The sequence below is a fragment of the Chinchilla lanigera genome, unplaced genomic scaffold (genome assembly GCF_000276665.1).
Source record: "Chinchilla lanigera isolate Chin_1 unplaced genomic scaffold, ChiLan1.0 scaffold00059, whole genome shotgun sequence".
Classification (NCBI taxonomy): Eukaryota; Metazoa; Chordata; class Mammalia; order Rodentia; family Chinchillidae; genus Chinchilla; species Chinchilla lanigera.
This window is the reverse complement of record NW_004955460.1, coordinates 2,685,612-2,757,700: the sequence shown is the minus strand read 5'-3', so window position 1 is coordinate 2,757,700 and position 72,089 is coordinate 2,685,612.

The following is a 72,089-nucleotide window of genomic DNA, read 5'->3' as shown; positions in this document are numbered from 1 at the left end:
TTTTGCCAGCAATTTTTCTCTCTAGAACAAGATGGAAGTGTTTTATTTTGTTTTGTTTTGTTTTTGAAATTTTGGGGAAGGCAGATTTTATAGAGAAATTGTAAGTCAAATTTAAAGCAATCAACAAGTTCTTATTAAGCGTTGCTATCTTTGTGTGTGTGTATGTATGCAGACCTCATTATACTTCCACACACAGGCACTTAAATTGGTCTTAGATGGTAGGAGTTTGCAATCTGCTTGATATGTCCATAATTTATCCGCATCCCAAATGTTTTCCTACAAAGATTCAGGCATTAAATGAATTCTAGTCTTCAGCTATGCAATTACAGTTCCTTGATTGTAAGCAACTGAGACTCTTCCTAGTTTAAAAAAAAGAGGAATTAGGTGAAATGATACTGCATAACTGTCACAGTTAAGGAAAAGCTGATTATATATATTTTTCCTTAATGATGCTGTATTGTGCTTTGTAAGTAAGGGTGAGAAATTTGAATTTAATTGCAATGTGTAAAGAAGTCACTGGATTGATTTGAAGGACAGACATAGTGTGATCTGATTTATGTTTTTGAAATAATGACTGTCACTCTCACAAGGAGACTAAAATGGAGATACATGAAGCATAATCAGGTTGGTAAGTTGGGAGGGTTGTTTCAGGGATCAGGTGAGAGATGACGGAGCTTCTTGGTGGGAGATGTCCACACGGTGAGGGATAATAAGAAGGGAAACATGATTTTAAAGTCACCCAAAGACAACACCTAGGTTTTTGGCTCCTAGGATCTGCCTAGGTAAATAGTGATACTATTTATTGAGAAAAAAAATTCAAAGTTGAAAAAGAAACATGGTTGGGGGATAGTATCAAAATCATTATTGAAGGTTTTTCTGATATATTCAAATGGGGATGACATATCAGTCAGGAGTCTATGGCTGAGGTGGAGTTTCAGGAAGGGCCAGGACTCAGAATGTTGATTTTCAACTTTTACATAAGTGGTATAGTGATATCTAAAGCAGTAGTTCTAAAAGAATTTCTACATTGCTGATGCTCATAGTGAAGAGAAGGACGGTAAGATGGAACTTTTAGCATAGAAGTGGGCATAGAAGCCTTACTGGAATAAACTGTGGAAAGAAGTTTGCCTAGAAAAGTGGAGAGCAGAGAAGAAAATGTAAACTGGAGGGGGTGTCTTAGTCCAAGCTGCTTTAACACAGTAGAAAGTTACTTCTCATTGTTTGAGTGTGGAAGTTCAACATCTGGATGGCAACATGGCTGGTTTTGTGAGGGCTCTGTAGTCCTCTACTGTGTGCCCAGATGGGACAAATAGCATGAGGAAGCTCTCTGGGATCTTTTGGATCTAAAATGCCCCCTGAATATTTATGTGTTCAGAGCTGGGGCTTTTGCAAGTTGATTGGATTATGGGGCACTAACTTCATCACTGAGTTAGGCCATGGATGGCCCATAATCCTAGAGCATTATGGAAAGTGATGGACACTTAGGAGGTGGGACCTTGGTAAAGGAGTGGATCATGCAGGTGTGCCCTTGGGACTAGGTGTGGCCCCCTGGCCCCTTCCTCTCTGGGGAGCTCATCCTCTCTGTTGCTGGCTCTGCTCTACCACACCCTTCCCACCATCCTGCCTTCCCATGGGTCCATAGCAGTGGGGCCAGCCACTGTGGACTGAGACTTCTGAAATGCTGAACTAAAACAAAGCCCTTGTCTTGTTAAGATGTTTATGTCGGGTATTTTGTGACAGCAATGGAAACTGACTAGCACAGGCACCGATCCCTTCCATGAGGGCTCCACCTCATGATTTTGTTGTTCCCCAAAGGCCTCACTTCCTCATATCATGGAAATGGTGATTCAGATCTCAGCATATAGTATGCTGGGGATACAGAGGGCAGTGGTGATCTGAATGAGGGAAAGAGAGAGAGAGAGAAGTTGATCAATTAGCAAAGGCAGAGACTGAGGCTTTGGAAAGACAAGTGAGCACACAGGCTAGGGGCATCCTAGAACAGCTCTCTGTGGAAGCAAATGGGAACTTTATCCCTTGTCAAAGGGCAGAGGGCAGAGAACAGACAGGCGGGTGACCCATGGTGGGCAGGAGATGATAAAGCAACTAGGTCATTGCATATTTTCTCAGTAATAAGGCAAAACCATTAAACAGATTGAAGATGGTAGGGCTAGAGAAGCTAGGAGAAAGCTAAGAAGTCACTGTCAGGGGAGCCCAACAGTGGATATGATAGGGAAATACATATAGGAGTGCCTGACACAATTAAGTGTTCATCTGAGGTTTACCAGCATGGAATTTCTGAGATTAGTCAGTAGAGTTTGTTTCTGTCCTGCAGTGTTTAGCTTCACTGGGGCAAAAGGTCTAGTTTCCATTAATAATAATATTAGTGGATGCATAGGCAATACTTACTATGTTTTACACACGTTTAAACCATTTTACAAGTATTACTATTTGTTTTTAACAACTACAATGCTTTAGGATGGATGTGCTACTGTTTTTGGTAAGGAAGCTGAGGAACAGAGAGGTTATGTGATTTGCTCCAAGTCACAGAGCTTAAAAGGGCAGGGACATGTTACAGATCCTGGCCAATCACCTTAAAAGACCACTTTCTCATGCCTCTAGTGATATTACTAGGATAAATGATCCAGTGATACACAAACAAGCCAGAGCAGTGCTCTGCTCCTGGGAGGTATTCAGCGAATGTTAGCTATGAATAACACTGCTTTTAGTGAATGATTTTATCTATCAGACAGGATTTGTATAAAGTTTAAAAGATCTGGAACGTGTAAAATTCCGTGTCCAGTAATGTGGAACTTAATAAATGTTGGTGTGTTTCTATACTAGCCTCCTCTCACCAACACAAATCACACTCTGAAAGTTTTTAATAATTTTACTGCAGACAAACATGTTGCCACTGGGTCCACTAGGTGGCGCCACCAAAGAGCAAGTCTGTTCCATTTACCTTCAGCTTTAACTCAGATACAGGTGGGCGAGCAGAAGCGGGACTTTGACAACCAAAAGAAGAGTTGTCATAAATAAATAAACAGATGGATAGAGAGAGGGGTAGGGTTGCATTTAAAGCATATATTTGGGTAAGAAAATAAAACAAAGAGCATGTATATCCAAAGAGACTGTTAATTTGATAGGCAGGCAAGAAAGGCCAATGCAAATTTCATGTGCTTGAAAGCTAAATAAAACAGAAACCTTGCCTAGTTTCTCAAAACCAAGCGATCTTCCAAAACTGTGAAATGCATGGATCAGACAAAACTTTGAATAGCGGTGCGCGTGCTGTGTGTGTGTGTGTGGGGGGGGGCGCCTGGTGTGTGTCTTTCTCATCCCTCCAGCACAGGTAATGGATACGTGGCACTGTAACCCAGTAAAGTCCCTCCCCCGCACCTTCAGTCCTTCCCAACATATAATTTGATCGCTATCTCTCCAGCTGCCAACCCCATCCAAGACCCAAAAATGAAAACATCCACTGTTCCCAGGACAGCTACTTCATCGGGAGACTATCCCAGGTATCTTTCTTGAGCAACACCTACATTCCAGGTGTTTCTGAATGGCAATGGTCACCAACAGACGCAGCAAAGCGTGCTTTCCTTCTCAGCCTTGCCCTGGGAACAGTGATGTAATGTGACTGAAATCTCTGCCTGTTCATTGTACGGTCACCCATACCTCTATGACTCAGTGGTATTCTGCGAAAAGCATAGATACAATTGCCTCATGGCCTTTAGGTACATTTTCCAAGTGCCACCCTCCTTATCCCCAGGCATCTTTATGTCTTTAGCTTGCTTCCTGGATCGCCCCACCAAGGCCATATGTATCTGCTTGTAGCCAGTGCAACTGAGCTTCCCAAACACAGATTCCCATGAAAACCTAACAAAAGAGGAGGGAGAGGCAGGGCATGTTAAATGTCTCATTAGGCCTTCTGTCTGATTCTCATTAGATTCGCTGACTGCTTCTCATTAGGCCCATTGCCTCAACTTCTTTTAGGCCCTGAATATGTAGGCCAGGGCTTATTGTCATGGTCGGTCGAGAAGATCTATTTCATTTATTCATAAATTGAATGTGGCTTCTGAAAAGTCTCAGGCAGTTTTTTTTGGCAGAGTGAAGTCAGGTTTATTGTTGTTATTTTCAATTTTTTTTTTCCCAAGCAATCCTAAGCAGGGTGGGCAGAAGAAATAATTTAAAAGAACCAGCATGAAAACTTCAAACACTGTTGCAGAATTGGGGCACTGGAAGATAATTGTTACAGCCCAAAGGCCAGCCCCATATGCAGACATCTGCAGTGGGGCAGAGTGGGCAAAGTCACAGATCCCATCCGCTTCACAAAGAACTTGCTACGGGTGTAACGAGATGCCCGGGGGTAGAGTGTGGAGAAGAGGACTGTCAGGGACATCAGTAAGCTGCAATTCCTCTCCTCCCCGCCACGTGGGAACCTGCACACAGTTTGCTAAGAGCCAAATCATGACATAGAAAAGCCTCTGTACAGCGAGATGCTCTACACATTACGTGCACAGTGCATTACCTTTGTGAACAGAAATCACTTATATCTCATTATTCTTCTCACCAAAGCAAGTGGCTGATGGAGAAGCTTTCAAGATATAACAGGCAGCTAATGGAACTTGCAGATGGTGTGCTGATTATGACGTCCATGGACGCTGCACTGAAGTATCACACAAAGACCCAACTTCTGGGCTGGGGATTTACTCAGCGGCAAAGCACCTGCCTGGCAAGCGCAAGGTCGTGAGTTCGGTTCCCGGTGCCGGAGAAAAACCAAAAAAAAAAAACAAAAATTTTCTGTCTTTTGTTCATGCTGTGACAGCTAATGATGAGTGGATGGGTTTGTTTGATGTATTTCCTTCAATTAATTATATTTAAATCAAGAATTACAGAGTGTATACATAGACAGCAAAAACAAAACCCAGTAACTGTTTATAGATGTCTTAATTTTATCAGGAGGTTTCAAACCACCAATTGAATAATTAATTCAGAAGAAAGACCGTTTTTTTTTTTTTTTTGGTACTGGGTACTGGGTATCCAAAAAAAAAAAAAAAAAAAAAAGACCCAACTTCTATGGTGAAAACAAATAGCGATGAGCATTCAGACAAAAACTCCTCGGCAAGTACATACTTTCTGTGTTCCCTCTTTGCTCTTGTTTTCCATCTTGATTTTTGAGTTTTTCCTCTGGGAAAATATGATATGGATCCAGTACAGCTTCAGGAATCCTGTGATATCAAAAATCAGAGAGACAATTCTATCTGTGAACAAAAGCACAAGTTTTCCCTTAGATTGATCTGAGTTTGGTATAGAATCAGAAGAGAAAGTCAGATTGCCCCAAATACACTTTTGTGGACTTGGGTGTCAGTAGAGAGTGGAACGTTCTCCCCTCTTGCTTGGCCCAGAGAGGAAAGAAGAGAAGTCTCCGTATCAGACCTTGTTCTCCAGCAGGAAGCAAGGTGGGTATTCCCTAAGTAAGGCAGGGAGTTCGAGTGGCCAAGGAGAAACACGGTGTGGTGCCTTTCTGTAGGGTCCACTTGCTCCTTCAGCCAGAGAGACATGGTGACTTCTCCTTTGCAGGTTTTGTCTCCATTTACAATACCCCATTTTGAAGGTACCACTGGAATTCAGCAAAGTGACATATTTTTCAGCTTGTGGCCTTTTTCCATCAAGCTGCCTGGTCAGTAGTCAGTCTTAAAAGGACCCACATGGAAATTAGAGAATAAAACTTGCTGAGAGAGAAGAGAGAGAGCTGCAAACTGCTTTTATGAAGATTCTCTTCCCTTCCCCAGTAATGATTTCTATTTTTTTGTTGTTTGTTTGTTTGTTTGTTTTTTCTGGTACCGGGAATCGAACTCACGACCTCATGCTTGCCAGGCAGGCGCTGTGCAGCTGAGCTAAATCCCCAGCCCCAAACCCAGTAATGATTTCTAAGCAAGTTTCTGCATCATTCCTGAGCTTGTCTCTTCCTTTTATGCTCTCACTTTGCAGGAACAGACCTCCAAGCATTCCACGAGAGGTCTATGGTAAGCTGCAATGTTCATTGACAACCTTCCCAAACAAACTTATTTATCTCCCACTGGCTCCCGAAGTACAATACTGTATGAAATTCATCTAAGATGCCAGGTCTCTGTGCATTCATATTTGAAAGAGACATGCTTACCGGTGCCTGTGAGCCGTGGTGGTGGGACGACACACCAATTTTTGCTCTAAAGTTCTATAGCCAAAAGCCCGGTTTAGAAACAGGTTAGAACAATGGGTTGCAAATGGCCTTGGCTTTTCAAGTGCGTTGTCCCATCCAAAGTTTCCGTGTGAGAACCTGATCCCCCAGAAAAGTTTTTCTTTTATTGCCAACCATAGGGAATCGCTGACAAAACTAATGAAAGAATTTGAACCTCATTCTCTTTTTCATGAGCTGACCCTCAACCAGGAGCTGGACTCCAAACAAAGGTGCTCTGAGCCAACAAGGTATAGAATTGGAGGTGCTCACGTGGGTATAGAGGCCAGCACGCTCTCATTCTCTGCTTTGGAAGAGCTATTTGACTGCAAAATACCTCATCCTTTTTTTTTTTTTCTTTTTACAATGGAAAAAGAAGTCTGTTGCCGTCTCAAATAATGAAGTCTGAGGTTCCTGAAAGTTATTCATGTATTGAACTCAACTTTCTACCCTTCCCATGAATTCCAGGAGCCAGGTCAAGGCAGCGAGTTCTCACAGAAAAGTAAGTACTTTTGCAAAGGTGCTTAAAGAAATGTGCTCGCTTCAAGTTTCAGGATCTCTAGAGGGTGGTGGTCATTGATTGCTAGGCTTAAGACAACAATAAAGGCTTCCAGATATGAATGAGTTTTGGATGGAAGTCAGCCAGTCTACCTGAAAGGCCTCTGGCTATAAAGCACGGGGTGCTGTCTTGGGTACTTCTCCTTCTCCTTTATCCCCTCCCCCTACAATTTAAGATTGCATCACCTGGCAGTCATTGTTGTGATCACATAGTGTGGCATTTATTGATCAACTGTGTGGGCTGATTGAAGAACAAATATTTTAAGATTGTGAAATGATGCCGGGAAGTTACGTGATTATCCACTGCTGCGAAAGGTTCTGTGTTAGAACATATACCTTTGATAGTTATTCACACGGCAGACATAAATTTAAAGAAGAGGGGCCTCGGGGAGATTCCTGGAAAAATGTTCATTTTATTGATATGGAAAAGCATAAGGCTTAAGAATTCATCATTTTGTTTCAAAGCTTAAGAAGCAGAAACAAATGTTATTTTATTTTTAAATGTATTTTCTTTCTGTTTTAACTTTGTTGACCATAAAACAAAAGTTTTGGCAGGACAGGCATCCTATGGAAAAAGGGCAGATCTTGTTTCTCGAATTGCACACTAACCCGATTCAGAGATCTAGTACTGATCAGTCTGTATGACCCTGTGCGTTTGATAGAGCTTGCCCTCACTGAACAGGCTTTTCCAAAAGCATTTTGCCTCAAGACCTCCTTAATCCAGAGTAAAGCTGCTTATATATAAGAATGGTAAAATACAAACAAAGGTAAATACAAGTATAGATTCAGAGGGAGAGCTCGCTGTCAGGTTCCTCTCTGGGTCCGGCCAGAGTGTACTGTTCTTGCTGTGTGCTGGTCTTAGGATGTCGCCCAGGGAACCAGATGTAATGCTTTAGCACTTCATCTAATTCACTCACTCTGGAGAACAAGTTATCAATGCCAGAGAGATTGTCTTGCAAATGACCAAATGCTTCACTTTGAACTTCTTGTGAAAGATTTAATGTGCATGATCAATGAGTGAGAGGACGTTATGCAACTCCAGAAATATGCAAAAAGAAGGAGAAAGGGAAATTAACATCCTTGAATTATCTGAGCATGACAGTCCGGAATTTGCTGTAAGTAAAGGCTTCTAGGACAATGGAATCTTTTCTTTTCTTTTTTTTTTTTTTCATGGAAAAAGGTAAAACAAAATTTCATAACAAAATCAGAGGCCAGGAACAATAGTTATACATTACTCATTATTGTCTTTAAAGCAGTTCCTCAGGGTACAAGATACAGGCCTAAAAATTTCTCCAGTCAATATTAGCACAAACTTTCCTTTTTAACGAACTAAGAGAAACTAATAGAATAACTGATGCATTTTTCCCCTTTTCCCTACTAGCCATCCTAGTTCCTTTCTCCTTTTAAACAATTTCTTCCCATTTCATGGAGTCTTAAAGGAAGCGCAGTTGAAATCCAAAGAAAAATGAAAACGCTCTTCTGTACTTTTTAAAAAAAATCACTGTGTTCAATTGTGCTATGTAGAATCCGCTGTTTTCTCTTTCCTTAACAAAATCTTGGGTGTATTCCATAACTTCCTGGTCACATTTGGTAATTAAAACTTAGTGTGGCTTAATTTAAATCCTTAATTGCATATCCAATTTAAGCCCAGAGCTGTGACTCTGGCTCCTTTGAAAGAGGGTGGGGGGCAAGATCTGGCTCGGGAGCAAATCTATCCCCCCTCTTCTCCACACCCAGCTCCTTCAGGGAGCCAGCAGAGGCTTGGAGGACTCCGGCTGAATGAGAAATCCCTTGCTAAGTGGCCACATGCCCTTGGGAAGGACGCCCTCTGGCATTATTCTGATTTTTTTCTGGTCTCACCTATGGTGAGTGTTTCCCACTCAGGGTATGTGGGTGCTTTTCAGCTTACTCCACTCTGTGCAATGCAGTCTTGCCCATCATCTCCCCTGAGTGGAAATCTCCAGTCCCAGGTTGGTGGCAACTAAAGGAGCCCATGGCTCCAGACCCTCCACTAATGTCAGTACTCCTTCAAATGGAGCCAAGGAAAGGTTGGGGTCTTCCTTCACATCCTCCAAGCACGGGATAAAGCTAGGTGGATTGAGGAGCACCTCTCTCATCCCAGGAATCCCTGTCACAGTTCCCCCAAGTTTTTATACTCTCACCTTCAGGAATTTCTAGACTAAAAGTCGACTACAGCTTGTGTATTCCCATGTGATTTTGCCACACGTCAGGGCTACCCATCAAGCACCCTAGGAAACCTGCTCACACGTCTTCTGTGGAAACATATTGAGTCTGCTAGCTTTGGAAGTTTGGTAGGCCTCTGTTTGGAAAATGGGATACTATTTACCATTTTGGAGAACCCTCAGTCACTATGAATGGCTCTCCTGAAGCCCCCTCATTTTGCTTCTGGGAGAGAAAAGGTACTCCTCCTGTTTTTAGCCCAGGGATTAGAACAGACACACAAACTGCAGTTCTCACATGCTCTTGTTGGGCATTTGTCTTACAACTTCCTTCAGCTCTGGAAGCTCTGGTATGATGGAGGCTGGTTATGATGTGAACTTATTGCTGCCCCTCAGTTACCCAGTGAGATGGGTGGGGGAGTCTGCTACTCATTGGGTCCTTGGAAGCCTGCTAAAACATGAAGAGAACTTTTCCCCCCAGTGGCATTACATTCTTGTTACATGAACAGAAGTAAGCATGGCTTGAAAGTGATTCCAGAAAAAATATGATTCTAAAACTATCGTGTACATGATAAATGATGGAACCTTGAATAAAAGATTGTATTTTACAGAATCAATGCTAATTATTCATTCTCAAAGTGATTTTTACACTTAGAGCTTGAAGAATAAACTGTTTCTTTGTAAGAGTCAAAGGCAAGAGTCTGAACTGAAGTTACCTTCCCAAATCAAAGCCCGAGGGCCAGAGGGTAGGTAAGATTAGAGGCCCAAAGGTATACACCGTGTCATGTGCCTACTTGCTTAGAATCCTTTTGTGAATTTGGCTGACTTAGAACCCCCAGACTCAGTGGTTCTATTCATGTATCCATTTACTATCCACCTTTTCTTCCACTCACACGTCTATCTACCTCTCCATCCACCCATCCGTCTATCTGTTTCTCTCACTATCTTGCCTATTGTCACTTAAAGGTATAATGCAATGTTTTCTATGTGGTCTGAATGTCAAATGCATTGGGATCCCTTGGGTAGAGACTTTTAACAAGGATTTCTGATGAGTCTGATGGAAGTTTGAGATGCTATGGGTCATCCCGAAGATCACAGAAAGGTACCTTCTCATCAATGAGTCAGTGGCATTTTCCCAGGAGTGACTGGCCTGAGGAAAGAAACTTCCCTGGAGACACGGGCAACCTACTTTATTCACAGGCTACCGCTGATATGCATATTTCAAACAAGTGAGTCAACATATATTTGCTCAGGATGTGGAAGATTGTTTTAGCGTGCATTCTAAAAGGAAGAGTTCAGATCAAAAGTAAACTCATCCCCTGCCACTTAGCCTCGTACCACTCAACAAGACTTTGTCACCACCTGGGATTATTGTTTGCGAGAGTTTACAGTTCATTTTCCACCTTCCTAAATGTGAATGTAAAATAGACTCTATTACAGACGTTGCCTTCTTGATCTTCAATGGATTACACTCTGATACATGAGAAGCATACAGTTAGTGCCTATTAATGATTCATAAATACATGTGAGTAAAACACAAACTGCCTAAATAATCAGAAGACATCAAAATGAACAAGGAATGACAGTGGATTGAAGCACAGACAGGGTTTGTTTTGGAAGTGTGTCTCTGAGATAGAGACTGTGAGGAGAAATTGAACTCTCCCAGAAAGGACAGGGAATGAAATGTAGGAAGGGGTTCTATTCTGAGGATTGGCTCAGACAAAAGCCCTAAGGTAGAAATTGGGGAAAGGGTTCTGAAAACTAAGAGGGACCCGAGGAGGACAAGTAAATAAGATCTAGGGGAGTAGAGTAGGGTGCGGCTGGATGGGAGACAGTGGGAAGGCAACGGTCAGAAATTTATATTTGGTCCAGATGGTAATAGCAGGCCACTGGAGGGCCATGTTTACACATTTTCAAAATCCAATTAGGGTACCACATGTTTTCATGGTCTAATCACCCATTTTGGACCCATTAAATAAATTGGTTGAAAGAGAAAAACAAAGGGAAAAAAAATAAAATGATGTGTCATTTGATAGCATTCGGAAATCATGGGATAAATGTGTTAAATTGGAATATTTGACCTGGAACCAAAGACATCCAAATATGGTCTGGATGACTGAGTCTCGAACTGCAGCAGGCCCAAGACTGATGTCTGAAAAGACGCACAGTTAGGAAAAAAAATAGATGGTGGTTTAAGTGAGGAAAATGGCCCTCTCTCTCCTGTTGGAGCACTTGGACATCCCCTTACTGCCGGCAGAAGCCTCGGCCAGCTGACTTCTCATGCCTTTTTCCAAGCTCTAGATCACAATGATTCTATAAGAACGCTGGTTGATGAGCATGGGAAGGAAACAGCTGTTTGTGGAGAATTCCCTCTGGACAGGGAGGAAGCCCGGCCATCCAGATGGGATCAGCAGAGGGAGGAAGACAGGCGGGAAAGCAGGCACTGGAAGAGGGGGAGATCAACAACCCTGAGATCTGGGGTGCTACCTCCCGGCTCTGTGTGTCTCCTTCCACCTAAGCCACAAATTAGAGCATACAGAGAAGGAGCTGTAGCTAGAAGGTGGGAGGTGAAAGATGGAGAAAAATGCTGTTTTCTTGAAAGAGTAATAGTTTTCATTCTCTTTTAGGACTATTTTAGTTTTTAGAAACCCACTATTCAAAGAGATGGTGCAGGCAGTGTATGTATTTCAGTGGTAGAACACTTTCCTTGTATGTGTGAGGTCCTGGGCTCGACAGTCACCAACAATGCAACACGCACACACACACACACACACACACACACACAATCAGTGGTACAAAGCATGGTCCCTCAACAGAGGTATCTGTAAGTACAGGAAGTTGTGCAGAGGACTTGTTAAAAATACAGAAGCTTAGACTCCCACCCAGGACTTAATAAATAAGAACCTGGGCTTTAATGATATTTCCTAAGTGATTCGTTGGCACATTAAAGTGTGAGAAGCACCATTATGAAAAAGAAAACTATCAGAGAAAAATCAACTTAAAGGAGGAAAGTTTTATGTTGGTTCATGATTTCAGAGTTTTCTGTCTGTGGGAACTTGGGACCGTTGCTTTCAGGCCTGTAGCAGCAGCACAGGACATCACACTGGGACAGGACAGGGAGGTGGAAAACGTACTCACCTCTGGGTAACCAGGAAGGAGAGGTGGGGGTGGGAGGAGCTGGGGCTGGAGTCCCTTGTCCCTTTCAAAAGCACCTCCCCTAAGACCTGACTCTCTCCAACCAGGTAACACCCCTTAAATGTTCCACCACCAACAGTGGCATAGACTGCCACCCACGCCTTCATCATTAACCCTTTGGGGGATATTGAAGATCCCAACTACAGAAACTCTATTAGGAAGTTTGGAGCAAAGTAGATAAGAAAAAAAAAAAAAAAGAGTTAAAGCGAGTAAAGTTAGAAAACTATAATCTCATGGGACAGAAAACAGGGTAAACAGTGCCACCCTCTCCAACTAAGATCTGCCGTAACGCAGCCACATATATTCAGCCGCCAAGACTCTAATCACAGGTGCACCTTTGGGTGCACAGCTAAAAGTCTCTGCGAGTGTGCTGCAGGAAAAGTGTCTGCTGTTCCAACCCTGGAGCAGCTTGTTTGAATCAGCTTGTTTTTTTCTTGACACTGTGTCTTTGGAGCTACTGTCTTCCCTGAATTACACCCAGTTCCCTTTACCGATGATATTTTATGTTCCTTCTCTGTCTCACTTCATATTTTATTCTTCTATCTTTCTTGAGAGCAGCCCCAGCTCAGCCAATGACTGGGGAAGCCAAGTGGAGACAGTTAGAACTGGAATCATTTGCCAGTCATCTGGAAACATAATGATTCCCCAGTTTGTCTAGTGTGGAAATTTCCCAGAACCAGCTTCTTTCCAGGGCCTAGGGATCCTCCTTCATTAGTTCCAGTGAAACTTCTTCCTCTTAAGTCTTTACTTATATTCCTCATGAGGCTCAAGACCTGATTAGCTCACACTCTACTGGGCCCCTTCCCACAGCCTCTCCAACTCACTGCCTTCCTTTGGATATTTAGCCTCTGTAAAGAGCGGTGCTCTCAATAGCTAAAGGCCATGGCTGAGAGTCTGCTGGGCCTGGGTTTTAACCCAGCTTCGTGATTCTGTGATCCTGGATACTCAGTCTCCAGGAAATAGCAGTTTCTGTACTTATAAAATATAAACAATAATACCAGCTGCATAGCCATTTGTCATTATCAAAGAAACACGGTTTCCCATTGTGATCAGTAAATTACCTGCATATAATAAATGCTTAAAAGATGATGAATAGCAGATATCCGGAGTCTTTAATAGTAAATTCATTTAGATAACCTTGGACTATAAGACATTATTTTATTTAAGTGTCTCATTTGCACTGTGATTACTTCAATTCTCTCTAGGCAGGATTGTCCTACGATTCATGGATGATTTAGGCAAGAATACTTTCCCTTACCTATTTAGCTACATTCACCTTTTATCCAGAGAAACTAAAAGAAAAAGTAAAATAAAGCAGGAGAATGCAAAATCAGGATATGTGTCAGGATAAAGTTTTGATTATATGTTGTGACTCTCAGTCACAGGATGAAAATTCTGAATGAAAACAAAAGATCTTCACCTTGTTTAAATATTTCTGGATTCACGGCTCTTTTAAATTTCTGTGTAAGTTTGTTATACGGATTCTAGCATAATAACATCATCTGCAAGTCAACAGTGATAATCCAAGAACCTGATAAAGTCTTACCTATGCATATGTATGTGTGTGCATTTTACTAAGAAGCCCCCTTATGTGTTTTCAGAAAGTTTTGTCCCACAAGTGTACCGTGCTCTTTCAGAACGATGATAAATACAAATGGCATTTTACTTCATACTGCGGAAATAATACACGATTTCTGTTCCTTTGGCTGACCAGTCATTTATCACAGGTCATTTACATGGGGCTGGATGGCTTGGTAAACTAATCACAAAGCTCTTTTATTGTAGTACTGTGCTCTTCTTTGTACACGATGTGAAATTAGTTTGATGATTTCAGTTCCTCCTCTTGGGATCCATAACCAAGTTCATAGACAAACCAAAAACAATTTGGCTGAACCCACAAGTCTGGGTCCAAATAAGGGGACAGTTGTGTCTTGATGTTGGCTTCACTGATAGCCAGAGAATCAGTTCTGACTTCCGAGAGGAAGCTTCGGCTAAGGATGTAGATTAAAAATAGCAATACAAAGTAGTGCCTGTGTGTGTGTCTTTATCTGCATATGTGCATAGGTGTATGTATGCATGCTTATATGTGTAGGTTGTGAATGCATTGTAGGTATTAAAGTGTGTGTATGCATGCGTGTGTGTGTGTGTGTGCATGTGTGTTGCTATAGTGAATGATTCAAGAGGGCAAATATGCTGACAGAATTTCAAGTGGCTACTTACTAAAGTCTTGATCCTGACATATTTCAGTGGCTTTTTCAAAAGAAGCACCAGCTTTAGCTTCCTTTCACTAATTTATGTATCTTTCTACCCATTCACAGCAATATTTGTGGTCTCAGAATTCTTTCCAAACTTTGCTGCCTCTCCATCCAAAGGTGGAGTCTGAGTCCCCTTCTCTTGGTACTGCCCAGGCCTCTGTGACTACCTCCTGGAATCCACTACGGAGGAAGTGTGGCTGCGAGTTCCAAAGCTAGATCATGAGATATATACAGTGTCTCGTCCTCTCTCCATGCTGTATATGCCTCTGTCCACACTGGTGTTTGGGATCCTGAGTCAACAGAGGAGAAGTCAGGCAGGGTCATCCTGGGACAGAACAGGTGGTAGCAGAGATGCATTTGGTAAAGCTCCATCCTTTGAGTCTTCCCAGCTGAGGCGGTGGGCACGTATGTGGTGTGGGATCTTTCAGTCAGTTCTGGGTCCTCATTCCTAGGCTGATCTAACCCATTCTAAGTGGAGCCAATATTTGAGCTTCCCAGATGAGTTCGCCTGATGAAGAGGAGAGAAATGACTGTCCCTGTCAAACCCTGCGCACTTTGTGGATGGGCAAGAAAATGCATGGTGTCCTTTTAAGTTACTCATTGTGGAGTGGTTTATTACACAGTGACAGATAACTAGAGTATAATGTATATCATGGGAAATTAATTAAGTGCTGTCAATTTTTAATTTTTGGAAGCATAATCCAATTCATAGTAAACCAAATACAACTGGGCTGAACCCAGCAACTTGATTCAGAAAGGACGAGTGTGATTGCACACTGACCCAGTCATGCGGTCAGTTCTAGCTCCTGAGGAACAGACTTTGGTTGTAGAAGCAAATAATAAGTTTCTTAAAAGAGCCAGGTGTGTTAATAAATACCTATAATCCAAGCATTCTGGGAGGCAGAGGCAGGGTGATCACAAATTCCAGCCCAGCCTGTGCAATATAGTGACTTGGGAGAGCCTATCTCAAAATAAAAAAAAATGTCTGGGGGTATAGCTCAGTAAAAGGCCCTCAGTTCATTTCCCAGTACCAAAAAAAAGAAAAAGATTCTGAAAAATGTATACGTGGTGTACCAATGTTGATTCTGGTTTTGATCTTATATTACATAGATTAAATCTCTGGAGGAAACAGTGAGGACATGTGGGAGTATGTGTAACTAATTATCTCTGTAACGTCATGTGAATGCCTTTATTTCAATTTTTTAAAAATGGTGCATATGAGTGCATTGTGTGTCTGCATGCATGTGTGTATGTCTACAGTCAATGGGCTGATTTGGTTTGACCAATATTCTGATGGAGAAATTAATGACTACTTAATAAATTTGATCTTGACATATATCACTGTGGTTATTAATTTTGTCCATTTAATTAATTTGGGAGCTTTTTAGAGGGTTATTCAAACATACTTCTGGATATGTCTGGCTGGGTCATGACTGTGTCTTTGGAGTCTTATATCTGGCCCCTGGATTTCCTTTCTGTCACTGTTACCCTGCTGTCTTACCTGCTGGCATGATCTAAGCAGTTTTTCCCCACTGTACCATCTACCATGCTGTTTCTGCTCTGGATCCAACTGTCCATGGACTGATCCCCTGAAACAGTCAGCCAATTTAAACCTGTCCTTCTTTATGCTGTGGGTGTTAACTATTGCATTCCCATGATGGTAGGGGTGACTGATACAACCAACCACTATGAAAACAGAAACATCAGTTGATTCACTGTCTCCCCATGTTGTATTTAATCCAAGAAGTGAGAAATTTCCTTTACAACCAAATAACACAATTTGCATTCCGGAAATACCTTAACAAATATTAGTGAATGGAATTTAAGAGTGGAAAGTGAATGCCAACTGCTCCTAGTGATTCCCAGGAGTCCTAGATTTTTTCTAGAGAACTGAGAAGACACAGGAGAGGGGAGCACCAGGCTGGATCTGAGAAGAGAAGAGGTATCCAGCTGGACATAAGATGGGGAGTCACTTTGAATTAATTCTTAAGGAAGTGATTTTTAAACAAGGGCAAGGAAACTAGGGAAAATATCCAAAGCAATATACATTTCCTATGAGAAGCTCTAGAAATGGTTCCCTTTTTGTTGTTACAATTAGAATGTATTTGATTGGTAGTTTAAGGGATACAAGTAACACAAATAGTTTGGGAGCTGACATGACATTCACAGCATCTACAAAGAAAAGTTGGAGAGATTGAGAATGATCAAATGAAAGTGTTCAGCCCCTGGATAGCTCTTGTATGTCATCTCATAGAAATCCACACATTTTCAAATGAAGGACCTGAGAACTGTGATCTTTTTAAAACAATGATGACAAAAAACTGTTATTACTAGAAGCATTTTTTAATTGAAGCAGAGCTGCAAATGTAGTCAAGAGACATTTGTGAATTACTGACAATGAGATCAGTTTTTCTCTCCCATAATGCAATGGTACTAGGAGGATTCAGCAATGAAAGAACACAGTAGAGGTGGAGAACAGAGTCTCTCATCTCAGAAAGAGGAGATTCATGAGCAGTAGGGTGAAGGGAGGTTCTTGGCTTTTACTTTGCATTGGATGGTGATGATGATGATGGTGATGATGATGATGATTCCTGTGGGAGTTAGATAGGCTCAAGTTACTTTTAAGCAATAATTGGGTGAAATGAATTCATATAGACGATTGCAGTAAGTGGTCATGTGCAGAGATTTTCAAACATGGGAACAATTTGGTACTGATTATTTCTCCCTGTAATATTTAAAATATGTGTGTTCCCAGGCCCTACTCTAGACTTTGTACATCCAAACATTTGAAAGTACAGCCTTAAATTCCAAATTTCTAAGTGTTACCCAGATTATTATTAATACCACTCCTACTGGTAGATCAAGGTAGAAATAAATGAATTTTTAGTTTTCTGCCCTTCAAGTGGTAACTGGCATGTGTCCATTTGATTTCAACCAAACTGAGATAATGAAGCTCTACTGGAGTTCCTGGGGCACCCTTCATGCAAAGAACTCTACAGGGCACAATAGACTTAGAGCAAACTCTTCACAGTGTGGGAAAACACTCCCAGCATTGTTTTTATTTTCCATGCTTATCTATTTTTTATCTATTAAACTCCAAAATATCTTTCATATTTCCTCCCTTGAATGCCAACCGCTCACCACACAAACTCTCCCTGGATGGAGCATCATGTGTCTGTGCATGTGGAAGTCCTAGTGGGAACCTCCTGGGGATCAGGAAAGGCTGCTCAGCAAAGCTCCGGCATCCCGTTGGCATAATGCCTCACAAATGGTTTGAAAGGGCTGACGTTTCTGGGAGCTCTGTCAGTGTAGAAAGACTTGTTAAAAAGAGTGGGTACTAGGAAAATTTGTTCTCCCTGTTCTGACAGAACTTGCTTTTCTTAGAAAATACTCTGACTACATGCGGAGGGGTTTACTTGCACAAAAACTGGGATTGTTCTCAATCTTGTATAGAATTTCACCCTGATTATCCTTGTATTATTAGAGGCAGGTTAACTTCCTCCCCAAAACTCCATGGCTTAGCATAACAAAGCTTTATTCTTTCTCATCAGAGCATGCTCCAGGATATCTGGGGTCTGTTCCACAAGGTCATCCAAGGACTCAGGATCCTTCTTTCTTGTTGTTCTGCTATATGTTAGGATCTCATATTCCTCCACCGCTAACTTTGTGGTAGACCAGCCGGCAAAGAATGAGAAAGTACTGTGAAAATCCCTTGAGAAGTTTGTTATGGACAAAGCCTAGGGATTTTGTTTTCCTTGAATTCAATTTCATGGCCTCACTAACATCAAGAGAAGATCAAGAATATCCTTGAGTTATATAGTTAACAAAGTTTTGGTGAACACATAGTCACTGTCTTTATCACCATCACCTTTGGAGCTTTGAAAATACAGTGTGTGGAAATGGCACTTTATCTCTACAGTTTATCTGTGCCAAATTCATAAATGCCAATCCAACTCTGAAAAACACAAATACCAATCAAAGGGCATTCTATAAAATTCCTGGCCAGTACTGTTCAAGGATGTCAATGTCCTCGAGAAGAAAAATCTGAGAAACTGTCATAGCCAAGAAAATATATGGCAACTAAATGCAGTGTGGTATCCTAGATTGGACCAAAAAAGAAGAGAAATTGGAAAATTTGAATCCAGTATAGGTTATAGCTAATGGTAATGTATCTACACTGTTCTATTAATTTTGACAAATGTGCTAGGATTATGTAAGAATGCTCATAGTGATGGAAACAACCTGGGGCTTATGAAAACTCTAAACTACTTTATGACTTTACATAAATATAAAATCAATACAAAATTTGTTTTTATTTGTTTGTAAATGAGTGCCTCAAACCCTGCTGTTCTTACTTTACTACCACAGCCATCAACTTTGTCTACTGGGAAATTACTACCTTATTCTTTCTCTTACAATCAATGTTCCCCTATAACTGTTTGCTTCATTTGCCTTATATCAAAACGATCATTTTCATAGAGCAATTCTTCTCTCACCTTTCTAATAACATGCTTCACATGAATCACATCCAGGTGATATAAAATTAGAACCTATGATGTCCCTGTGTTAAAACATGCCCTCATGCTGAAGCACACACATACATGCATGCATGCACATACACACACACCCCATATATACACATCCAAGATCCAGAAAGCTTCACTCCTGGTTTCCACGGGGGTCATTATCTTTAGATTTTTTTCCACGGGGGTCATTATCTTTAGATAACATAAGCTCTACTGTTAGCATCAGTTATTTGTGTAAAAACTTACTGTACTCATATTTTACCAGCATGTTCCTACTTGACCTATATTTTTGATAAAGGCAGAGGGTATGGTCTTTACTCATATCAAAATATTTTATACCGTCTGTCAAATGTATTTGGAAATTTCAGCAAATGGCAAGAAAGTAGAGGACCTCTCATTAAAGATTTATATTTTTCATTAAAAATATTTCCTATCTAAAACCTTTCCCATAGTCACATTAGTTTTGGAAATATATTATCCTATCACACAATTCTGAAAATTTACCAAGACATTTGGGACAGTCTACAAACACTTATAATAAATGAATGTACCTCATTTAGTTTAATCCAACATTTTTCAAACTTCTTTAAGTTGGAGTTCTTTTTAATTTCCTTTTTAATTTTCCTGCCTATTATCCATTCAGTCTTCTTGGAACTATAGACTCTTCAAACACATCTTAGATAAAGTAACACACAACAGTGCTGTTAAACAATTTTTGGTTTCTCACAGACATTTACAGAGAAGAGAGAGAAACGTATATTTTCCTGGTCTTATTTTGGAAAACAAAAACAAAAACAAAAAAACCCTAATCTTAGAAAAAAGTTGGGTTCCTGTTTCCTTTCCATGCCTTTGAATAAGCTATCCAATCTGAACCACAGCTAATGCATTTTGTTAAAGAAGAATACTGGTGACCTCTGGGGCATTGTGGGGAGCACTCTACATACACGAGCTTATTTTATGTTCATAGTAACCCCTGAGAGATGCTCTCTGGTGAACCCCGTTTTACAAGTGAGAATGATTAACAAACTTGTATATAGTTAGTTAATGGCAATGCCATGAATCAAATTCAGGTGAGCAGACTCCAGAACCCAGACACTGATCACCATATCCTGTATACATAATCTCTGTGAAACTACCTTTTTTTCTATTGGACTGAAACCATTATGAGTCTCTATTGTGTTTCTCCCATCCTGCCCTCCTCCTCTCTTCCCAGATTGATAGATTCCTCTGGTAAGGAAAACTCTAAAATCTGGACCCAGGAGGAGTTAGAATACCAGCCTATCTCCACCTGAGCCTATATTTCTGATAAAGACAGAAGACAGGACCATTACCAAAAACACATCTTATGTCTCCATCTATGGAAACCTGGTGATAGCTCTGTCAAACAGCACCTGCCATGCAAATAGTCCATTCATACCTACAGTACCACCTATCAACTCTTCTCTGTCACTGGAGGACCCTGCACCACCTGGCCTCCACTGCCGCCACCATAGCATTGGTCCGGTACTCTTGGGAAATCAGAGAGTGATTGGAAGGTTGGAACCTGACGACAAGCTCCCCCACTATGTCACCTGTCTTTTCCTATGGGATAAAATGTTCCCATGCTCAAAATACCACAGAAGTATGTGTTATGGCTTTAATGTGTCTCCCAAAAGACTACCTGATGGAATCCTAACTCTCAATGTGGAGGTAGTGGGAGGTGGGGCCTCATGGAGGTGTTTAGGATCCTAAGGGAGCCACTCTCATGAATATTTTAATGTTATGGAAATTAGATCTTGTGGGACTGAGTTGTTATAATTTTAGCTTCCTCTGTTTTCTCTGACATCCTCTCTCACCAAGTGACCCCTTTTGCTGCATTATGACACACCATAAGGCCCTCACTGGAAGGCCATGCTCTTGGTTTTCCCAGCTTCTAGAACCATGAACCAAAATAAACCTCTCTTTCCTATAAGTTACCCAGACTGTGGTATTCTATTGTAACCACAGAAAATACATTAAGACTGTACCTTGGGAAAAATGGCTTGCCATCTGAAATATTTTCCTCATTGAAGTCACTACAGTTTGAATTTTGCTATTTAGCTTTCATAGCTCTTAGGGAAAATATCTTTTGAAATTTAATATTAGCTTTAACTTTTATTGCTTACCAAATGCTTTCAGGGTAGATGTATTAGCTCTGAGAAACAGATGCATGTATAAAACAGAATAGAAGTACATTATTTTATGTTGAAAGTGAAACAGGCAACAGGAGAGCTAATTGCATCAGATAATCCTGTTTCTCTAATTCATCTCCTCTCAACTGCCCTCTCAGTACTAGGGATTAAACCCAGGACTTTTGCACTGAGCTATATCAACAGCCCCCTTTTTCACTTACTTTGAGACAGGACCTTGATTAGTTGCTAAGATACCCAGGATGGGCTCATTTATAATCTTCTTGTCTCAGCCTCCCAGAGTGCTGTGATTACAGGCATGTGCTACCACACCCAGCTTCCCTGACTTTCTTGATTTTGATTTTTACTTTTTCCTTTTGCTTTTATTTTAAACTCAAATGAACTTTATTTCCCCTAATTATAACACTATAGTAGAAAATTTAAGCAACGTATTAGTTTAAATGAAAGTAGAAAATAATCCTATTTTATAATCCCTCCAATCAGCAATAACTACAGTTAATATCTTCCAGGCATTTGATTACGTACACTTATATGTATAATCCAGACATCAGCTAGGTCTCTCTGGTCCTCACTGTCTAGATAAGATATCTTGGCCATTCGTTTCATTGCACTCCTCAAGATCTTGGCAACTTCCCAGAATCTCACATTCTATAGCTCACCTGTGTCTCTGGCTTCCTGATTCTTCTGAATTCCATTCCCCGCTTTTCAACCTACAGCTGTTCTTTTGTTTTGTTTTGGCCATAGACCCAAATGTGGGAATCAGATTTATTCCTTAATGCAGTTGTAGCAACAAATCATCCATAAGAGGATTCTTCTAATGCATAGTCCGCTTAACTGAATGTTTCAGGATGTGAAGACCATTACACTTGAACATTAGGCATGCTCTTCTTCAGAATCCACTGATCTTTAAGTCATACTACTCTGTTATCCACTTTTCTTTCCTCCTATTCTCTTTTTTCTGTCTTCCTCTCAAAAGCAGAAATCCTGTTCTCTTGCTATACCTTTTCCTTGAAAAGTAATGCAGATGTCTACAGATCCTGCCTTCAAAACTTAACCTCAAAAATTCCTTTTCTGAACCCAAGTGTACTTTTGAAACTCTGACACTGTCATCATCAAGATGAGCTTGCATCACTGGAGTGGGGCTATTCACGCCACCATGTATGCACGCACTTTCCATGTAATACATGGCAAAGACAAAAAAAAAAAAAGTTGACATGAGACCTTGTGGTAGGAATTACAAGGAAAAGTGAAAAACCATTTCCCAATTCTTGAGTCCCTCCCTTCCCTCACATCAAAATATAAAAGGGACAAGACTATAGAGAAAATATATGACAATGTTGTGCAATTGAGGTACAGAGTTGAGTCCAGTAGGGAGGAGGGTTGTTATGGTTTAGATCTAACATGTCCTTAAAACTCTCATGTGTTCAGAGGTGGGGCATTGGGAAGGTGATTTGATCATTTTGGCACCATACTTATCAGTGGAATAATCCACTCATGAGTTCATAGCTCATTGTGCTCTAGGAGGTGGATCCTCGATGGTGGTGTGTTACTGGGTGCATGCGCTGGAGAGTGTACTCTTGTCCTTGACTCCTCCCTTCTCTTTCTGCTTCTTAGCTACCAAGAGTGAGCATCTTTGCTCCACCAGGCCCTTCCACCAGGCTGTTTCTACCTTAGAGCCAGCCAACCATAAACTGAACCCCTGAAACTGTAAGCCACTAGTTATTCTGTAACATTATTCTGTACTTTTCAACAATTAAAGATGTTTATTAACAAGTCTTTAATTAATGTAATTGAACATCAGTTACTCTGTTTCCCTATAAGCAGCAGTGATATTACTCTCATATATCCTTAAGTATTTCTTTAGGACATTTGTGAGTTTGCTATATCCAGGCATGGATTCATGACTAAAATTTGAGCTACAAATTGTGAAACTCACACCAATTTACATATCATCTGCATCTGCGTATACACTAGCTTTGATATATTAGAGCCTTTAGTTCTGCCACCTGGAGTGACTTTACTCTTCTGCCCTGATCCTGTAAATTGATTCAAAAAGAAATTCTCAAAAGACAACATGTGGGGCTGGGGATTTAGCTCAGCGGCAAAGCACCTGCCTGGCAAGCGCAAGGTCGTGAGTTCGGTTCCTGGTACCGGAGAAAAACCAAAAAAAAAAAAAAAAAAAAGACAACATGTCTTACCAGGTCTCTTGATGATGCTTCACTATCATTCTTGTTCCTAGCCTATGAGTGCAATTCAGGAATTCAAGCCTGTTCATATATCAGAAGCTATCTTTATGTTTCTGTAGTCTTTATTGTTGCAAAATAAATTTGAAAATTCGCCATTATTTATGTGCCTTGGATAGATTACTTCTACTTCAATTGGGGTGACAAATTCAGTGGATCAAAATCCCTAAACTTATTTTTTTGAGAAAGATGCAATTGGTTCATTACCTCACCACCCCAGCTAAAGTGGTAATTAGGGATGATTTGGTACACATGGCTTCCATCTGAGGCAGTGTTAGCTGTAATCTTTCTCATCTTGAAAGGTGAAAGGTATAGGACTGCTGTGAGTATTCTGGGGATTTCACTATGGAGAAAATAAACTTTTAAAAATATTTAAGAAATATTTCAAAACGGCACTTTAAAGAAGAGTAATCCCCCTTGTGTATATTTGGCTATGAGATACTTTCCTATGAAATATAATTCCTAATTTGTTCTTGCCAGTCATTTTCCCTATGTTCAATATTCGCCAACATAAAGGTCCTATTTTGCCAACTCCAAGCACTTAATTTTCATTCTCATTCATTTCACCATTTTTCTGAAAGTGAAAATAACACTCAATTATCAAGAGGATTGAATGCATTGTAAATAACAAATGGTATCTTACTCTCTGGAACTTATCTCATGCTATGTTATAGATTTACCAGGTCTCACAAAATAGCAAATGTATGAGCATTAAAGGGGAAAAGTCTCCATACTAGTATGTGAAAAAATTCCTGAATTCCAGAAGGGTGAATGAACAGATGGATACTTTTGGGACATGTGTGTGTGTCATTTTTGTTTTACATTTCCTTGGCTCTGCAAGAGAACGCATTTTCTACAAAGTATGGTAGCTAAAGTGAGGGATCATATTAAACTAAACCTGGAAACAAGAAATGAGAAGTAAATAGTTTAGCACAAATGCAGTTCCATATGTTAATTCTGAAAAGTTTCATTATTGAAATCACAGATTTTAAAAATAACAGGGCCATGGGCGAAGACACAAAAGATAAATAGTGACTGATGCAGTGGACATTATTTTTCTTGGACATGTAGATGCCATCCTAATTCATTCATACATGTAGTTTTGGGTTTTGTTCATTAAGGAAATTTAATATCTTAATAAGCTTCCTTAAAATTAATCATACATTGGTGTTACTACCCTCCCCGTTGAATAGTGATTTCTCACATAAGAAGTAAAGCTCTACTAATGTACAAGATTGAATTACTACAGATCCATCTATACTACAAACATACAAATTCTGTATAAGTTATAACCACCCGACAGTTTATAAAACATATCCAAGGGGGAAATTGTATGAAAGGAACCCTCAGCTATTAAAAAATGAGGAATGAACTACTGACCAGAGCAGCAGCTTGCTGTGGTGGAGACATTCAGATTTAGATAGATGTCCTATAGTTTATGGCCAAAGTACAGATGCTCCCACACAAGCAGGAGGTATGGAATTTGGTTTCCATGAGGCCGTGAGGCTTGAACTGAGAAGGACAGCGATTCTGGTAAGGTCACCCATTCTATGAAAGGTCTTCATAGAAAACCATCCTGACTGAGTCAGCAAGCTGCAAGAAACTTCTTTGCTTAAGACTCAAGGAAGAGGAGAAAATGAAGCAAGTTTCTTTGAGAATTGAAACTGTAACCTCCCATATGCAGAGAAGTGATGATGAAAGTGAGGATACTAGCTGGCACAGAATGTCAGCTCAAAGATTAACATGAAATCTGGTCTCAGACAGGTGAAATTCTGGATACTTAGCAAAATCAGATCTGCTAGGGATTACAAGTTAAATGGGCCCACAGAGAAGAAAGGATTGTTTTTATTTATTTTCCGTTCCTTTGTGTTTTTAAAAGGTTGTTAAGAATTTGTCAACAAATTTACACGTTTGTAGTTGGAGATGGATCTTCAGGCCTGTGTGCTGCAAAACTCACACAATGCATTAGTTCCAATGTAAAAATCACTCAGGAAAACATTTCAATCTGAAAATAATAAGACGAGCTTACAAAAAACACCATAAATAACAAAACAAATTATTGAGCATAATCAAAACTCAGCAGAAGTAATCCAAGAGAATATTAATAACCTCAAGAACTAGAAGTAATAGAGATATCTAAAAGAAACTCTAAATCAAGAATATCTAAAATTATTAGATGTTTTAAAGGAATCAAAAACATGATTAAAGGGATAACACTACATACAAATATCAAACTAAAAAAAATCAAATGGAATTTCTTTCCACAAAGAAAAAAATGTATAATTGAAAATTCTCAGGATAGTCTAAATGATACAACAAACATAGTAGGTGAGAGATTCAATAAGAAAGTATAAACTCTGCAAAATAACCTGGAGCACAGCATGAAATGATGTATAAATTGAAATCTGAGAGAGAAGTTAAGGAATGTAGGATAGTCTTAGACAGCATAAAATCTACAATCTAGCAAATTAAAATTACACAAAACAAACAAAAGAGTAAAAGGAAAGAGGCAACATACAAAAAAAAAAAAAAAGCAGAGAATTTTCCAGAAATAAGTACAGTCATCATTTCTCAGATGCAGGAAGCTCAATGAATCCTAAACTGGATAGATTATGCAAAATCCTTACTGAGGGGTGTCAGCACGAAAACAGGGAATGGTGAAGACAAGTAGAAGGTCTTAACAACAGCTAGAAGGAAGGAGATATTTTGAGTAAAAAAATGATAATTAAAGTGATAGCCATCTTTTCAAAAACAAGCATCTGGAGACAATGGAATAACATCCTTGAAGTGCTGCAATACTTGAGATGGAAAACAATTGTCAGAGTAATAGTTTAGGATTTTGTAAGCATATAAACACATAAACTTCTATTCAGGAGAAAAACAAAAATAAAGACATTTTTTGTTAAGAAAATAAGTGGGAATTCTTTACAGATGGGTGTTGAAAGAAATACATAGAGGTGCCACTAAACTAGCTGAGAAATTGCTTTATAATGAGGAGTAGAATGCAAAGGGCAGTGGTGAGTAGATATGATTATTAAAATGTCAGATGAACCTCAATACACTGATTATTAAACTATTTTTTAAAAAACATTTCAGAAGAGATTTAAAGCAAGGTGGAACTAAAATGCTACAAAATACCATAATGGAAGCTGAGGCATATTCCATAGAATTAGTGTCTTTTGAATTCCTTATAATGACTGTGACAAGAGCAGAAATATTAATCTGCTACATTAAATATACCAGTTAATATTTTAAGATAAACATCTAAAAATAGAAATTGAATATATATACATGTTCATATATATACATATATAATTGAATATATATATATTTTTATATCTATATATATGCTTTGTATCAAATAGATGAGAGTCAAGGGATATAAATGAAAAAAAGAACAATAAATAAGAAACACAAATTAGTCCATATATCAGTAATCATAGTAAATATATAAACAATCAATTAACAGAGACTCTGTTTAAATTTTATTTTAATGATCTAAATACCTGTTATGACAGTTATCAATGCTGACCCCTAAATATTTCTTAACTTCATTCTGGGCTCATGATTTGGATTTCTCCTGCCTCTCCCTTGGGAGTCAGTTATGGTTATATAACTTGTTATGACCAGTTGTATGTGAGCTGAAAGTGTGGTGAGCCATTTTGAGGCAGAAACAATAACAGTACATGAAATATCAATTTTTCTTTCCATCTGCTACCACCTCCAGCAATGTTGCAAGTGGCTGCTCTAGACCTTAAGGTAAAGACAGAATGTAGCAAGCTCTCATGGACCTTAGGGAGACATACAGCTGAAGAGTGAAATAAATCTTTGTTGCATTAAGTAGTTGATTTGCTGAAGCTGGTTACATCCACAGTATAACACAGAACCTACTCTCACTGAAATGTACAAGATAAATATGCAAATTAAAAAGAATTATATTTTGAAAGAAGAGAAAGAAGAAGAAGGAAACAGAAAAACATTGATTAAATACCTAGCATATCAATATTAATGCTAGGCAGAATAATCTTTAGGACAGAAAAGAATTATTACTGATAAAAACAAAGAAAATCCAAAATACACTTTTACATGAGAATGAAAGAAAACATCTGCCAGGAAGATAGAAGTTTTGAGTCTTCATATGTGTAACGTCATAGAATGTATGGGATAAAATATGTATAAATTCAAAATAGAATTACATAGACAGACAGCTAAATCTACAATAGTAAACCAGTTCATATGATCTCATTTTCCTTTCCAGGCAGTGATTTTTGGCTTTCTATGTTACCTAAAACTAGGCAATGCTACAAAGGAGCAATCCTTAGTTAAGCATCTGAAAAAAGAACCAGATGTCACGGTATATGCCTGTAACCTCAGTGTTCTGGAGGCTGAAGCAGGAGGTTCAAATGTTTGAGCTCAGCTTAGGCAAGTTGGTGACTTAACAAGTTCCTGCTGCAAACTATTAAAAGGGGGATGGGGTTCTGACAATGCCGAGGGCTCTGCAGGGCTCAGTGCAAAAGGCCTAGATTCAGTCCTTAGTACAGGAAGAAAAAGGAAGGAAAAGTGACTTTCAGCCTCCACATCTCTTTCTGTCTTTGAGTGTGACTTCAAAGGTGGTGATACTTGAAACCTCAGTACCTATAGTTTGGACCCAGAAGGTTCAAGTGTTTAGAGGGTGGAGGTAGAGCACTTTTGACAGGTGTCTGGATCATGAGGGCTCTAACTTCATTGATGGCTTAATACATGGATGGATGCATAACTTGATGGCATTATTGAGATATGATGGAAACCAAGAAAGTGAGTTCTAGTTGGCTTGGCATTGGAGATCTTGGAGATTATATCTTGTCACCAGCCTCTTTCTCTCTGACTCTTCCCCTCTCTGTGCTTCTTGGTTGCCTTGATGTGAGTAGCTTTCTTCTGCCACATCTTCTGCCATGATGTTTCTGCCCCACCAAAGTCTAAAAGCAATGGCTCCAGCTGACCGTGGACTGAAACGTCTGAAACCATGAGCAAAGATAAAACTTTCTTGTTGCTCCCAGGTATTTTGTCACAGCAATGAAAAGCTAACCAATACAGGCATTTTCCTTCAGACTACTTATTGTATGATTCACTTCATATACCCTTGCTAACTGTACCCTAAACCATTCTAATGAATATAACTGTGAATTTTCCCTTTTAGGCATCAATATTTGTAAGCAAGTTATGGAAATTAAAAGCCTTATAATAGTGCAGGACTAGACAAATAGACTGACCCAAGACTACTTGCCTATATAGTCATGGATTCCATAACAAAGTTTTGGTCATTTACTGGCCACATACATGATGGTGGCTCCATAAGATTACATTACCTGGTGATAGCATCATGATCTTAATTGATGATAAATTTGTGCTATATGTGTTCACAATGGTGAGAATAGCTGAATGACATATTTGTCAGAATTCATTCCCCACTTTATGTGGTGAATGACAGCATGCAAACTTGATACCTGACAGAAGTAGCATGACATTGAAGTGGAGACAAAATGTACTATCAATTAAAGAATCCTGAGCAAACTTCATTTGGAAAAACAGAAAGTTAGAACCCTATTCACACTCTACAAAAGATTATATTCCTGGATAATTAAAGTCACAAATATGAAGGGTAAAACTTTGAAATGTTGTAGAAGCATATACTGTATAATGTCTTTATAAACTTGGAATACAGAAGGTTTCTCTGAACAAGATACATAGACCACAAACTACACAAACAAAGATTGATAAATTTAACTACATTAAAATTAAAATTTTCTTTATAACAAAAGGCAATCCAAACCAAGCAAAAAAACAAACCACAGCCTAAGAGAAGATATTTGTCATACTCAACCAATATGACAAGTATAAATAACTTCCTCATGAAAGAAAGACAAGCATATATTTTTTTTCATAAATGACATAGGATATAAGTAAGTGTTCAGCAAAATAGAAAACCCTTATGGCTAATAAATATGAAAAAACACACAATCTCAGTGATAGAGAAATAAATGCTAGATCAACAATGAAATGTGTCTTTATACTCAACAGTTTTGCAAAAAAAGATCTCATCGTAAGTGTGAGAGAGGATGTGAAATTGGGGAACTCTCAAATAGATTGTGGGAGTGTGAGTTCCACAGCCCTGATAAAGGTTATGATCAGGCTACTCCTAACTTGAGGATGATCAGATTGAAATCCAGGTTCATATCCTTGGGAAATGTCCCCATATGCACCAAGACCCATATGCCACAATCTTCATTGTAGCTTACCAAAAATCAGAAAGAAATACAAAGACTCATATGCCAGATTGAGATAAATTATCCTACATGGATACAGGGCTTACTAAATAGCAACTAAAGTAAATATCAGATCTACATGTATCAATACAGTTATCATCTGAAAATATTGGGATTTTTAAAAATAGCAACTATATCCTATGATTTTAGCAAATTTTGAGAAGGAAAATAAAATAATGCTATATATTACTTAAGTACCAAAACACAAAGCTGTCAATTAGAACTTATAAAAATATCAAGGTTGTGGTTAATTCTGGGGAAGAAAGAAAAGGATTACTGAGAGCCATTCTAAATATATCTGCAACATTTTTCCTACAACAAATAAACAAATATAAAAGAATATGTCAAAATGTCAAAATTTGTTATACCTAGGTTTAGATATGCTTGGATGTCTGTATATTATTTTCACTGTGTTTGAAATGCAATTAATTATTTGGCATGTTTAAAAACAATGTATGGCTATTTTTAAATAGAAATTATACTAAAATTTTAAAAAGTTAAATAAAATGTAATGAAAAAATAAAAAGGTTAAATGTCATGGTTGGAAGAAATATCCCATTTTACAGCAGGAAAAAGGGAAAAGAAGATGTGTTAGGACCCAACCCTGCATCTAGCCATATGACCACAGCTTTCTAACAAACTCTTTACCCCAACACCTGGACAGAGCTGGTTTCACTAGGCTGTGACAGGTACAGACACATAGAAAAGCCATAGGCTCAGTCTAAATACTCTGCAATTGCCTTTCGTTTTTCACTGGGCTTGCACCTATAGGTGGTCCTGCTCCTGGCAGCAAGATTGGCAGTGGTCCCCTGTTATAAGAGATGTGTTGTCTGTCCTGATCTGATTAACACTTAGCCTGAACCTCTTATTTACATGACTTGCCAGAACTTTGCAGGCACCTGCTTGTTATCACTGTTTTATAGCTTTGACTTGCTTGATCCATCACAAGGTTTACCATGATTTCTGGAGAAAACAACTACCATCCAGCCATCAATATCTGTGAAATTTTATGTGTCTAGGGCAGAAAGCTGTATTCATCTTGGTACTGATATCCTGGTACTCATTTTGTTTGTATTCAGTGAAACTAACAGCAGTAACATAAATGCAATGGTCCAGTGACAGCTGCAGTAATGGTATTTCAGAAAAGAATATTTAGGTTGCACTTAGGTAAACACAATCAGATTGTACTTAGATTGCAGTAGCCCAGACATCTAGGTGGAGAGTCTAATGCAGTCCTTGTCCGTATCAAAGGCATTTCCTTAATTCAGGCTTTCATAGATGCTGACAATCTGATCTTCACTTTTGATACGTAAAGTAATGTTAAAGCAAAACAATGCTAGAAACATTTTTGTCTCTAAAACACAAACAGAAATGTTAATTCATGTGTTCACTTTTGGAATCAGATGCCATCTGGGAAAAGAAGTTCAGAACTGCAGCCTGGTGCCTTCAGGGCTGGTCTTCTAAAATCCCCTGGCCTCATCTCGCCTCTTTGCCTTCTACAGACTTCTCTCAGGGAATTTCAGGGCCAGGGTTCCAAAGAAGAAAGGCTTGTTGTGGGCACCATAAGTGGAGGCCACCAGCCCTGGATGGAAGATCTTGGCAGGGTCAGAGCTGAGGCCAAGCCAAGAGCTTTAGTTGTCTCCTTCCCCTCTGGCTCTATGGTGTGCAGGGACAGAAGAATGTAATCCTTTCATGACACTGACTAGGTTTGAAGATGACATTACATGGGGAGGGAAGGAAGTATTTCCTCTTTTTAAAGGACTCAACGCCTGTGTATATAGAACATTCTGTGGTAGGAAGCATGCCTGGAATGGAAAGAACAACTATGCAGGAAGTTTGTGCATCCATTTGATACATCCTACGATTTGTGGTTATGAGAGAATCAGAGGTATTTAAAGGAAAGCCATTATCAGCCATGGTTCCTGGGGAATATAAACCAGTTGTCTGGTATGGAAGGCTCAAGCTCCCACTGGGGAAACATTAGGTGAAATCAGACATAACAGGGGCATATTTAGTCCTGTAATGTCATCTAAAGACCACAAAGCATCTGTGATAGGAGATGCTCAGATTCTTTTTTGATCTACTTCAGCTGAGTAATCACCACATTATATTAACATGCAGAGACTTCAAGAGCCTGAGATGGTACAGATGTCATCTCAGCAAATGCCAAGTCTTTGCCTCTGTGTGGGTTCATTTAACTCCTCCAAGCTGTACATTCCTCAACTGTAAAATGGAATGATATTGGCATTTTCTTCATAAGGTTTTCAGGACTGAGTGATTGTGCAGGACAAATGCTTGGCACAGTGCCCCACACTCAGGAAGCCCTTCCATGGTAAATGATAAATACAGTCCTGAACTCGAGTAGACAAGTATTGAGACAATGCCTCTGTGCTTATACCCTATCTGCTGTCTCTAACATCAGTGTAGAGGGACGTGCATTATGCCAATAGACCTGGAAGGCAAGAGAAGGAAGGAATGCCTCAGTTCTTCTGAGCCAGAGACTCTGGATGCCTGAGAGAAACTTCATGAAATAAAGGAGTAGAACAGATCAAAGAAAAGCTTCAAAAAATAAAAGCATTAATGTTACTGTTTCTTTAGAACTCTAAGTAAATCCAGAGAGGATTAAATGACCACTGGACATCCTAACCATAATGATCTAAAATGTTCCCCCAAAGTCTCATGTGTTTGTAAGGTGATTGGATCATGGGGATCCAACCAACAGATTAGTCGCTTAACTCTCTAAGTGTCACACTTCCCACATCTACAAAATTGGAAGATCAATGATTTAATCTATTGATAACTTTAAGGCAAATGTGCTGTCAGAAGGTGGGGCATATGGGCATAGGGGCCTGACCTGCAAGGGTGTATTATTGTCTGTGTCTCCCCTGATTGCTGTCTACTTCCAGCCTGCCATGGTTGAACAGCTTTCCTCTGCCAGGCCCTTCTGCCATCCTGTTTCTGCCTTGGAGCCAGCCAACTGTGGACTGAACCGTGGGCCAAAAATGAACTTCTATTCCTTTAACTTTTGAGTGTTGGATATTTTGTCCCATTGACGGGAAACCTGACTAATATATATGGAAAACAATCAATCCAAACAAATGAGCTTTAGAGACTGCCACTTTCAGTGTGCCTGGCCTGGGTGCTACAGGGCATGCTACCTCACCTCCCTAAGCCCAGGTCCCCACAGCTTTAAAATTGGAAGGTCAGTGGTATCTTCCTTGTGGGGCTGGTTGTAGCTTTGCATATTAAGCCATCTCTAGTATTAACTGGTATTCTTTTACAGTGTTTCTAGAGTGGCTGTATAGGACAAGATGGCACCACAATCACATATTTGCCATGTCGTTCAGACAACAGATAGAAGAATTAGCATGTCTGCATGCTCACAGCCTAGCTCAGCCAACACTTCCTGATGCCTTCCTCCCCTCTCTTCTGCCGTGATGTGGGAGCCCTCGCGACTTCTCAGCAAGCCAGCCTACGTGCCTTGTGATGACCTGAAAGCCCAGTCATCTACAGATTCTGTGAGGGGAGCATGAGTCACCCAAATCTCCAAATGTTACACTTTACAAGGTGAGTGCTACTGGTTTGCATAGACAATAAGGCCTCTGCTATATATGATCATCTTTCCTTGAAAATTCTTAGTCACATATTAGTCAAACCACCCCCAAATCAGAGGGGTGGACCTCCCTCCAGATTTTGCACATCACTTATGGAACCTCCTGAGTAAGCAGGGCTTGGTCACAGCCTCTCCACCTCCATGGCTGGGGGCAGGCGCATGACTGCGTGGGTGAATGTCCATGAATGTCCCTTGCTCTGTGCAGTCGTCTTCTCTGAGACAGGCTCACCAGCAGAACTTGAAACTCCCTTGTCTTCCACCCAAGAAAAACTCATGCCTGATACTTCTTTTTTCTGTAGATATTATTTTTCAGAGCAGTTTTAGGTTTTTAGAAAAATTGCTCAGGAAGTATAGAGTTCCCACATATTTCCTCCTCTCTAATTTTCCCTGTAATTTGCTGTTGTATTGTTTGGGTACATTTGTTACAACAGATGTGCCAACACTGTCACACTATTGTCCACGAAAACCCATATTGTACTTTACATTTGGATTCAATCGTTATGTTATACATTTCTATGAATTTTGACAAATGCTTGATGTTTTTTATCCACGGCTTAAGTATCACATAGAGCTGTTTTACTGCCCTAAAAAAAATCCTTTTCTTCCCTCTCCCACTTCAACTCCTGAAACCACCAATCTTTTTATTAAATCTATAGTTTTGCCTTTTCCAAGATGTCACATAGTTGAAATCATCCAGAATGAAGCCTGTTTGCATTGGCTTCTTTCACTTGGCAATATGGTCTTTTTCATGGCCTGATAGCTCATTTTTTATTGCTGAATAGTAGTACTTCATTGTATGAATGCATCATTGTTTTGCCATTGGCCTATTAAAAGAGTATCTTGGTTTCTACAAATATTTGGATATTATGAATAAAGCTTTTAGAAATAGTAGTGCGCAGGTTTTATGTGGAAGATTTACAAGACTGTTTTCTTTATTAAGATCTTCAGATTGATTCTTGGTCTTCTGGATTTTCTTAGAATGAACCAAAAATGAAGTTTTAATCTTAAAGCTTTAGTTACATGAGAAATGGTCTGATCAAGTGGTGAGGTTGATTTTCATCCTCTGGGAGTTTATTGAACATTTCTGACCTGCTGCTTACTCATCTGTTAAAAGAATGGCAACAAAAAAGCTTGAAAGTAGGTATGAAGGTGATTGTTGCAGTTTAGATCTAAAATGCTCTCTAAAACCTTGTTTAGAGATGGAGTTTTGGAGGGTGATTAGGTCATGCGGTGCTATACTCATCTGTGCCTTAATCCACTGGTGAGTTTCTGGCTGAATTTGCTGTTAGGAGGTGCAGCCTGACTGGAGGTAGTCACTGGGTCATGAGCTGGAGGGGTGAATTCTTATCCCTGGCTTCTTCCTAACTCCTCTTTCTCTGATTGCTGGCTGACGTGGGTTGAACAGCTTTCATTTGAAACGCCCTTCCGCCATGCTGTCTCTGCCTTGGAGCCAATGAACGATGGACTGAATCCCCCACAACATGAACCAAAGTAAGCCTTTCCTCCTGTAAATTGTGGATCTTTAGTATTTTGTCCCAGAGATGGGAAAGTGACTGATATGATGGTTACATTATGATAACAAAAAGAAATATCCATCCTATTTTCTTGCACTGTTTGCTTCTTCCTCCCATCTCTCCCTTCCTCTTTACTGCTTAGAAGTAGAATTCCTGACTATCATCTCCATGAATTCTCACAATCTAGATGCACTGTCTGAGAATTTTCAATATCACCCCAATTTCCATTCTTGATTAAGCACATATTGTATACTATGAATGCATGCTGATATTTCTGTTCAGTCTCTGACATTATGATGAAAAGAAGAATTGGCTTAAACCCAACATGAATCTTCATTGGCTGGAAATAAGATTGTTTTCTCTGAGTTGTAGGAGGGGTCCAGCGAATGGCTACTCAGAGCCAGAAGACAGATTACTGAATCACAGATAAGAAATATGATAGTTACCATATTTTAAGGATTATTTAAATCATGGATTCTCTTTCTTCTGCACTAACAGTTTACGCCAAATCTAGAGGAACAGCTTTGTGATGGAAGGCTTTAGATATTACAGGTCAGTAAGGAAAGTAGCAGTATGCTCTGGATTTTCTGATTCATAAATTCTAGGAGCTGTGTCTACACCGTGCTTCAATAAGGCTGAAAAATAAAATCTTTTTCTAATCCAATTGCTTCACCAAAATGGGCACTTAGTATTGAAAATGGACCTTAGTATTGGTCTTTTCCATATCATAACTGAAAAGATATTGAACTAAGAAGAAAATACATATAACAAAAATATTACTTTCCTCCAGGGAAGGCAAGGGCACATCCCTAAGCCAGGGAAACACACTGCTGGCCAACTATCCGGCACCTATATCATCCCCCTTTTGTTCAACAAGACAATGCCCCCATTTAAAAAATAAAAGCTACATTTAACACACACCGTTACAACTGGAAGTAGCTAACTCTGATGTCTTCATTAGTGAGAAGTAGAGATTGCTAGAAATCAACGGGAAGTTTTGTGTCCCTGATGCAAGTGATGTTTTCCCTGTGTTGCTTTCTTTTCCCTCTTCTGTTCTGGAATACAGAAGGAAGGTGAAAGCATAACCACCACTGGAATGAGGCTCCTTTCTAAGCAAGGCTGATCAGAAAGATGAAGGGAACCTTGAACTATAAACATATAGTGCAGCCCAGCTTCAGATGGATCACTGGGCAAGGAAAATTAACTAAGCCATGGGAGACTGATTTGTGTCCCGGGTAAAGCTCAATCTCTGAAGGACACAGAACTTCATGTCTCTGTGAAGCAGAAAGTTAGACATTAGCTGGTCTGAGACAGGTGACTGAAGGCTACTTGAAAAGCAAAGAATATGTGATTATTTTTCTTTTCCTTCATTAGTCAGTGTGTATAGGTAACATACACACATGCTTGTACTTTCAAATGTAGCCTAAGAGAAGATAAGGCCCAGGGACTGTACAAAGTCAAGACCATGAGTGAGGGGTCAGACAAACCTGAAAGTCCCAAACAAAAAGGAATATGTCTACCTACAGAGTAAAAAAGGACCTAGTAGGTCAACACAGGCCATTTTCCTCATAATAAAGCAATGACCTCAGAGGATGGTAGGGATATAGCTTGAAAAACCCAGTTTATCATGTAATGCAAACTGAGACCTCATTCAGTGCAACTGCCATCTTGGTGCTTGCCCAAACTGCATGCTTGAAAGGTATTCTCTTTCACTCAGAAAATTTACCATGTTGCAGTAAACTCTACCTATACTATATAGTAGAGCCTATGTGTCTTGTGAAAAATCTTTCATCAAAGACATGAAGAATTGAGGTACATGGATGGTTTGTGCTGGTGTTAGGATCCAGCTTCCCAGTGACATCGAGGCTCCTGAAGTGAGTGCATTCAAGTGTATTCCATTTTGTATAGCCTAGTGCGTTCAGGGCAAAGGAAACTAGCAAGGCACAAGCATGCGGCCATTCAGCACTCAACTTGGGACTTAGGCTGCACCAGTTCTGTCACCGTGGGGACATCTGAATAGCACATGTTCCAAAATTGTAGTAAATCAGTATCAACAAGTATAAGTTTTTCTCTGACTCCCTCCTTTCCACCCGCCTTCTAGTCTCCCTTCTACTACCCACTACTGTATGATCTCATTTTCTTGGCCTTTGTGTGATCAGCCATAGCCATTTGAACCTCTCTACTTACCTGTTGGCCTTTAGGGAGGGAGGTGGCCATCAATAACTGGATCTTAAGAATTGCATGAGGCAGGGACACTAATATCCAAACGTGTTTATTCATCTCCCAGTGGAGGCTAACTCTGAGATTATTGTCCTGGAATCTCTAAGACTTTGTGGTTTACAAATGTCTCTTATGACTCTGCGAGGCCAAATACTTTATCTCAGTGGTTTTTCTCTGTGTGCATACACATGCTTACACAAAGGATTCCTGGGACATTTATTCAGAATGCTTATTTTTGCTTTCTACTCCTGGAAATTTGGATTTGCTTGGTGGAGCCCAGGAATTTGATTTGTCAGCTAGTACCCAGGTATTGTGGCAGCAGCTGCTCCCTGGGTTAGATTTGGAGAAATGCTGACTTGTGATGAGGCTGGGGTGGCTGTGTGTCGACGAGCTGGTCCCCAACCACAAGAAAGGTCCTGAGGAAAAGGAAATGGGGGTTCACTCTGGGGATCCAAGCAGGTGAGAGATACAGGAAAAGACAACTGATGTGAAAGCAGGGAAGGTTGCTGACATAGGACAAAAGTGTCAAAAACATAGCTTTCATGTCTACAGAGGGCTGACTATGGCCATGTTGTCTTTGTATCCTAGAGGGGCAAAGTATGAACATCAGAGAGCTTTCCTCAGGTTGATAGTTACACGCTGATTTTAATAGATTGCTAGACCAATACAAAACAATAGGTATGAGCAATTCTATTATAATTCTTATTGTATTTACAGCATTTAAATGACACTCTGTCAGCATGGTCGTGCTTCTTAGCCAGAGTCAGGTCATTTGAATTCAGAAGACTGTTCAGGTGTATGCACCTGTGATTGAGAGTGTGCAAGGGACATGGAGTGTGACGGCTTGATTCAGGTAATATCTGTGTGGTTAAGAGAATTCTGATTGCAGACAAAAATAGAAGCTTTAAGAACAGTTCCATCCTTCTGGGCCACAGTCTTTTTTCCTCTTGGGTCAAGCCAGCAAGTATTTATAGGTGAGCCTGATTCTTGGGAAAGTAGGTTCACAGTGGCATGTTTGGGCCCTGGAACTCAGGCTTAGCTGAGGTTAGAGGGGCCAGAGCTGCTCTCAAACAGCTCCGCAAAGCCAGCTAATGAGGACTAATTGGCCTTTCCTGTGTGCCAGGCCGAGGGTAATTGGGTCTCGGACACGCTGACCTTTTCATTTACTCACCATTTAACATGAGCTCTTGGCTACTGCATTTGGAGCTGAAGCAGTGGTACATTTGAGGCAGCAGCCACATTCTTCCTTGTGTCCATCCATCCTTCTGTGCTTCTTTCTTTCTTCCTTTCTTCAGTCTGCCCTTCCTTCTGGCCTTTTGAGGAAAGCACTGTGGCCTCTAAGTGGAGTTTTTCTGCCAATGGAGGACAAGCATTCCTTGTTGTCTGGCTCTCTCTCTAGGCATGATGAGGGACAGCACTTAATGAGACCTGCAACCTCAGAGGTGGAGTTGAGAATCTGAATAAAGTGACTCTGTTCCGGCTTCCCAGCGCCTCCCAGCAGGGCCAGCCATACTCTCTGGCTCCTTCCACATGCACTGGCCAGCAGGTTGGGGAGTGAGCACTTGTGCACCAGGGGCAGTGACCTGGCCCTCTGGGGTTGTGTTTTTTGTTCCAGCTTCCTGCTGGGCTTATTCAATCTCTTCCTTCTGCCAGTAGAGGGCTGATATAGTCACAGCTCATACGACATAGCCAATTTGCAGCTTCTGGAGCTCTAGGCACACCTTTTGGTGCAGTCTGCCTATTGCTAAGATGAAAAGGTTCCTGAAATTGTATCTCTGGCTATTCAGTGCACCAGGGTTGCCTATAGCAATCCAAACAAGGTGAAGAGCTGTGGAATGTGCATTTGTTCTTTTGTGCTTTAATGGACCCCTCACAATGTGATCCACCTACTCCTGGAACAAGATGACCTGACCTCTTATCTAGGACCCCTTGGACCCTTCCATTCTGAAGTAACATGCAAAATTCCCAACAGAAGTGCTTGCAGGTGCATGTGTATACATGGTACCAGGGGACACCCCATCACACTGTCCAGGAATCCACAGCCCTAGTTGTTTAGGCATCACCAAGCTAAACTCTCACCTCCACCCTCTGGGCAGGGGTGTTCACATTTTGTCATGCATGTGACACGTGGTTTATAAGATACATAGATAAATTTTTTGAAAAGCTTAATGTCTCAGAATAAATAAACACATTAAAAAAGCAATGTTGTGGATTTTTAAATTGTAACCTACACTATTTTTAAATAATTGATTTTAATACAGAATTAATTAAGTAATGAAGCAGATGATATGTTGATACATCAAAAATCAAGAAGAATGTGATTTCCTGATGTTCGGGGACTTGGTGCAGCCACTCTGGCTTCCTGTAGATGCAGTCACCACACACTATGCATTGTCCACACCTCATCTGGAAGGACTTCCCTGCCTGCACACTCTTCTGTCTCACTGTGAGCACACCCCATGTTACTTAGACCTGGCCGTTCCAGCCTCGCAACTTTTCTGATAGGGTCAGCCCTTGGTGGCCCTCTCTCCCCACCATGGCCACCTCTCATCCTTCTCACCTGACAAATGAACATTTTTGTTAAAGTCTCTGTTTGTTCAGAGACTACAAGATCCCTTTGGGAGGAATCAAGTCTCCCTCACATGTGGATCCTGATTACTAGCCTGACCCTGAGCTCAAAAAAAAATGTGAGCAGATGAATGGGATGCTGATATGTCCAGGATTCCTAGGGTTGTAATAAAATCCAAGTGCTTCTCTTAAAAATCTTTCTACCTATCAGACTATTTGTACAAATTTAGGTTAGAAAGTACTCTACATTAGGAAAATATAATCCCATAAGATAAATGCAACTAGGTTCTAAATCTGTTTCTGATTCCCACTAGATTGACTGCTTTAGACAAGTTGCTTATCTAACCCTCAGTTTCCATATTATAAATTGGAGATAATAACAAATTCATATTTTTTTCTGGGAAAATTAAAAGTGCACCTATATATAAAACCATGAGCTTCTGGGCTGAGGGTGTGTCTTAGTGGTAGAACTCTCCCACTTAATGTGCGGGAAGCCCTAGGGTCCATCCCTAGCACTGTGAAAGCAAACAAAACAAACCCAAACCTTAACATAACAACATAATTTAGCTCATCTGGTACATAGAAAGAGCATTAAAACTACATTCCTTTCATATTTTTTTATTAGCATGCACATTCCTGTCTTCATCTACAGAGGATATTGAGCATGATGTAACCTGTACTAAATTATTCAGTGTTGCGATGGGGACATCAGCTACTGGCATGTACAGTACCCCACGTCTCTGTATACTTTGGTGCTTCTCTATCCATCTCCTTCAGGAACATCAGGTCACCAGATGTTAACATTCTCACTAACACACCTGCCTGTGACAGACCCCAGGTCCCACCGTATTTCTTTATTCCTGCCAATAAACATCTTTTTGGTGGCTTCCTCAGTTGCTCCCTGTCTCACTTATCCTCTAGCTATCTTTGTTCTCCACATAGATTCTCGATCCTGGTTTCACATAAAATAAAAGACAATGAGCAGTGTTGTGTTGATTTCTCTGTCTTTCAAATCTGTCTGTGTCACCTCTTGTGCCTCAAGGCTGGCTTCTCCTTCCTTCTTTGAGAATTTTGTTTCCTCTGAAACCTGCTTCTGCTTATCCAAGAACCTCTTCTCACTCACACCACGTGAAAACTTTCTTAAAAACTCTCCACCCTGAGACAGAGCACAAATAAAGCAAAATAATCTCAGATGGTCATGGCTTTATGCTCTATCCTCCCAAGCAACTCACCAGATTCTTTTGCTTTCTTAGCTCTACTTTCTTCCCCACTGAGCTCTATTGTGTTTTTCTTTCTGAATCTTTATTAGTCTGTGCTTGCAGTGCATAATTGTTACATTCATCATGGGGAGTTGGCACATGTACATAACGCAGCTTAATTCTTTTATTCTTTTCATCTCTTATCTCTCCCTCCCTCTCTGCTCCTTCCAACTTTTGGGCCTCTCCACATTTGTAAAAACTCTGTCTTGGGTATTTTTCCCTTCAATTCTTTTTTTTTTTTAATCTCCTTTCCTTCTTCTCCCTCCCCTTTCCTACATTTCTTGTTGTCCCACCCACTTGAAAAAGATCTTTCTACTTCTCATTGATCTTCTATTTTGCCCTCTCATATAAGAGAAACCATGCAGAATTTAAGCTTGCGCATCTGACTTATTTTGTTTAACATAATGGTCTCAAATTGCATCTGCTTACTCATGAATGGCTCGTATCTCTTTCTTTATGGCAGAGTTGTACCTCATGGTGTATAAATGCACTTTCTTTACCCATCTATCTGTTGATGGGCATATAAGCCATTTATAAGATTTAGTGATTAGAAATTATGCTACTGTAAATATGGTATTATTTTGCACATATCTCTGTAATATGATGACCTTAACTCTTTCAGGAAGATACCCAGAAGGGGAATAGCTGGGTCAAATATAATTTGTGTTTTTAGATTTTTGAAGAATCTCCATACTGATTTACATAGTTGTTCTACAAGTTTATATTCCCATCAAAAATGTAGAAGAGTTCTTGTCCCCATATCCTTGCTCGTATTTGCTATTATGTGATTTCTTGATGATAGTCATTCTTTCTAGAGTAAGATGGTATCTCCATGTTGTTTTAATTTGCATTTCTTTAATGGCCAAGGATGTTGACGATTTTTTTCATTGACTATTTGTACTTTTCCTGAGAAATTTCTATTCATTTCAGATGCCCATTGTCGTGGTTACTTTTCTTTCATTGCTGAGATAAAATACCTGACACCCAAAATTAAAGAAGGAAACATTTATTTAGCTCACAGTCTGTGGAGGTTTCAGTTCATACTCTGCTGGCTCCAAGGCAGGGTGGCACATGGCAGAGGGCAACTGTTCATGGAGGCAGAAAACAGCAATGGCAAAAAGAGCAGGAGGAAAGAGTGGCAGAGGAAAGGGCAAGCTTCTTTCCCTCCCTTACATTGTATGCAAACTACCTGCCCCAGGGCAGGTGTAGCACTCACATCCATAATTTCCACATTGGACCATGAATCAATCAGAAACTCTAGAAGCCCACCTCATGACTGCATGAGGTTTTGGGGAGACATTCAGACACAAACCATAACACCCACTTTTATTGGGTCTTTTATTTGTGGGGGCTAATTTTTTTGAATTCTTTATGTATTGTAGATGTTAGTCCTCTATTCAAGAAATAGCTGGCAACATTTTTTCCTATTCTGTTGGTTGTCTCTGCATGCTGCTGATTGTTTCCTTGCTGTGCAGGAGCTTTTTATTTTGATACGATGCCATTTGTTGATTCTCAGTATTATTTCTTATATCCTTGGGGTTCTGTTTGGACAGTCCTTGCCTATGCCTATGTCTTCAAGAGTTTTTCCTAATGTCTCTTCCAGTAGGTTAAGTGTTTGTGTTTTAACATTTAGATCTTTGATCCATTTTGATTTTACTTTAGTACATGGTGAGATGTTCTATTTTGTTTCCAGATCTCAATATTTTGCTAAAAATCCTCTCTCTAAGTACTCCAACTATCGCCTAATTGCCAAATCTAATAACTTATCTTGTCCTATGTAAGATCCTGGCAACATTTGTGGCTTTTTGGTTCCTTTATTCCTTAGAAATCTCCTCTGTCTTGATTTTCATGGTCCTGTGCTTTTATTAATATCTCAGACACTCTCCCATGACTCCAGGACTCTGTCCACAGCTTCTCCTTCCTGGATACATACCTGTCTGGGACTGTATCAGTCACTTTTCTTATTACTGAGACACAATACCTGTTATCTGCAACTCAAAAGAGAAGAGGTTTATTTTTGCTCATGTTGTTAGTGCACGGTTAGCTGGATCCAAGGCAGGAAAGGCAATGTGGAGGATCTGGAAGAAGAAATTTGGACCAGGCATAGTGGCCAGGAAGCAGAGAAAGAAGGGGGCAGCTGGTCAGGGAGGGAAATCCTTCCAGGTCATACTCACAGCTACCCACCTCTTCCAACCAGGCCCCACCTCCTAATGGCAAGTCAGCTATAAGACCTCCAAATTCAGTCACCTTCCCAAAGGCCTGTCCTTCAGCACATGAGGCCTTTGGGGCACAATCACGATCAAGACCATGACAAGAACCAGCTCACTTGCTCTCAGACTGTGAGCTAGATCCTTGCATTCAAACTGTGCTTTGCTACTTTCGTAACATTGGACAAGTAGCTCTGTCTCCCATTGTCCCTAATTCCCCACTTGCAATAATGACTAATCCTGTAAGACGTGAAACTCACTGTATGTTTGTTGGTGGAATACAGTGGAGCACATCAAATTTGTAGCACATGGAAAGTCCCTTCTCTGAGGATCATCTTATTCACATGCCAAATTTGTCTCCATCATTCCACTCTAATTCTTTCTGCCCCTCTGCAAGAGAATCAAGCTTTCCCATAAAAACACTTTCTCCCTTGAAGTATGTTTAACTTATATCTCTATTTTTGTTTACATACCTATTTTTTCCTCTAAATTCTGAACTCTTGAATTCTTTATGATTCTGAATTCCCATATGAGGCATTCAACAAACCTAAGGTGAAGTGAATTAATTTAAATGAATCATTTATTTTTATATTTAATAACATCTATTAATTGCATGTACTAAAAGGGTTCAGTGTGATATTTTTGAAGGGGTCCATGGTGTACAAAAATCCACTCACCCTTCTCCCACTTGCGCTGTACTTTTCCCAATGCCTAGTAATCAATGAAGCTGTTTAATAAATAATATACTATATAAATTCATAAGATTCCAGGAAAAAGATAATAAAGTCTATACACCCAGACCTTTTTTTGCTGCAAAACACTGAATTTTGATTAACTATATTTAATAACTATAGAGCAGTGCAAATTTCTTAACTAACCTGGGAATGATCTTTGATTAAAAGGCGATTTCAAGTGTGGTTTCAGAAAGCCTTCTGGAGTTAATTGTGTGCTCTTGGAAAACCTCTAGCAGTCACACAGCTAACAGGTAACCTGCGGAAATGCCTTAGTTATCAGTTCACTGTCTTATACATATATTTTTTGGAAAGGTAGATTTGTGTTTCCCTCCAAATTTCTTGAGAAAAGCTGAAAAGATGGAAACTTCTTAAGTAATTGATTTAACTTTCCTGAATCTCTCAGTTCTTGGCAGGTATGAGGTCGGAAACTGCAATAAGATTCCTCTTTCTGCTATGTTTTCAACATTTGGTTCTTAATCCATATAAAAGTGCAGTTGCTATGAGGGGATGTTGTTGGGTCACTCAGAACACAGGAAAGGAAAAGAATTGTCTATAACGCATACACACCCTGTAAGGCACAAGAGAGCTCTTATTTTTCTTCCTAAGAACGCTTTCAAATAGAAGGGGGAAGCGAGGAATTTGGGAGAAGACCTTAGGAAGTGGGCAGCTCAGATGTCCTTTGTGGGGCTCAGACAGCTGAGGGTGTCTCTCTGCCCTTTCTTCTTTTCCTCGTGGTCTTGGGTAGAATTGCTGCATCTCTACAGGCCTCTGTGGAAAACTCCCTCAAGTCTTCTGGCCTGGAAGCTTCCAGCCAATGCCTGCTGTGTGTTGATTTCTCCTTATTCTTGCCCGACCTCCACAGTTCTGCAAGGAGAAAATGGAGGAGTTAACTCTCCAATACAGCACCTAGGGCAGAAGGCCAGTGAGGCTGCCCATGCCTCACATGTGGGATATGGGGACTGCTTCAAACAGAACAATAGTCCTATTTCCCTGACTGCTAATGTGAACAGTACCCCCAAAGCTTGTGTGAGCAATATATGACTTGGAAAAGAAAGGGAAAGCTGGCTTCCTTCATCCACAGAGGAAGATTACCATGCTGTGCAACTAGCTAGTAAACCCAATTTGAGTTTCCTATGAGCTGGCCATCGCCACAGAAGGGGAACATATTAATCACAGGAGGCCAAACCTCTGTCTGCTATCTCACAGTTTCCATAGAAGAGAACACACTGAGCTTCATCTCTTTTCAGTTTCATCACTAGCAAGCTGAAGGTGGTAATACTTATAAGAATTAATTGAGAGGCCAGGCATTGTGGAATATGCCTGTAATCCTAGTGCTTTAACAGGCTGAAGCAGGAGGATTCAAGTTCCAGCCTACCCTGGACAATTTAGCCTGACAATTTAGTGAGACCTTGTCTCAAAGTAAAATAAGAAACAGAAAAGTGCTGGGGGTGTAGCTCAGTGTGTGTTTAATCCCCAGGGAGACAGACACACAGAATAGAAGGAGTGCATATAGCTCATGTAAAGTAGAGCCTGACAAACATGATACGCTTCATAAAGTATAACACTGTTTTACTTTCACATGTATCTTTATTCTTTCATTACACTAACTTCTCTGCTGGCAATCCTTCCTCCACCAGAGTCCATTTTTTTACATCAAACTCTCCTACAACTCTCTGTTTTCTCAGCCTGGAGGCACTACAAGGCAAGCCTTCAAAAAGGTTTTGTCTCAGAGGTCAATTTCTCAGCATTCCCTGTGTGAGGGATCCCAGGCACCAGAGAACTGGCGCTTTTGTGAGACAAAGATCAAGGTGGGGAAAAGAGTGTAGTAGAGTGTGTTGGTGTATGTGTGTGTGCGCGCCTGTTTAGAGTATATGGGAGGTTGAGGTAGGGGGATGGAAGGCTTCGATGGGGAGGATTAATTTAGAAGCAAAAGATTTCCTGGAGGAGAGACCACAGTGGTGAAAAGTAATACTTGAGGAGAACTTTCCAGTGATGGAAAGAATGGGACAGAGGTAAAGTGGGGAAAAGAATTCCTTTCCCCGTTTTCCAGTTTGGGCCTCAGGCCCCTCAGGAAACCTGCCTGAGACTCAGGACAATCTTTAGAGTTAGCCCTGGGATCTGAGAACATCTCTAAGTGCACTTGCCGTAGCACTCCACGGGCATCCTCTCTTCTCCTATCTTGTATGTTTGCCTTTTCACTCAAGTTTCCTTGTCTTTGCCACTGGGATCAGTCTCTAAGCTTCCATGGACCTCTCTCACCACTCTCTCCCATTGTGCTAATAATACCATCTCCTCTCATATTTCTTGTTGCTTCTGCATCTTTGCAAGTGATGAAGAAAGCTATGTCCGGTCCCAGTGTTCTGGATTGAAAGGGTATTTCCCGTGGAATCTAATCTTTTTCTTCTGCCAGGCTCTAAACTCCTCCCACTAAACTGAAATTCGAAAGACATCTCCCTTTTCTGAATGGTCACAACCCTCACTGGTCCTCTATAAATCTCTTCCTGTTCACCACTCATCTCCGGACTGCTGCTCTGAGACTCCTGGCTTCCAGGATGTGAATGGAGGAAGACTTTCCCACTTACAGATCACCAAAAGGCCAGGAGCAGGAGGAAGAGAGTAGCAAAGGAAGACTAATTCTAAATTCAGCTGACCTAATTTATGAAGAGGGGGTGATATTCTCCTGTGCTAAAGTTTCTCCCATCTTTACCGGTTGTTCATAGTCAACCCAAATAGAGTTTGTGTACTTAAGGATTTCATTCTATTTTTCAACTTGAATAGTCTTTATTTTTTCTTCAAAATAGGTCCTTTGATAGTTAAAGTAGTGTTGAAGAAGAACAAAGAAAAAAAAACAAAGGACTCAAAGTTCTCAATTTCAAAGCTTATTATAAAGCTATAGTAGTCAAAAGAGGATGGAATTGATATAAAGATAGATGTTTTAGGCCAATTAAATTAAATAGAAAGTTTAAAAAATAAACTCCTGTATATGTGGTCAAATGCCTTTTAACAAGTATACCAAGATGTACTCTACCTTTCACCAGGGAAGAAAACAACATCTTTTTAATAAATCATCCTGGGAATTGAATATCCATGTTATAAGAAAGGACTTTGAATCATTACTTTATGGAATGTACAGGTATTAATCAAAATGGATCAAAGATTTCAATATAACAGCTAACACTATAAAACTCTTAAAAGAAAACATGGGAGAAACCTTAGTGACAATGAATTTGGCTGTGATTTCTTGAATAGGACATCAAAACTCAGGCACCAAAAGTGGGGGGAAAAGCAAATAAATTGAACTACATAAAAATTTTTATAACTTCTATGCACCAAAAGATACATTTAGCAAAGTGAAATGTAACTCTGAGAATGGGAAAAACATTTGCCAATTTTATATGTAATAAGGAGTTAATGTTTAAAATATTTTAGAACCCTTATAGCTAAACAACCAAAACAAATAACCCAATGTATATGGGGGTAAAGAACTTGTAGAGATAATTCTCCAAAGAAGATGTGCAAATGCTAAACAAGCCAAGGAAAGGAGGTTCAATATCACTGTTCACCAAGGAAATTAGCACAACAAATACTATAAACTTCATTAAAATGGTTACTATGAAAATAAGAAAAATAGGAAATAGGAAATAACAAGTGTTGGTGAAGTTACAAAGAAATTGAAACTTTAATCACTGTTGGTGAGCATGTAAAATGGCAAAACCACAATGGGTAACAGTGTGATGGCTCCTCAAAAAGTTAAAAACAGAAGAACTACATGGGTGAGAAATTCTACTTCCAGGGGTATATCCAGAAAAATTGAAAATATCTGAGGTAGATAAGTGTATAGCCATATTTGTAGCACAACTATTGTAGTCACAACTATAGTCACAACAGTTGTAATGTAGAAGCAACATCTATACAGGAATAGGAAGATGTGCTGTATACATACAATTAAAGTATTATCTTCCCTTTAAAAGGAAGAAAATCAGATACATGCTACAATGGGGATGAGCCTTGAAGACATCATACCAAGTGAAATAAACCAGGCCAAACCAGGCAGATATTGTGTAATCCCACTTACAATAGTTGTCTAGCATAGTGAAATTCATAGAAAAAGAAAAGCAAAGGATGATTTCCCGGGGTAACTGGGGGTAGGGAAAATGAAGTTATTTTGAATTGATAATTGTAGTTTTGGTTCTGCAAGGTGAAAAAGTTTTGCTTGCCCAACAATATGAATATATTTAACACTTTCGAATTACACATGTAAAATGGTTCAGATGGCAAATTTTCTTATGGAAAGTTCAGCTTCTTTAAAAAATTTAAAAACAAATCTGTTATTGAAAGCGACAATCGGAGTCATTTCTCAAACAAGACCAGGTTCTAATCTTGGCCTTGTTACTAACATTAAGTAAGTGGACTCTAGCCTGGCCCCATTAGCTCATTTGTTCACATACAGTGTACATTAAAGAATTATTTGTACAGTTTCTAGCACATACTAAGCACTCAGTAAATGTTAGCTGACTTTACTTATGTATTCCTCAACACACACTGGTAAGGGCCAATTGTATTGCCAAGGAAACAAGGTTATGTGAGGGCATTTTGTCTCTTGTCAAGAACCAGCAACATGAGCTTTGCAGTCCTTCTTCCTCTATTTATGGATTTGGTATGAGGTTCATACCCCATTCTACAAGCCAGCAATGTTTTAAGGCTGTTTCTGATACTTCTATTGGGCTCTCTGGGGAAGTATCAGTCTTCTAACACAGGTTTGTCTGAAAAAGATGTTATATTGTTCTCCCCCAGGGATGGGTGTTGAGGGTAAGGCAGCATTATTTACATGTATTGCCAATATACCGCCATTTCTTTCCACAGTTGATATTTCCCAACTCATCGCAGCAGTTTTCATGTGCTGTATATTTTGTTGGAAAATTAGTGTTTTCCCCAAAATGTTCTCTCTTTTCTAAATACTCACTCAGAAACTTCCAGATCCTTGGGTGACAGACATGGGTTAACATTTTCTATTCTTCAACTTTAACACTGAACATCCAGAGAGAGGATGCAAGTGTACTGACTCACCCTGTGTTAAAAAAATAAACAAGTAAACAAAAAATGTAAACAAAATGCTGTTGTGTAGCTCAGTGCAGAGGCTCTGGCTTCAATCTCCAGCATTGGAAAATAAATAAAAAGGAGACATAAAGAAGAAATATCAAAGTTTGGAAACTGTATCTGGCCTATTATAGATCCCACTTCATCCATGCTCAGGCTGGGTGTTAAGCAATGTTCTGTGTATTGTGAAAGTGTTAGCCACTCTGACCCCAAATGCACTGCATAGCCCTATCCCAGTGAGGTCCAAGGGGCTGGAGTCGGAAGGAGGAAGACTGTAGGAAAAAGGAAACTAAATTCTGTGATATTCATGAGACAAACAAAAGACTCAGCCTTTTAGCTAGGTAGAAGTATTGACTGCATTTATTACTTAGGAAATTCCTAAATTTCCTAAGAAACCTCACCGTCAAAGAGGTATGGCTTTCAACAACATTATTACTAACTCTTTCCTCTAAAGATTTTTCCCTTCATAATTCCAAACACCTAAAATAGTTTCTACCCTTTGATGTTTCCCCTCGTTTACATTAACTTATAAGTAGTAAGTCAGTGGGTGCTTTACTCCCTTGCCCATTACTGGAGCAAAATACCCACCATGGACAATTTAATCAAGGGGTTTATTTTGGCTCACAGATGCAGTCCGGGGTCAGCTGGCTGTAAGGCAGAAGGCATGGTGGAAGGGCCTGTGCGCAGGACTACTGCTCATCCCATGGCAGCCAGGCAGCAGAGACAAAAGGAAGGAGCCAGGGCAAGGATTCACCCTTTCAGGTCATTGCCTGGAGACCCACCTCCAAGCAGGCCCCACCTGTAATAGCACAGTCAGCTACGAACTAGTCAATGGATGAATCTACTGATGTATATAGTATCCCCCTGATCAATCACCTTCAAGAAAATGAAAATCTAGGGGACATTTCATACTAAACCACAAAAGTAGTGGTTGAAGGGAGGGTAGGAGAATGGGAAAAATTAGTCAAGTTATGTTATGTCCAGGTATAAATCCCTATAATGAATGTGATTGTTTTGTACACCTGTAATGTATCAATAAACTTAATTAATAAAAAAGTCTCCACAGATGAGTTTATCAACCCTCCTCTCTGAGTCTGGGTCCCCAACAAGAGCAAATAAAGGCCCAGAGTGGGTATGACAACAGACAAGGAGAAAGACCATGTGGCCCAGCGTGGCAGCCCTCACAGAGTGCTTGCTGGGCCAAGAGCCTCCCTAAGGACACAATGTTCAGATCCTCCTTCAACATACAGAATCAGAAACTGGGTAGGGAAGGGAGCAGAGACCTATATTTTAGGAAACTAGGCTATCTAGATGACCCCGCTTCTGTATATTCTGGACATGTGTCTCACCCTGTAATTCCTCCTTCCCTCATTTTTATTTCTATGTATTTTCAGGTTATTTTTTCCTGAAATGTTTTTCTATACCAGTTCTTGCACATTCAAATAAGAAATACTCTTTCAAATCCAGGGATCCATCCTTTACAGTTTTCTGAAACACTGACTTTGGAAAGTCCATCCATCCTCTGCATCTCCAGAGCCCTGTACCTTCACAGTTCTATAAGCATCATAAGACCTTCGTAAAGCTTCATTGCCACCAAAGGCAGTCAAAATCACTTGTTGAACAGAAACGAAGACAACATTGAAATGAACTGAAATATCAGTTTCTCCTACCATTACTATAGAAGATGTAAGACATATGCAGATGTTCTAGTTCGTAATCTTTCTCCAGGTATATTCCAAGTCGCTTCAAGCATTCACCTCTAACTTTTAACTTGTTTATGTTACTTTTCATTGTCAAGTTCCTTACAAAGATGATCTACGAATGCAAATGGAAAATTGGTTCCACTTCCTTAGGCAGCCAAGCACTCTGTTGGGGATGGCTGGCAGTCCTTTGACATTTAACACAAGTAGAAAGACTTCTGTAGTGCTTTGATTATGTCTGCTGTGGATCAATACTGCAGGGGGGGCTGGGGATTTAGCTCAGCGGCAAAAGCACCTGCCTGGCAAGTGCAAGGTCGTGAGTTCGGTTCCCGGTACCGGAGAAAATCCAAAAAAAAAAAAAAAAAAATACTGCAGGGGCAGCCAGTCAACTTCCCTGTGATTACTCACCTTCATCTGCAGTTGATCCCAATTGCTTTTTTAAAAAACTAATTTTTGCAATTTTTTACTGACATGTTTGTGATGCTTATATTTGTTTTGGGGAACTGGTATATATATTATATAGAGGCATATATCATGTATCCTATATCATTATATATCATATATCATGTATCTTGATCATTTTCTCCCCCATCTCCAAAAAAGTCTACCTTCCTGTTTCCTACCTTCTCTCCTTTATATAAATGTTTAATTTACTGATAGTTTACTGGTAGTTTTGTTTTGTCATATAAGAGAAACCGTATGATATTTAATTTTCTGTGTCTGACTTTTTTTATTTTAACACTATGGTCTCAACATCCATCCATTTTCTTGAAAATGACATGATTTTATTCCTCCTTATGGCTGAATAAAATTCCATTGTGCATATACAGCACCTTTTTTTACCTATTTGTCCATTGATGGGCCTGTAGGCTCTTTCCAGAGCTTGGCTATTGTGAACTGTGCAGTTATGGACATGTATGTGTCACTGTAGTATGCTGACATTAACTCTTTCTGGAATATATTAGGAGAGATCTAGCTGGGTCAGATGCAGTTTCTATTTTTAATGTTTTTGAGGAACTGCCACTCTGATTTCTTTTTGTTAATTATTTTTACTCCTACCTTTTCTTCAGCTGCTCGTCACATTCATTTATAAATTCCTCAGTGTACATCTATTAGCTGCCTACTGTGTGCCAGAAGTTTCCTTAATGCTGGGTTGGAGAATATTAGGCAGAGTAACTATGAGAAAGGGCAAGACATATAAAATACTGTAGCTGGAAGATCTCTTACTGCTTCTCATGATTTTGTCCACTTCTTTGCCTGGAAATACCTGCTTATCCGGTCTCAGAAAGATTCCTGCTGCCTGCAGGTGGCACTGACCACCTGTGCTATGCACAGTCGCAATGTTCCTAAGATCCAGACCATGGTACACCATGATTGCCTTCTTTCTCACACCCAGCCTCACACCTCAGTGGGGGCTGGGGACTTAGCTCAGAGGCACAGCGCCTGCCTGGCAAGTGCAAGGTCGTGAGTTCAATTGCCAGTACTGGAAAAACAAAACAAAACAACAACAAAAAACACCTCAGTGAAAGGAACAATATCTGGTTCCTGGATTTCCCTGTGACTGCAGACTGGGCATGCTAGATGGATTGCTGGATAGATGAGTGACTATATAAAAATAGTAAGTACGGGCCAATAAGGGACAAATGATGAAAGTTATACAATTCTAGGTTTTCCTACCCATTCTCTTGAAAAGAATGCATCTTAAGGGAAGTGGGGAAAATGGGTGATTCCTAAAAATGTATCAAATCATCTTATTTCAATCGTTGACTTTCAAAGGGTTATCCCAGCAAAGTGAGAAGCTGGGAAATGTTTTGGCGAACTCTTTGTATAATGTAAGGACATCCCAGTACATGAGCATGTGTCATTAGGGCAGAACTGCGCTGGAGTTAGAGGACAATGGATACTTTGGGAGGCTGAACTTGCTTTTCAATTAGTAGCTGAATCTCAGCCATGGTCCCTGGCCGTCTTTGATGGGAGAAGGAGTTTGAGTATATTACAAGAGATCATCAGGCCTGGGGAGTGACTCATTTCCTTCTTCTGCCTCTCTGTGGGGTTGGCCTTTGAGGCTCCAATTTGGAATGAATTTGGAGTGACCCCTCATGTGTCCTCACCCCCCACAAACTAGGCTTAAAAATATCTTTGTGTCTAACCGGACATGAGTTAAACTAAAAAATGACTCTATGCTAGCCAATAACATAGGTCATCAGGCTCAGGGGTGGGGTGCAGCTGGAGAAGGATGTTTGTGTTGCCTCACTAACCAGAAGTGCCTCTTGGGGAGGGGAGAAATGTCAGGGAGGACAAGGGGGGGGGAGGTGCAGCAGCAAGCTTAGCTCTGGGCCAAAGTTTTTTAGAACAGCTACTGAATAGCTTGCATCACTCCGGTGACTGCCATAGTGGAACCCTTGGGAAATGTGATACCTCAAAGGAGAGCTGGACACACACACACACACACACACACACATACACACACACACTCAGGTGCATAGACATCCCATGCTGGGTGCATTTTGCAAAGGGATTCCTTTGCTGTCAGCACCTGACAAATGTTGAACCTCAGGATTAGCAGTGTCACCGTGGCTGTGGACCTTGGCGTGTGTGAATGTGTGTGTGTTGGGGATGGGGGAAGCACCTGCCCCATAACACACTTCCATAGTGACATCAGGTCTCAGTGACAGCGCACAGGCTTTGTAATCGGCTGAGCCTACCCGTAGGGTAGACACTGATCCTAGCCTGGGGAGAAAAAAACTAGAGGGGGTGGGAGGGGAGAGAGAGAGAGAAGGAGGGAGGCAGAGAGAGAGAGAGAGAGAGAGAGAGAGAGAGAGAGAGAGAGAGAGGGAGGGGAACTCATCTCTAGTTTGCTAAAAGAGAGATTAAATTTCAACCCCTGGAGGAAAACAAAAAGTGCAAATGAAAAAATGAAAAAATGCTAAATTCAGAGTTTTCTTTGGGAATTTATTATTATTTTTAAAATGTGTACTGTCATTTAGAGAATTGCACAGTGATGCATGTATCTGCTTCAACCCAGGCTGCTTAGAATCTGCCTGTGCAGCTGGGCATCTCTGATTCTTCTTCCTGGACAGATCGGTGATGGGGAAAGGGACACTGCGCTCCACCTTCATCGGATCCAGCACAGCTGCTTTTTCTCCTTAAGAACCGGACAAGTTTCCCGGGCCCCAGTTGATATACTGTACCATCTTCAGTGCAGCTGTAATTTTAACAAGGGGGAGCTGACGTGAACCTCTCTAATTCTTGCTCCAGACACCTTGGCCCCTGAGACTGCTGTGTATGCCTTCCTGTATTTTTAAGGGTTTTTCAGCTGTGCTTCTGAGAAAGTGGCTTCTTCCAAAGTTTAAAAGAATAAAAAGAACGAAGGGAGGGGAGGGAGAGAGGTTTAGTGGCACGTATTTTGTAGCTTTAACATTTGCAACAGCAAAAAATAATGTTGTTATTCCATGCTTACCTACTTATGTCTTTCAATTCCTGTTTCCTCTTTTGGGGTCGGGTGATGGACACTATGTCCCCGCCTCTGCTTTGAACCATGGAAGAATTAATCCAGAATTTAAAGTATGAGAGGCGTGGGGGGAAAGGCTTGGAAATCAATTGTACTTGTCTCCGAATTGCACAACCAACTGCAGATATTTCTTTTTTGTTGTTTTTTTCTTGAGACTTATATTTTAGGAGGGAGCTGTTTTATGAATGGATATAGGCCTGACACAGAAAACCTGTGGGCTTGGGCTGAGGGCCTTGTCTGGGTCAGCTGTGACATCTGGCTCTTATGAATCTGGTATATTGTGACTCACAGATACACAAATAGTAGTCATTGATAGTGACCACTTGTGGTGGCCGGCAGACAATGTCAAACACCAGACAAACTGCTGTGGCTGCCTGGCTGAGTAGCAGTAGCCACTGCTGCCTGGATGGGCTCTGAGCTGCTGTCATGGGACAGCCACCAAGCTCTGGTCCTTCTCACCACTAGAGGACCCTAAGTAGCTGAGACCAGAGCATTCTTCAGCCCCAACAGGCTCCTGACTTCTCCCAGGAAAGCTGCCTGAGAACACGTGGCTCCAGTGGCAGAGGATCTGGGTTTGAACTCTGGTTCAGCCACATAGCACAGCTGAGAATATCACATTTTTTAACTTTTCTGATTCTCCATTTCTACTTCTTTTTAAAAGAGGGGGGAAAAGGCTGGGTGCGGTGGCGTACGCCTGTAATCTTAGCACTCTGAGAGGCTGAGGCAAGTTTGGTCTAGCCTGGGTAACTTTGGGAAACTCTGTCTCAAAATAAAAAGATAAAAAAGAAGCTGGAAATGTAGTTCAGTGACAAGACCCTGGATTCAGTCTCTGGTACCTCCAAAATAAAAAAAAGTAGTGAGACTTGGAGTAATTGAAATAGCATGGATTGAGACTTCCTAGGATTCAGGCTCTTTTCTAAGTAAGACACTAGAATTATTTCAGCTAAGATTGCAACACTATAACACTGTGAATGCATTTTCCAATAAGAAAACCAATACACAATCATGTTGGTAGTAAATGTTGGAGAAAGAATTTACTGAGTTTTTCATGAGACACTGGACCAGTGGTTTTCAACCAGGTGCAATTTTTGCATCCCAAGTATATTAGTCAGATATTCCATCAGTATCTGACAACAGTATATTCCATCAATATCTGACAACACTCACAACTAAACAGAGGAGAGGTTTAATTTAGCTTGTGGTTGAAGAGATTCAGTCCATGGTGAATGGGCTCCAGGGGAGGAAACTTTTGATAGAAATATGTGGAGGGGAAAATCTTCTGAACCCAAGGCAACCAGAAAGCAGAGAGAAAGGAGGAGGCGGGGAGGGCATTACACCCTTTGAAGGCACACCTCCAATGACCCACGCCTTTGAACCAGGCCCTACCTCCTATCAGCACATTTGGCTATCAACCCACCAATGGACAAATCTACCCATGACTATAGTGCCTCCTCAGTCCAGTAACCTTCCCAAAGTCCTACCCCTGAACACATGAGGCTTTCGAGGAACATTCTAGATTTAAACACCAGAGAACATTTGGTAATGTCTAGAGATTCTTTTGGTTGTCACTAGTGTGGTTGGGAAGTGGGTACTCCTGGTATTTGTAGGACTGAGGACAAAGATTCTTCTTAACACCCTCAAGTGTCCAGGACAGCTCCCACAATCAAGAATTACTCAGCCCCAAATGTCTACAGTTGCTGAAGTTGAAACCCTACCCCAGAGTCTATCCTTCTTACCACAACAAAAATTCCCCAGATAATTGCTGCCTAGCAAGTGTTTGGGGGAAAATAAATATGATGACACTTATAAAACCCTAAGTGTGGTGTTGGTCACAGAGTAAGTACTCAGTAAATCTGTCAATACTGTGGTTGCTACTCTTTCTGTTAAGTTTTTCTTCCTCTGTTTTTTCTCTCTTGGTGATGCATTGAAGAATATACAGGCCTTGAATACACATTTCCTTTTCAGAAAGGCCTGTGAACTGTAAGAAAAGGCAGATTTCCTCCACAACAGTGCTTGCTGCTGCTGTTCTTTCTGTGAAGATTTTGGTGTGTGGACCTCCATGGAGGTGTATATCTGAGTCTTCCCTTGACCTGCAATATGGAACATTGTTAGAAAGGTGACTCTGTCCTGTTCCTTGCATGAAGATCACCTGGGCAGGCTGAGCTTGATCAACAGCCATCCACATTACCAGTAACAAACTAGCACATTTTCTTGAGAATGGGTCATGTCTATTGTCCAATGGCTTAGGAAATTGGTCTCAGAAGTAAAAACTTTGAAGGAGTTTGTGTTGGTTCATTATGCACCCAAGCCCTGCTGATTTCTAAAATACCTCCAAGTCTCTTTTTTCCTAGACATTAAGTGGGGGAGGAGATATTAAAAGAAGTTAAGACTTGAAAGATAAACACATACTGAAAATCAAAAGGTAATTTTGGGCAACCGTGACTTGATATCTCTTCGCGGGATCTCTTCCCATTAAGGAGAAGAGTTTTGAATCTGGAGTGGATGTTTGCCATTGCTCAGAGCCACTTGGGAGGGGTGCTGTCACTGAAGTTCTCATTCTTCTTTAGCAGAGCTGTTTTGTTTTTTTTTTTTGTTTTGTTTTTATTTTAAGGATAAAAGGAGGGAAACATTAACAGACATACAACATTTTACAACATATCACAAGCACAATACAGACAATACAGAGTTACAAACAAAGTGGTAGGGAATTAACAATGGTGGTTGTATTACATATTGATATTTTGTGATGCTGATCTCACAGACCCTAGGTTCCTCAGGGAGCTCTCCAACTTGTGGGAGTAGGAGAAGCTGTAGGTCAGGAGGCATATGCAAGTAAATAGTAACAACCACAGCCACCAAATACCATGCGTCTATGTAAAGTTACCTTGTGCAGCCTGCTGTGGTGGCACCTGCCTATAATACCAGTACTCTGGGAGAAAGAGGTTGGAAGATTGTAACTGGGCACCATAGTGACTTAGCGGGATCCTGTCTCAAAATAAAAACAAATTCGTATGGGGGCTGGGGATGTAGCTCAGTTTGAAGGCCTTGAGTTCAATCTCCAGTGCCACAGAAAAAAAATAACGACATTACTGTGTGCTTGGCATTGTTGCAGTCACATCCCATGTATTGATTAGTTTAATTCTCATAATAACTGGACAAGAAAGGTACAATTTTTTTTCCATTTTAGATATGGGGAAACAGAGATGAAATTAGCAGGTGTCAGGACTTGGAAGTGAACTTTAGTTGTGGATGCCACACTCTCTATCACTAAAATGTACTATATTTACTTGTAATGGGTCAGAGATCATTCAGTTTAGGTGGCCAAGGCTTCCAGAATTGAGAAAATCAAGACCAAGGGAGAGCAGTCATAATGAAAACACACCCTTAAGCCACTTATACTCTTTATGAGAAAATTTTTATTTTTCTCTAAGGTCAGAAGTTGGTGAGGGGGTTCAGTTAATAGTAAATGCAGGAACTGTATGCAGATGTGGCTTCAGACTAAAACAATGCACTGTGGATTTCTCAGGAATGCACATGGATTTGATGTGACTCCACCCCAAATGTGTTTTTAATCTCTGTGATGCAAGTCTGTACCATTGCAGAGCAAATACCAGGGTTAATGTGACAATCTGTGTGGTTCCTGTAGTGGTTAAGGTGGAGGGTCAACTTAACTGGCTTGTGATTCACTCCAGGGATTGATGGAGCACACTTCTAGATATGACTGGGTGGGTCATGGAGCCACAGCCTTAGAGTCTATGTCTAGCCCGTTCCTCTCTGGCACTATTCCTCTTCCTTATTCCCCAGCCACCATGAGCTCAGTAGCCTTGTTCCACTACCCTCTGCTGCCATGAGGCTGCTGTCTTGGATCCAGCCAACCATGGACTGAAGCCCCTGAACTGGTGAACTAAATTAAACCTTATAATTGTGTGTGTGTGTGTGTGTGTGTGTGTGTGTAAGAGAGACAGAGACAGAGAGAGACAGAGAGAGAGAGAGACAAAGACAGACAGAGACAGAGACAGAGAGTACCAGATATGGTAATGATGGGGAAGCTAACTAATACAAATACACTTGCTGTTAGTCCTTCCTGGTAGCTCTCCACCAAACTGTCTAGATCTTTAGGACTCTTTCTGTCCCCAGCCATGACAATGAGGTTCTGGATAGATGAAAAATTTTGCCGAGACTTAATGCAGTCCTGTCCCTTGCACGATAGCTGCTGACTGGCCCCTGAGTCCTCTCTGTCCTTGTGAAAATCAGACCTGATTTCACTCACCTCTCAGACTGGTCATTCTTCCAATTTGTCTGAGGTTTTCCAGAAAAGTCTCCTCCTCTCAGCTTCTGGCTCCTCTACCTCAGCAACTGTTAGTTGAATACAAAAGCCATGATAAAAATATACAGTGAATATTTAAACTTTTAAAAATTTATTACAACAAAAGATACCTGAATCTCCATCATAAAAACATGCCCCCCTTCTTCAGATAAAGTTATCCCACCATTCTTGCCACTTTCTCCAGAAGTTTTGGAAATCCTCTTTTGTGAGTGTTTTCAAAAGCCTGGATAAAAAAGAGACTACTTTTAATGCTGCTCCCAAGTATCATCGAACACGGGAAAGTGGGCTAGTAAAACAAGGCCAGTGTGTTGTTATTTACCTTGCTCACCAGAACTGGCACTGTGTAACCTCTGCCTCTTCCCTGAAGTTAAAATAGCTGTGGCAGGGACATGTTTTGTATCAATTCAAAAATTCGAGACATTGAGGCAGCCATAACAGTGCAACTAAGGACACGCAAGAGGACTTGCAGAACTGCTTCAGAAAATGGCAAAAATGATGAGATAAGTGTGTTCGAAGCCAAGGAGAGGATTTTGAGGGGAACTAATGGCAATGTGTCTTTTACTATAATAAATTATTAAAACTGTAAATATTCACCATATTGCAATCTTAGCTCAGTTATAACTTTTTATTAGCACATGCTCAGCACTTAATTTACATTCCTTGGGGGGAGTTGGTACATGAACATAATACATCCTAATTCTATTTTCATCCCCTTTCCCTTTCCCTACTCCCCTTCCTTTTATGTTTTATCTCCTTCCTATTTGAGAGGGATCTCTCTCCTACATCATATTATCTTTTGTTTTGCTCTTTATTTATAATTTGGATTTCTCACATAAGAGACACAAACAGTATTTAAGTTTGTGGGTCTGATTTATTTCTCACTTAACATATGGTCTCATTTTTCTACAAATAACTCCCTTATCTTTCTTTATGGTAGAGTATTACTCCACTGGTGTAAATATCACATTTTCCTCTTTATCCATTCATATGTTGATGGACAGATCGGCTGCTTTTAAGATTTAGCTATTATGAATTTTGCTGCTATAGACAGGGATATGCATATGTCACTGTAATACATCTTTAATTCTTTAGGGAAGCTACCTAGAATGGAAATACCTCAGTAGAATGGAATTTCTAGTTTTAGTTTTTGTGGAAATCTCCATGCTGATTTTCATAGTGGTTGTACTAGTTTACATTCTTACCAACAGTGTAGCATAGGTTCTTTTTCCCCACACCCTTGCCAGCATTTGTCATTATTTGTGATAGTCATTCTTTCTGGCATAAGATGGAACCTCAATGTTGCTATAAATTGCATTTCTCTAATGGCCAGCAGTATTAAGCATTTATTCAGGTATTTATTTGCCATTTATATTATAGTGAAGCATCTATTCATTTCACTTACCCATTTTTTGATAGAATCTTTCATTCTGGGGATCTAATTTTTGTGCTCTTTATATATTCTAGTTATTAGTCCTATATCTGAGGAATAACTGGAATTTTTTCCATTCTGTATGTTTTCTCTTCACTCTGTTGATTGTTTCTTTGTCTGTACAGAAGCTTTTTGATTTTATATGATGCCATGTATCAATTCTTCACACTATTTCCTGAGCAACCTGGGTTCTGTTAATAAAAATCCTTACCCTATGCTTATGACTTCAACAGTTTCATGTAATTTATTTTCTGGCAGGTTAAGTGTTTCTGTTTTAATATTTAGTTCCTAGAGCCATTTTGATTTTAGTTTAGTAAATTATGAGAGACATGGGTCTAGATTCAACCTTCTGCATGTGGATAGTCAGTTTCCCCAAAACCATTTATTAAAGAGACTTTCTGTCCTCAGTGTATGTTTTTGGCTTCTTTGTCGAAGATCAAATACTCGAACGTGTTTGGAGTTGTTTCTTCATCATTTATGTTGTTCCATTGATCCTCATGTATGTTTTTATGACAATATTATGCTGTTTTTAACCACTGAACCTTTGTAATACCACATGAAGTCCAAGATTATGATGCATTCTACTTTACTTTTGTTGCCTAGGATTGCTTTTCCTGTTCTGGGTCTTTTCTTAGAACTCACATGAGTTCTAAGATTATTTTCTCCAGTTCTATGAAGAATATGGTTGGTATTTTGATTAGGTTTGCTTTAAATTTGTATGTAATTTTGAAAGTGTGACCATTTTGAATATATTGGTTCTGCCTATCCAAGAACAGGGGATTTCTTTTCATTTTCTGATGGTCTCTTTGATTTCATTTTTCAGAGTACTGTAATATTCATTGTAGAAGTTTTTCACTTCTTTAATTAGGTTACTTCCTAAGTTTTTAATTTTTCTTCATATTATTGTGAATGGTATGTTTTTCCTAATTTCATTTTCAGTGGGTTCATTATTAGTGTAAGAAAATGCTAATGATTTTTGTGTTGATTTTTATCCTGCTACTTTAATGAATGTGTTCTTTAATTCTTAGAGTATTTTGGCAGATATTTTGGGCATTCTATGCAGAGGATCATATCAACTGCAAATAATGATAATTTAAGTTCTTTTTTCCCTTTTATTTCTTTTTCTTGCCTAATTGCTCTTGCTATGTTTCAAGTACTATGTTGAACCAAAATAGGGATAAAAGATATCCTTAGTTTATTCCTGATTTTAGAGGAAAAAGTCTTTTTTTTTTTCCTATTTAATATGATGTTGGCAGTAGGTTTGGCATAAATGGCTTTTATCAGATTGAGATAAGGCTTTCTATACCTATTTTCTTCACTTTTTTATCAAGAAAGGATTTGGAAATTTGTCAGAGGGCTTTTTCTGAATCTAGTGAGATGATCATGTGATTTTTTGCACTTTTATCTATTTATGTGATATATTAGATTTGTAGATTTGCATACGTTGAACTATCCTTACATCCCTTGAAAGAAGCCTGCCTGGTCGTTATGCATGATTTTTCTGATGATTGGTTGCATTCTGATTGCCAGTATCACCTTGTTGAGGATTTTTAAATCTATATTCATGAAGGAAATCAGTCTAAAGATTTCTGTTTTAGTTTGATCCTTGTCTGGATTTGGAATCAGAGAAATGCTTGTTTCCAGAAATGACTTCGGGTATTTTCCTTTGCTTGAAGTTTTATTAAAGAACTTGAGGAGTATTAGTGTTATATCTTTTGGGAAGCTTTTATAGAATTTAACACTGAATCTATCTGGACTTGGGTCTTCCTTGGTAGGTTTTTTTTTTTTTAATTATTGCTTCAATTTTATTGCCTGTGATTGGATTATTCAGGATTTTAAAATCTTATTGCTTTGGTTTTGGTAATTCATATGTATCAAGGAATCTATCTTTTTCTGACTTTTTCAATTTATTGCTGCATAGGTTTGCAAAATAAGTTGTTAATAACTTTTTAATTTTGGCAGTGTTCATTGTGATTTCACATTTTCATTCCTAGTTGCACTGATTTGGGTCTTTTTGCTCTTTTTATTTTTTAGATTAGGTAAGTGAATCTTACCTCATATGCACCTACAATTCCCAGTATTATCCCACATTTAACTTGTCACAAACAAGCCAGTAATGCTCCCACCCTGTACCTATTCTTTGCAAATGCAACATCTCCATCAACACCTAACATCTCTTCAGTGACCTTCCCAGACATCAGGGACCGCAAACTCACTATTTCTCCCCATGTTCAGAGAACTACTAAGTCTTGCAAAATGACCTTTGAGTATGTGTAGACTCTGCTCCCTTTGCACACCCCTGTCTTATCCGCACCATCGTCTTTTCACCCCATGCCACTGCAGTGGGGCCTTTGCTGCCCCTTCTGACCCCAGCCTATCTCACTGTTGAAACCATCCTTGGTTGAGCAGGCTGTTCTGGGCTACATGCTGTCTTTAAATCTAAGGACCTTCTGTCCTTGAGTCCTGAAGGTGACATATTGTCTTCATGTCACAATTCAGAATGTAAAGTATTGATTTGGGATGGCTGTGTATATTTGTACACTGTATAGCTTTCTTCTGCTATACAGGATTTACAGTGTCAGTTTGCAAGTGTTTAAAAGCATGTATTTTTTTAGTTGGAGAAAGAGTGTACTCTACAGAAGTAGAAATTGAGGAAATCAGACAAGCAGTTGCATGGAAATTAAATTAAAATTAAATTACATTAAATTAAAATATAAGCTCCTTTAAGGCAGCTGCTCACGGTCCCCTCTTATGGCCCACAACCCTCAGCAAAGTGCTTTGCTTTGTGTGATTCCGTTCAGACCCAGGAAAAAGGGAACTTGCACTAATCAAAAGCAGATGAGAGTGGCTAAGCCTGCACAGGTTAAAATATGCCAGTCTTTCAGGAGAAAATGGAGTGGATTTCAGAAGCAAAATATTTGTGTTGATGACTTTGGGTTTTGGGGGAGGATTTTATTATTTGGTCTTTTCTTTTTTTTAATGGAAAAAAGAGCCAAGAAGATACTAATGGACGAAATGCTTTGCACATATGGGATGGAAAATTGTGATAGGTTAAGTCAAAAAGCAGCTTCTGATGATCATAATGTGGCTTCGGCCTCACAGGTGTTTGACCTGTCAGCCTGCGACACCACTGCTCCATGTGTTTGGCCCTGGTTCTCCCTTCCAGCCGGCTGTGGGGGAAGATCAGATTCAGTGAGGCAGAAATTTCTAGAACTGCTTGAAATCAGTGCTCGTGCCAGAGAAGCACCCCTCCTTCTCGCCCTTTTATCCACACACAGGAGCATTAAAGAACTAAACAGTTCTCATCTCGACTTCCGTCCAGCCTCCCTCTTTTGGCTCAGCCCCTTGGAGGAGCAGCTGCTTTTCAGCTGATGTTTAAGCTCACACACGCTAAGTGAAGGGACTCTATTTCTTCAGGATGAAAAGAGCTCCTTCTCTCTGGTCTGTTTAAATTGCTCCTAGCTATCATTCCTATGGGGTGCCTCATTTTACACATTTTTAATGCTCCTCCAGAACACATGGTCTATACACAGCAGCACAAATTCAATATTTATAAATTGAATCGGGATTGAAATGCACCAGGGAAGGATGCCATTTAAAAAGACTACGTGGGAACCCTTCTTTTCTCATTTTCCTCCTTCTTCTTTTTCCTTCTTTCTTCTTTTCCCCTCTGAAATAAAGAATCTTTTGATAATACAAATGATTGATTATCTTCACACTTCCCCCCAATTCCTGGAAAACTGAACTGACCTCTTACCAATTGACAGTTCAATTGATGTGTATTGGAATTGCCTAATTAGGGACACAAGCTTGTTCCCAAGCAAGCAGTTCCTCAGAGGAGTGGGGCTAGCTTTGTGTCTTGTCCTTATTTCCCAGCACTGTAATATATAATGAAGGTATTAGAACTTATATATCTAAGCCATCACAGTGGGACAGCCTAGAACATTCTGGCCTTGTACTTTTGGTATTGTTCACTTGAGCTCCAGTTTGGGAATAACCTTAGAATGACCATCTAGCAGACCTACGATCACAGCAGGGACAACTATATACCCAACAACAGTTCATCAGAAAATTTGTCTTCAGTATCCCCTCCACTGGTAGTCCTCTACTGGTTGCCTTTATCATCTGCATGGTGCGTGCTTCTCCTAGCCGCTTTTCATACCTTTCTTCTTCTTTAGTGGTAGCAGTAATAAATTTCAGTGTACGTTTTATAAGCCAGGCATAGTTCTCATCACTTGACCTATGCCAACTCACTTCATCTGCCTAATAACTCCATGCAGCAGGTACATCAGTGAATGTCCACTGGGCACCATAGGAAACCCATTGCATAGAAGTGCAGGCCACTGAGATCTCAAGGCTTAACCCCCACACTTCACTACCTAGATGAGAGAAGTAACTGTGTCTGCCCTGACATCTGGCTATGAGTGTGTCAGCCTGCCTGTGTGTCAGTTTGAGTAAGAGACTTAACTAAATTGGTTCAGGGATTCTACCTTAGTGTGTGAAAGGCCCACCCTAGGGTGATTTGCATGGATGGCATTAAGGAAATGAAGGAGGGATCTGCCTCTGTTTCTTCGAAGGCACTCCAGTCTTCACTTTCACCTTGGATGTCATCTCCTGGCTTCCAACACAGACTCTTCAGCTTCCAATGCTGATCTTTCAGCCTTCCATAGCAGACCCATTGGCCTCGCGATAAAGACTTGCACAGGACACTGCAGTGAGCTCCAGACTTCAACTGAATCCTTCAGTCTCCAGTGTGTAGAGAGACCTTTGCATTCTTCCTCATCTAACTCTGTGGGTGGCCCTTGTAAGTCAGTTTTGTGAAATTTTTATATATTTGTATATCTTGTGTTGTATCTGTTTCTCTGATAAACATTCACTGATACACCATTCTTCCTACAATAACTACACATGTTCATGTTGCATGTAGTACATACAAAGGCTGTTGCTAAGTGATTTTACTGTCTTATTTTATCCTTGTAAGACTCCTTACAACTCCTCTTTTCAATTACTCCATTTATGGGTGAGGAGGCCAGGTTGTTTAACTCACAGAAGCTTATAGAGATCTCTAACTGGCAGAGAGGGATTTTATCCGTAAATATTTTCTAACATGATTTGTATAATTTAGTTAGGCAGAAAAAAGGATTGGGCCACCATTAGAGAAATTCCAAGATAGTTGAGATGGGTGAGGTGTTTATGAAGACAGGGTTAAAAATCTGTGAAATTTTAGCATAAAGATTTGACCCTTTCTACTGGTTCTACCCTCTCCTTTCCTACTCACACATGGACATGTAGACATATACACACATGTCTGCACACACATGCCCAGGAATGTACAACCACATATACATGCTCAAAAAGGTACACATACTCAAAAAGGCTACATCATTTCCATTAGAAAATGCAGTACTCCCATTGAAAGTTAGGATAAACTGGACAAACTCTACAGCCAGAAAATTCTCCATGGGGGAGCATTTTTTAATTTGGTTGTTAGGAAACCTCTTACCCATTTTAGAATTTTCTTTTATGATTTTTTGGGGTCATTTTCTTACTTAAAAACTGACAAAAACTTCCCATTCTGTGTAAGAACAAGTCTTAGTTCTTAAGCAGAACTAAGATTACTACTCACAGATTTTTTTTTTTTTCTCACAGATTTTTTTCTGATCTGCTGCAAAATTAACTCCCTTCCCTCCCATCATGAACCCTACAGACTTGTTGCCCTGGGTGATTCCATTAACTTTGAACATGGTTTTGCCTTGTATTTTCCCTTCGACTATTGAGTGCCTGCTCTTCTGACCATGGCTTATCTTATGCTCTTCTATGAGGCTTTCCCCCAAATCCCCTCAGATATATCGTGCAAACCCTTGGAGATGGAGGAAAAACACCATAACAATTCCTATATTTCACTCATTAAATCCCCTGGTCTGCATTATACACCTTACACTAGGAAATCTTTCATTCTTTGCAACAATCCTTTCTTATTTTTCAGATCAAAAAGTGAGGCAGAGAGCACAAGACAGTTCTCAGAGCTGGGTTAAGATCATCCATATGTGTTTTCATCTCAGATGCCCATTTCTGGATTGGATCTTTGAATTTGGAGGATCTTAATTTGTTTTCAATTCTTTATATGTTCTAGATATAAGTCCTCTGTCTGAGGGACAATCAGCTAAACTTTTTCCCCCACTCTGTGGGTTCCTTTTTCATTCTGCTGGTGATTTCTTTTGATGTGCAAAACCTGGGATGAGATGAGATCTCAGATAAAGAAATACAAATAGCAAATAAATGTATGAAAAAATGTTCAAAATTGTTGGTCATTCAAGAGACGCAAATTAAAACAACACTGAGATTCCATTTCATTTCAGGAGGAAAGGCTATCATCAAGAAATCAATCAACAAGAAATGTTGGAGAGATTGTGGGAAAAAAGAAATCCTTCTCCACTGTTGGTGGCACTGTAGACTGATGCAGCCACTTTGGAAATCAGTGTGGAGATTACTCAGAAAACTAGGATTAAAGGTCCCATCCAGCCAACCTCTTCTCTTTCTGGGTAATTTTTCAGAAGAATTAAAAACATACCACAGTGATATATGTGCACCCAGGTTTATAGCAGCACAATTTGTTATAGCTAAGTCTTGGAAATAACCTAAATGCCCATCAACTGAGGAATGAATAAAAAAGCTGTGGTGTTTTTATACAATGGAGTACTACTCAGCTATAAATAAGGATAAAGCTAAGACATTTATAGGGAAATGGATGCAATTTGAGTCCATATTCCCAAGTGAAATAAATCAGTCTCACATGTGTAGAGATGATATTGTCTCCATAGTGTAAGAAGCTAAAAGAGTAAATAAGGCCCCAAATGTACACTAGATATTGTGAAACGGGAGGAAATTGCCCAAAAGGAAAGAGAAACTGTAATGAGAAAAAGGAGAAAAGAAGGAAGGGAAAAGGAAAAAATATATATACACACACAACACAAAGATAGTTAAGACAGTCATACTACTCACTGCTATTAGTTCGTTGAAAAGAAGGGTTTATGTCTATGTCATTTGATCAATTTCTCATGCCTATATCTTGTAACATGAGCAACTCCTTTGAGAATAACAATATGCAGTGTACTAACCATTTTTACTCTCCTACAATCTTGCTTTGAAATTCAATAGCATTGTTTTTATTGTTCATTTTTCTTTTTTTAAAATAAAAACAATCAGAAAAGTTCATCCATGTGGTAAGTGACAGAGCCAAGAACTGAAGGCCGCTGGGGTGGCTCAGCCCTGCTCTCTGTTCGCTTCAGTGTTAGTCAACATGAAGAGTGAGGAGGGCAGGGAGTGTTCCTTGTTGAGTTTTGCATCGTGCAGTTCCCCAGACAAATTGCTTTGATGTATCCTAAGGCTGAAGGAGGCTATATTGGCTCTTAAATGTATTAAATACTTGAAGGCCACTGTTACGATAGACAAGAGCATTCCAGGTTCTGCTGCCTCAGTAGAGAAAAGCCAGGGAAAGAAATGTGTATTTCATTCACCCTGCACCTGATATACTATATATTTATCATATATCAAAGAATGTGGATGGGGGAATAATGTGAATCTTGGTGCTATCAAAAACAGATCTAAGGGTAAACCGGGAAGCCAGTGGCAGCTATAAATCTCATTCTTCAGTGTCAATGTTGACTGCACTTCCAAAGCCCTGCTGGACCCAAGTGCGTTGTCAATCCCCACCACTATCACGCACACACGTCTCAGGCTCACCTTGGCATTTCCAGGTGGTGTGGGCCCCAGTCCAGCCTCCACAGATCACCTGCACTTTCCCAGAGGGGCTTCGCTGGGGCTCTGTGAATTTTGTGTGGGTATGGTCACAGTGGGTGAAGAAAATTCATCCATGGGTCTTCATTTTGCTGCATAGAAATAATCAAGCTAGAATATTAATCTTGTGTAATTGCCCCCCCTCCATTTCATATTTACACAGAGAGAGAAACAGCTGGGGTGGCTGACATCTGAAACAGGAGCTGCTGATCGTTACTTGTGCAGCAGATGGGCTTGGGTTATGAATAAGCAGCAAATGTGAAAAAGATTCTCTGGGTTGGGCTAGGATTGCTGCATGCAAAACCGGTTAACCCATGCTGCTTTGCACTGGCCCAAAGTTGAGATTGCTGGGCTACTTTTGTTGGGGTCAGAGATCTGGTGCCACTGGGTGCAACAAAGATCAGAGCAAAAATGGATCGAGAAAATTCACCAGCAGAGCTAGTGCATGTCTGATCAGTAAGTGTGGGGATCAAAACACAACACAGAGCCTATTATGAGTGAGTGGGAGTAAAGCTCCTCTGCAGGTGCATAACGCAGTACCTTTAGAGGTGGTCAGCCTCGTGAGCAACAGAAGTGCATTTGATGGTGATCCTGGACATGATGTGGTTTGAGGGGTGTCAGAAAGTTTCCACTTTCCACCAATACCTCCCTGACTAACTTCTCATTAATGCCTGCAATTTTATATTTAGGAGAGCCTCTCTTCATGTTATATAACTGAATAAAGATCATTAAAATGCAATGGCCTGGAGAGTGGTGACAATGTTGAAACATTAGTTTGTCAGATCCTTTCCAAACTTCATCATTCCTAGTTCTCATAAGCAGCTCCCTGTGGCGTTGGACAAATGATAGCGGGAGAGGTTAACCTGAGGGGACCCTGAGTACAGAGAAGACCTGGCACATCTGATTTTTCCAGATTCTGCTCTGTCTCTAGCTATATGACCTTGGGATAAGTCTTGACCTTGGGGCACATAACCTTGTCAAGCTAGGGTATTCTCACTGCAAAGGTAGAATCAATAGCAAATACTATGAATAGGTCATAGGAAATTCAGCAGATCAGGCAGAGCAAAGATTATGGAATTACCGTGACAACTATGAAGCAAAATACAAGCCTAAAGTAGCAGTGGAAGGACAATGGTGTTTACAAGGTTGAAGGGCTAAATGTAGTTCTTGCAGTGGGAGACATGGCACTTTCCAAAAACTTACAAATGATATCAATGGGGAGGAGCAGATAAGCTACGACCCCCTTTAGGTTTCAAAGAGCAAAACCACAGAGGCGTAACATAGCTAAACAGAACAAGCACTGGTTGGAAATGTAGAGGAGATTCTTACCAGCACTACACAGAAAAGGCCTGCAGGTCTGGGTTTCTGTTTCGTGCTGTGGGACATTCTGACCTAACCCAATGGTCAGATTTTAACTCCTTTTATAGACACTGCAGACAGATGGAGCACAATACATATCATGAATTTCAGTAGTGAAGAATCAAACAAAAAAAAACAAAACAAAACAGAAAAGAGAAAGAACTGGAGGAGGGAAAGGGAGAGGATGCCAATCCCCAGAACCCCAATGAGAGAAGATAGTAGATTTTTCCAGAGGGACTAGGAGAAGCAGTACTTCACTAGCATTTTCTAATAAAGATAGTTCTTAAAATTAGTTTTGAGCAGATGTATCAGAAGAAACTATGAAGAAAAACCCAAGAAAGTGAGGTCATGGGCAGACCTACCTATGTTAAGAAGGTGGAAGAAAACCAACAGAAATCAATGGATAGCACAAAACCAGAACCATTCTTAGCCTAGGAGTTTCCCACTGGTCCTAACTGAAGAAGAACAGAAAATTTCTAGCAGGGCTACTTTTTATCATTGATAACTTTTAATATACTTTAATTTACATTGACTTATATGATTAATTATTATTTTCCTTCCTCTTTCAACTGCTCTTCTTTTATCTTCATAAGATCTCAACTAAGGCATTTTTGCATATTTTATAATCAGGACATTGATGTCTAGCATTCATGATTGTTGCCCAGTAGTCTATATAATAGATGATTACTTCAAATGGACAGGCAACTTGGTTTGTTCACAAGATACCAGAACTCTCCACTAGAAACTCTTCAATTCTAAAGCTCTTAACATTTTTAACCTCCAGCCATCACTCGGTGGGATTTTCCTTATAGCATTACTTAAGCTGGCTTCTTACCTTTCTGTTTTAAGAAATATACACACACACAGGATTCTTTCAACTGCTCCAGAAATGACAGTCATTCTTGGGGGAGCTTTATTTTGGATTTTGCTATGGTTTGAATATGGCCTGTCTCTCTGAAATTTGAATGCCATTGCAATGGGATTGGCAGGTGTAGTCTTTAGCAGGCGATCAGATCTTCATTTCAGAATCAGGGGGATTCATGCCTTTTATAGTGGGGTGAGTTCTTGCTCTTATAGGAGTGGAGTGGTTATACAATAATGGATTATTATAAATCAAGGCTTCCCTTTGCATTTTGTCTTTTTTACATGTATCCACTTGCCTTTCTGTTTTCTGCCATGAGCTGAAGCACTATGAGGTCCTCACCAGAAGTTGAGAAGATTCACGTGTCAGGTTTGTGAGCTTCACAATACACAGCACCATACCATGGCTAAAATAAATCTCTATTCTTTACAAATCTTCCAGTCTCATGTATTCTTTTACAGCAAAAGAAAATGGCCTAAGACAGATCCTTTTCTGAAATTCTGAGTGAATGTGATCTCCACATTGGCTGCTAACTTCTGTACCTTCCAAAGACAACATTTTTATTTCTTTATGTTTCTTTTCTTCCTCCTTTTCTTAGGATATTTTCTTTCCTTTTCTGTATTGTAGTACATATTTCAGTGTTTCTGCTGGTACCCACCAATTTAGTGCTCCAGCCCTTTTTAAAAAGCTCTACAACAAATCTTAGAAAGTTTGCATGTGTTCTCACATCTAATTGCTCTTTAAGCTCTAACTATTCATTAGCCTCTGTCTCATGCTTTGGCCCCTCTAGTATCACCTCTGTCATTACCTCTGATACTGCAAAAGAGCCACAGTTACCCTTGAGGTGCTGCCATCCTTGGGATACCAACGTATAGTTCTGTGTTGTGCTCACCATATGCCAAATCTGCTCAGGGTGGCTTGCAAGAATGAGAGATTCTCTTTATCTTGTCATTTTCAGTTGCATTAAAGTAAAGGAGGACTAGTGCTAAACTTTTGGTGCCTCAAATTATTTAGAGTAATTAGAAAATTTCCACCTCCAACAGTACCTCTTCTGAACTAGGCAAAACATAATGCTTTAGTCAGGCATGGTGGTGCATGCTTGCAATCCCAGCATTTGAGAGGCCGAGGCAGGAGGATTGGTGCAAGTTCAAGGCCAGCCTGGGCTACAAAGTGAGTGTAAGGCCAGCCTGAACTGCATAGTGAGACCTTGTCTCAAAAAGACAAAAAAGCAAACAAAAAAACATATGCTTTGAGTACTTTTCATACCTGTGTCCTGATCTGAGATCACGAGCCACCACAGTCCCTCATGCGGGACTTAAAATGCTTCACATCACACTACCCCACTGGATGGTCTTACTTGTATGACAGGGAAAGACGTTGTGGACCGAAGAAATTCCTCTTGAAGATCAGCCAATGGGTAGATGGGAGAAAGCTCTTATTAACGGGGTGCTCTGTTCTACGTAGTAACTAACTCAACCATCCCACCCTTCCTTAAGGAGCTTAAACCCAGATGCCTAATCATTGGATTCAAAGATAAAGATGAGACACAGTACCAAAATCACAGGCTAGAGCAGAGACATTCACTGTCATATGCTTTGAAGAACAGGTGTACAGGTCAATAACGTGGGGTTTTTGCCATACATGACATTTCAGTTCTGGTCACGGATGATCTTTTCACTTTGTATATTTTTGGGAAGCAGCCCACAAGTAACAGTGAAGAGTACACCTGTTTCTTGTGTTCTGAAAGATTCTAAGGGCCTGACTCTTGCACCATTATTAGTGGAGGAAATTGTCCTCATCCTGCTCTTTTGCTTGAGTGGCAGAGCATTAATAAGCTGCCAGTGGAGCTGCTCCTGGAAAAGAGAGTTCCTTGTTTCCTTAATCCTTTTGATACCAGTGATTAGAGTTCATAGAGGAAAGTAACAGCTTCAAACATACCTAATGCAGAGCTAGTGCCAGCCAAGTTGCCCTCCCTACACTCTCCACACAGGCAAAACTTCCCACCAAAGCCAGGGAACTAGGAACTTTAGGCTTAAGTAATGTGAGAGAATCAGGTGCAAGCTGAGTCAGTAGCAGCCCTTGGCATATCCCCAAGTGAAAGGAACTGCAGGTTGAGGGTTATTTAAGATATGGACTCTTTAAACAGTCTCTGCTGGGAATGCTTTGACAAGCCAGCGAGTGCCTCCCTTCCCTGCCCCTCCTCATCCCAGCAAATGACAAAGTGCAGACTATTGCCTCCAGGTGAGCACAG